Source organism: Notolabrus celidotus, chromosome 1 (assembly GCF_009762535.1).
Source record: "Notolabrus celidotus isolate fNotCel1 chromosome 1, fNotCel1.pri, whole genome shotgun sequence".
NCBI classification, from domain to species: domain Eukaryota; kingdom Metazoa; phylum Chordata; class Actinopteri; order Labriformes; family Labridae; genus Notolabrus; species Notolabrus celidotus.
In genome coordinates this window covers 223,317-287,443 of record NC_048272.1, presented here as the reverse complement: position 1 = coordinate 287,443, position 64,127 = coordinate 223,317, and the positions used below count along the sequence as shown (strand labels likewise).

Here is a 64,127-nt window from a genome sequence, read left to right as displayed (position 1 = left end):
GAAAGCTCCTGCAGGGAGTTTTTGTCCGGTTATGAAACAGACCGAAAGAGTCGAGCTCTTCTGCCTGCAGCCTGATCCACAAACCAGCTCTCTGATGTACGTGTCACTCATATATTATCAGTTTTGCATCCCAGTTTTGCGTCATGTGAAGCACCAAATGCCTACGATTACCCGGTGGACACAGTAACGTGTGTAGAGTTTGTTATATCAGCTCAGTCTTCCCCTCCTGCAGCTCACACCGTGTGTTGTGATGAAGTAAACATGTTGTGAAGATCATAGGTTGTCATTGTGCAATAAGAAGTGAGAGCTAAAACAGAGAGCTTTTCTGGTTTTCTGATTTAAAGGTGACATATCATGCAAAATGGACTTTTTAATGGTTCTCTCCCTGAAATATGTGTCCCTGTCTACAAACCCCCTGAGAATGAAAAGAATCCATTCTGCCCCTGTTCTGATTTCTCCACCTTTCTGTAAATGTGTGTGAAACGAGCCGTTTCAGTTTTCAGTGTTTTTGTTACGTCACAACAATATTTTTTTAAATATATTTTTGGCCTTTTTGCCTTTATTTGACAGGACAGCTGAAGAGAGACAGGAAATGTGGGGAGTAGTGAGCGGGGGAGGACATGCAGAAAAGGGTCGACCAGGCAGGAATCGAACCGGCAAGCCCTACAACAAGGACTGTAGCCTATGTATGTGAGCCGCTTAGACCGCTAGGCCACCAGTGCTTCTGCCCATCAATCTCTTGAATTGTAATAATCTGGATAAATCTGGTCGGCCCTTTTGCGGCCCATATTTTAAATAAATGGTCGGTCATACCTGTTGTATGAAATCTCTATCTTTTGTAATTTCTCTCAAATCCACTAAATCTTTGTGAAGTTGTTTTGTTCCAAACAGACTTGTAAAGGAAGGACCATATAAGGAAGTCAAAGAAGAGATCATTTCACATCTAAATATCTGATCTTGAAGTGGTTCAAATGTTTTAATGAGAATTGTAACTTTGTGGACAATTACATTGAAATGTTAATTTTGCAGGGCACTATAAATGTTGATGAAAAGATGAGCTCAGGCTCTTTCTTTGCTCCATCTGAGCTCAACTTGAGACCCAAAAACTGAGTCTGACAAAAACAAATGGATGAGGTTAGATTGAGACAATTGAGAGAGCTCCCTGATTTCTCCACCTGAGCTCAAAAGGAGTCACAACACTTGAGAAATACCTGAGAATCATTTCAGATTCTGACCAGATCTCCTTTTGAACTGAAAGGGAGACTAAGCTGAGACTTTTTACAACTTTTTTTTTTCTGGAGGCAAGAATGAGAAACAGGAGACATAAGCTATAGTCTCATTTAGCTTTCAAACAGATCTCATTGTTGTCTAGGAGACAGAAATGAAACACTTTTGAGATCTCTTCTCTAAATGTGTTTTCCTATGGGAGGTCTAGACCACTCTATGTCAAATTATGACCCAACACCAAGACAGGGTAAGACCCAGTCTGACCCCACCTTAATCCATCACGAGCATTACACCTCACAGTATTTAGCAAGTTACAGTGGTGATGACAAACTTCCTTTAACAGGCAGAAACCTCCAGCAGGACCAGACTCATGTTAGACACACATCTGCTGAGACCGTGTTGGAGAGAGGGATAGAGGGAGATGAAGAGAGAGAGGGAGCGGTGATAGTGATCTGTAGGTGGGAGAGCATGTGTATTGCGTCTGCAAATAGAGCAAAAACAAATGAGCTTTGACAGCAAAGTGAAGTGCTGATAATATTCTCAGTAGACGTACATCTAAACTGAGATGAGAGCTCGGGTTGTAGTCTCTCAAAATGAGCTAAATGATGAGACAGATTTGGTTTCTCCGGGTAGTTTCTCTTTAAAGGGGCCGAGCTGAGCGGCATCCATTGTTGCTAATACAAAAACAAGTGACATGCAACTCATACAACCCCACTTCAAAAAACTGATGCATCCCTTTAAATTTCAGTAACTACATTTAATATCCATCAGTAGCAATAAAACGTGTGACATACACTCTGCTGTGTGTTCACTGGGAGCAGTGTCCCCTTTCACTGCACTCTGTCACCAGCAGGGGGCGGTGCAGGCTCTCCTCTCTCTGCTCACGCTGAGACCGTGTGCTCCTCATGACGCCTGAAAATCCTCCATGAAGATGTAGATTGTCAAGTCAGATCACCGCTCCCTGTGCCTCAGTCTACCACACTCACTCCACAACCATTTAAGGATGTTCTTCCTTTTTTTATTTCAACAACCTTAATGAAGAGCAGACTTCTCGTGAGTGTCTGGGTGAAGGAAACGCAGTAGCACAAATACACAGCTTTCTGAAATTACACACTGAGTAACACAATTAAAACCAACAACGAGCAACAAATGAGGCTGGATGAAAACATGCAGCGAGTCTGTGAACATCTCCAGGCTGATTCAACATGTTACAGAGCGCCCTGAACCCTCACAGACAACAATGGAGGACACGTGTGACATGATGGAGGAAGAACTTCTAAAGTACATTATGGAGGTTTACTGTGAATGAAACCACAGACACAGTGTCAGGTTCACAACATCAGCAGCAGACTGTTATTGACTTCATTCAGGGTTCGTACGGGGGCTTCAAATCCTTGAAGATGTGCACATTTTAAAGGTGACATATCATGCAGAATGGACTTTTTAATGGTTCTCTCCCTGACATGTGTGTCCCTGTCTACAAACCCCCTGAGAATGACAAGAATCCATTCTGCCCCTGTTCTGATTTCTCCACCTTTCTGTAAATGTGTGCTGAAACCAGCCGTTTCAGACTTCAGTGTTTTTCATACGTCACAACACCATCCGGTCTGTAACAGGAAGTCAGAGCTCGGAGCTTGTTCAGCCCATAGACTGTATAAAATACAACTCAACCCCTCCTCCGTTTTTCATTCCCTGCACACATGTGTGCTAACAAGGAGCTTAGGAGGGAGGCATGCTAGTTGTAGGCTGTCTTTATAAACACAAAGGTCGCTTTGACTCCCCACGTCTGCAGATTTGAAGATCTAGTGGATGATTTTTATTTATCATGGATAAGTGCTAGCGCTAATAAGCATAGCCACATAGCTACATGTCGTAGCTGTAGCTGCGTACCAAGACACACGTCGACATGCTGACAAATAAAACAACAAGAAACACTAAATCTGTGACCAATGGTTCAGAAAGGTCCTGCTGCAGGCGCCTCTCCATCAGGATCAGATTCTGGATCAGATTCAGAGGGTTGAAGTAACGCGGGTCTGTGAGCAGCCGTGTATATTCAGCCAACATGTAAACATTAGATCAACGTGCTGGACAGCCGAGGCCACACCCACTTCCCGAGGGGGCGTGGTCAGAGAGAAAACAGAGTGTTCTGAGGAGGACTGAAGAAGAGGGTTTTTCAGGCAGACCAAAATCTGATTTCAAAGTGTTTTTTTGAGCATAAACTTTAAAGACATGTTTTGGGGACCTCTTAGACCAATATATGTTGATGAAAAAAGCGTGATATGTCACCTTTAACTCTTCCTGTCCCATTAAAGTTACTAACCATAGACCTTTCTGGAGTCCCTGAGCTCCCTTGTCTCGTAGATTCCTCTGAGCTGTTGTAGACGTCCTCCTGCTGTGGACGATCTGGACTCCAGCTGATACGGACGATCTGGACTCCAGCTGCAACAGCTTCTACGACTCGTCTCATCACTATCACCTCTCTCTCTTACTCCCCTCTATCTGTCTTTCCAGACCCAACTCAGTCGAGGCATGATGGCTGTCTAACATGAGTCTGGTCCTGCTGGAGGTTTCTGCCTGTTAAAAGGAAGTTTGTCCTCTCCACTGTAACTAGCTAAATACTGTGAGGTGTAATGCTCATGATGGATTAAGGTGGGGTCAGACTGAGTCTTACCCTGTCTTGGTGTTGGGTCTCTGTTCATAATTTGACATAGAGTGGTCTAGACCTGCTCTGTTTGTAAAAGAGTCTTGAGATAACGTTTGTTGTGATTTGGCGCTATACAAATACAGATTGATTGATTGATTGATTGATTGATTGAGAGCATGCATTTGACCTGCTAAAGAGGAGACTGAAGGGAGTAACCCCCCAAAACAAACATCTGATACAGGCTGCAGTGAAAGCCTGGAAAAGCATCAGAAAAGAAGAATGCAAAAGTTTGGTGATGTCAATGGATCACAGGCTTGATGCAGTTATTGCAAGCAAAGGATTTGCAACAAAATATTAAGTCTTATTCACTTGAATGTATTTTGAGTGTATCTGTTCCAATAGTTTTGCTCACCTAAAAATAAAAGTGTTCCTTTACAAATAATGCTATCTTCTAAGTTGTGTATCAGATCCAGATGGAAATACCTGGAAATAAAAGCTGAAATGTTGAACTCTTGTCTCATGTTCATCTTTTGGAGTCAAACCCAAATGTTTCCAGTCTACAGCTAAAATAAGGGAGTTGGCCTCACTGTTCCAAGACTTTTGGAGGGGACTGTATGTCAGTTTAACCAGACGCAGCCCACATACAACTTTATCTCCATTTACAAGATCAACATACTGACAAACCACGCCGCGCCGAGCTACAAGACGACATCTGTTTTGTTTGGGGTGCATTTTTCCTGTTCCCCTAGAAGCTCCCTATTGTTTTCAACACATGCACAAGACCCCTAAAATCTTGCCTCAGGGCGGGGGATGATGAAGAGGGACATCTGTCACCTGTGCTTGTTTACATCCAGGTTGTAGAGCTTTAGAGCTGCAGCCCTAGCTAGTGGACGGAGGCTGAACTGCAGCCCAGACGCAAGTTTTGTCAGGCCTATGTTAAAGAAAACATGAGCAATTTGTGACAGATGAGTTATTCTGACGCTGACCTGTAAGGGAGATGAGATTGAATTATTCAGTTGACCTCCTGACTTCCTGCAGACACTTTACCAGAGGGTAAATAAATCACATTTATCCATTTCTGCCCTCGGGTTTGTTTCTTCTCGCCCTCCGCGGCGTTACTGCCGCCGCCATGTTTCCTGATTTCCCAAAGTACGGCGAAGGCTCCAGGTTAACTTTAGTGACACGTCAGCTTGGACAGCCCTCAAAGTAAGCTTCACATGTTTAGTGTAAAATGCTTGTGATGAGCTCTACATGTGCCTTTGCTTCTCTTGAACACAAGAGATAAAAGCATCAAGGGTTGCTGGAGAAATGCACCGCGGTTCTACCCGGCTGAACTTTCCTTTTTGATAAAGCTTATAGTTAGAGCTGGATCAGGCTTGGACCAGCTTTTGTCATGCTGCTATAGGCCTAGACTGCCGGGGGAACTGGCACACTGACACTGGGATCCTAGCTCACCTTCTTCCCCCCAACCCCTTCATCACTTACTTTAACTCTGCCTGTCCCATTAAAGTTACTAACCATAGACCTTTCTGGAGTCCCTGAGCTCCCTTGTCTCGTAGATTCCTCTGAGCTGCCGTAGACGTCCTCCTGCTGTGGACGATCTGGACTCCAGCTGATACGGACGTGCTGGACTCCAGCGGCAACAGCTTCTACGACTCGTCTCATCACTATCACCTCTCTCTCTTACTCCCCTCTATCTGTCTTTCCAGACCCAACTCAGTCTCAGCAGATGTGTGTCTAACATGAGTCTGGTCCTGCTGGAGGTTTCTGCCTGTTAAAGGAAGTTTGTCCTCTCCACTGTAACTAGCTAAATACTGCGATGTGCAATGCTCATGATGGATTAAGGTGGGGTCAGACTGAGTCTTACCCTGTCTTGGTGTTGGGTCTCTGTTCATAATTTGACATAGAGTGGTCTAGACCTCCTATGTTTGTAAAAGCGTCTTGAGATAACGTTTGTTGTGATTTGGCGCTATACAAATAAAGATTGATTGATTGATTGATTGATTGAACGTGTGCCCTTGATTTCCACAAACTGGATGTTTTATCAAAACAGGACCAGAGAAGGAACTTTGTCTCAAGCTCTGTTCTTCTTTTATTAACTTTAGAGATTACAAACATTCAAACCCCACCTCAAAACTCACCTCTTCAGAACTGCTTTAACTGTTAATGTTTTTATCTCCACTGTGTTTCTTTTATTGTGTCTTTTATTGTGTGCTGTTTGTGAAGTGTCTTTGAGTTTTCTGAAAAACGCTATATAAATCAAATGTATTATTATTATTATTATTATTATTATTTGGAAGAAACCAACTGCTCTGTCACATCCATGGAGATGTTATTGTTCATGTCAGAGGAGAAAGATCAAAACTATAAACCTGCAGAAATCACAATGCAGGGTGTGGAGAATAAGAAGCTTGTTCTGGAGCGTCTTTATCCTCTGAGCGTGAAGTTTCCTGCAAACAAGATCTTATAAACCTGAGGCTTCCAACAGCACACTCATAAACCCAGCCACACACACACACACACACACACACACAAAGTTCAGGGTTCAGTGTCTGGCCTGAGGGAGCTCTGACATGTAAACAGGAAGGACTAAAGATCAAGCTGCAGGTCGTCCAGTTGATGCGAACACACTCCTCTTCAGTCAGCGTTCAGCTCCCTCTTTGACACGACAGAAAACCTGATTACTGCTGACGCTTCACATTACTGTCCGTCATTTCCACTACACTGCACCTCGCTTCAAGACTGACCGAATACACCGAGAGCCTGGGGGTGAAACATACACCCTGCGCCCTGCCAGAGGAGCTTTCTGATTACTGTAACCACAAACCAGTTAGGGCTTCCTCTTAATCTTCAGACCCGACTCAAGGTGGTCCTCAAAGTGTTCACAGAGATTACAACACACATAAAGCCGTGTTGAAACGTCTTTGCTACTCGCGCTTATCTCCTCTCACGTGTTGATTCATTCATTGCTTTTTCCATGTTTTTAACCGCAGGAGCAAAATTTTTACTTTTTTTCGTGTCTTTCTGCTTTTGGAACAAAATTTCAAATATGAGGAAAATGTATTATTCCGAGCGGCTCCGGGTCAACTTTTTTGTCAATTTTTGTGTCAATTTTTTTTTCCAATTTTTTTTTTTCAATTTTTTTTTCCCCAAATTTTTTTTCAAATTTCTTTTTTTCAATTTTTTTTGTCAAAATTTTTTTTTTCAAATTTTTTTTGTCAAAATTTTTTTTTTCAAATTTTTTTTTGTCAATTTTTTTTTTTTTCAAATTTTTTTTTTTCAATTTTTTCCAAAGAACATTCACAGTCATTGTTTTTTCCATCTATGATTGACTTGATTTCTCTTTCTTTCATTAGTTTTTATTTGTTCTATCTTTTTTGTATGTGTGTGTACTTTTCAAAAGAAGAAGCTGTGATTCTCTTGATTTAGCAGCTTGTAACAGTAGTCTTCTCTCAGCCCACCGTGAATGCGTCTCTCCTCCCGGTGTCCCGGTTTTAAAAGTGACCCTGTAAACTGGAGACCTTCAGTTGAACGTGTCAGTGTTTGTGGAGTTTACACAGCTGTTGAAACACAGAGGGAGTTCCTGGGAATGCAAACTAGTTTAGTTTTTATTAAGATTTCAAAATATCCTCATCAGATATTTAATGATGGTCTAAAGACGTTTATGAGGGATGCATCCGGCTGAGAGTCTCCAGTTAACAGGGTCGCCGTTTAAACCAAAACACCGGGCGATCTCTGCCACGGCTTTTTGAGTTCAAAAGGATTTTAAAGCCGTGTTGAAACGTCTTTGCTACTCGCGCTTATCTCCTCTCACGTGTTGATTCATTCATTGCTCTTTCCATGTTTTTAACCGCAGGAGCAAAATTTTTACTTTTTTTCGTGTTTTTCTGCTTTTGGAGCACAATTTCAAATATGAGGAAAATGTATTATTCCGAGCGGCTCCGGGTCAACTTTTTTGTCAATTTTTGTCATTTTTTTTTCCAATTTTTTTTTTGTCAATTTTTTTTTTCAAATTTCTTTTTTTCAAATTTTTTTTTCTCAATTTTTCTTTTCAATTTTTTTTTTTGTCAATTTTTTTTTTTTTTTCAAATTTTTCCAAAAACCTTTCACAGTCATTTATTTTTTCATCTGTGATTCTCTTGATTTCTCTTTCTTTCATTAGTTTTTATTTGTTCTATCTTTTTTGTATGTGTGTGTACTTTTCAAAAGAAGAAGCTGTGATTCTCTTGATTTAGCAGCTTGTAACAGTAGTCTTCTCTCAGCCCACCGTGAATGCTGCGTCTCTCCTCCCGGTGTTCCGCTTTTAAAAGTGACCCTGTAAACTGGAGACCTTCAGCTGAACGTGTCAGTGTTTGTAGAGTTTACACAGCTGTTGAAACACAGAGGGAGTTCCTGGTAATGCAAACTAGTTTAGTTTTTATTAAGATTTCAAAATATCCTCATCAGATATTTAATGATGGTCTAAAGACGTTTATGAGGGATGCATCCGGCTGAGAGTCTCCAGTTAACAGGGTCGCCGTTTAAACCAAAACACCGGCCGATCTCTGCGATCACGGCTTTTTGAGTTCAAAAGGATTTTAAAGCCGTGTTGAAACGTCTTTGCTACTCGCGCTTATCTCCTCTCACGTGTTGATTCAGTGAATCCATCTGTGATGAAATATAGCACCATCTAAAACAGACCAGCTGAGTCTCTTCATGCTAACAGGCTAACTGTTGTGTTGCTCAGAATGATACCTGCCTGTCCGTCTGCTTCTATGGTGTCATCTGTTATGAATGGCATTCCTCTTTGTGTTACTGCCCTCTACTGGTCTGGTGGTGTAGTGCATTTACTTTATTTTCTCCATACGTCACTGGCCTGATTTACACAATCTACCCGGGACTTCAGCGTTTGTCTCCAGTCAAACGCAGACAACAATGGGGGACCAGGAACCTTTTAGTTCAGGGGGAAGTAGTTCTGGGGGCTAAAAGACCCTGGAACTCTTGGTCCAAATGCACCTATAGTGTGAATGTGTCTCTGTCAGCCCCCGGTGTAATGGTCTGAAGAGTGACCCTGTAAACTGGAGACCTTCAGCTGAATGTGTCAGCTGTTGAAACACAGAGGGAGTTCCTGGGAATGCAAACTAGTTTAGTTTTTATTCAAATGTCCAAATATCCAGTTCTGAGGGATGCATCCGGCTGAGAGTCTCCAGTTAACAGGGTCGCTCATTACCTTCCAGTCACAACCTTCCAAATATGTCCCTAATATCTGTGACATGTACCGTGAAGGATCTAATTCTATCACAACACACAGAGAGACCTCAGTTCTCAAGGCTCAGAGTCCAGATAAACTTTGAAGACATCAGATGATCCAGAGACACGCTGGACCCGCAGACGCTTCTTGACCTGCACCCTTTGTCCTGATTCATCTCTCCTCGCTGAGTCTCCTCTTCCTTCCTTCCTTTAATATATTCAGGGAAATGAAGGCAGAACTTGGGTTGGGGTTCAACTTTCCTCTGCCAGGAACAACAACTTGGGATCTGTTTGGCTTTTCACCGGCTTTAATAAATTCAGCAGCTTCCCTTCACCCCGAGGACGACGACAGAACACAACAGAACACAACAAGGGAGGGAAAACCGATAGCTCAACAGCATCCATTGAGATGTCAGAGTCCATGTGTCAGGAAAAGATCAATAAGGCTGTTTTTTCTTTAAAGTGTAGACATGAGAGTCGCTCACAGTGTTTCATTAGAGGGAGTATTTACTCTCTGTGCAGCCCAGCAGCGCTCTAAGCCTGTTTCAGCTCACACAGAGCTCGGCTCTGTGGGTCGGTCTCGTTCTCAGCGTCTTCAGCAGCAGGACGGTTCTCTGCAAGCGAGCTCGGATAAACCGGCTCCACTCTACCTGCAAGACACAGAGAGACCAAGTGAGACAAATTCACTTCAAAGTGGAAGGAACACGTAGAGTTTGAAGGTTTTCTCTTTTGTAGGATGCTGGACCAAAGTAAGAGTTCACTTTGAGACAGTGGCCACGGTTACATGATGTTTTTTAATCCTGAATTAAATGATTCTGAGTTAAAGTATTCTCCTTTGTGTTTACATGGAAATGTGAAGCTCGTCCCTCAGATTTATACCCAGAACCAAAACAACAGCATCCACAACCTCACTTTGTACAGCTTCAGATCCCTTTGCCGATGAGAGGACACTCCTGATGCTGGATCTTTGTGATTACAAGACCAACATGCTGTCTGCAGGCTGCAGGGGAACTCAGTGCAAAGCTGAAAATGTTGAACTTTCACTCCTTCTGTAACCTTCTGTTTACTACAGAGAACCTGCGTTGACTCTGTGACTGTTCCACTGGCCTTGACATGACGCTCGTTTCCAAGAATCAAAGAGAAATACAATCCTTCATTAAATCATGTAACATACTCAAAACTAAACTTTTGGATTTCCAAAATATCCCACTGCTACCCTCAAACCAGGTGGCTCGCCTGCAGTCTGATACCCGTGTCTAATTTAGTCATTTTCTTTAAATCCAGTAAAAACATGAACGCACCAGCTGATGTCCCACTGCTTAATTCAACATGAGCATACATCCTGGGGCGCCTGAGCTGCTGCTTTGGAAGCCATTTGTCTCATTGAATTAGAAATTTCCAACCTAATCTCTGAGAAAAACTGTAAATGACCACAACCTCTGAACGCAGCGTGAAGGGGGCATGATTGCATTAAGACGACCAGCCAGTGGCGCCGGTTTGGCTCAGCTTTAGGAGCGGGCGCTTCATGAACATAGGATACAGTCCTCGTTGTTCTGGCCTTAGGATTTAGTCCTGGAGCATGTCACCCCCCGCCCCCCCCCCCCTAGCTGTCCTGTTTCATTAAAGCAAAAAGCTCCAGAAGGGATCTTTAAAGAGGCAGCACCTCAAAGAAACCCGGCAGAGCAGAGTCCAGTGGGAGGAAGAAAGTCTGTGTGATCCAGTTTAGACAGGTTCATTGAGGTTCAAGGTTTTCACTGTCACATGGATTCACAGCAAGAGCAATCAGTGAAGACAGTGTCACTAGAATAAGTAGGACACAAAAAACTGTTAAATGAGTCATTTACAATATTTGAGCTTCATCTGGAATATAAAAACAATGTCATAAAACTAACTAATTGTGAGTTTGATAAGCAGCCAAATGTCAAACACAATCTGTACAACTTGAGACAAAAAGCTCCCTCTCATCCTCTCAGTCCTCGTCCTGAGGGAGCGTAACCCAGGACTTCCACCAGATCCATGTCCGGTCTGTCTCCAATCCACTGCGGTCCGGCTCCGTGATCTCTCGTCCGTCAACATCCACTGATACGGAGCAGGAACCGCCGGACACCTGGAGTCATGTGACCGAGGTTTCCTTGCTGTAATCACTGAATCAAGGATTCTCCTCCTCCTCTCCTCATCCATGTTGTCTTTCTGGTCCTCTGAAAACCTCTGACCTGTCAATGCTAAACGATGCTAGGCCTGATGTTTCCCTGTGAGCTGAGGAGAAGGAGGCGAGGACGACGTGCTGGTACTGAGGTGCAAGCTAAGAAAAGACCACATGGACCTGTCCTTCCACCCACCGTTATGGGGACTGTAAGATCTATCTACGATAAGGTGGACGAGCTAACCCAGCACCAGAGGGAATACTGGCAGAGTAGCATCATGCTAACAGAGCTAACACCGGACACAAACGCCACATTGGAAGGATTTCACCTGCTGTGGGCGGACAGGATACAGGAGAGCAAGACTGAACACACAGGTGAAGAAGGCCAGCTCAGTCCTGGACCCTGTGGAGGTGGTGGCTGACAGGAGGATTATGGCCAAGCTGTCGTCTCTGATGGACATTTCTTTATTTTTTTTAGATGTACAGTACAGGCCAAAAGTTTGGACACAACTTCTCATTCAACGCGTTTTCTTTATTTTCATGACTATTTACATTGTAGATTCTCACTGAAGGCATCAAAACTATGAATGAACACATGTGGAGTTATGTACTTAACAAAAAAAGGTGAAATAACTGAAAACATGTTTTATATTCTAGTTTCTTCAAAATAGCCACCCTTTGCTCTGATGACTGCTTTGCATACTCTTGGCATTCTCTCGATGAGCTTCAAGAGGTAGTCACCTGAAATGGTTTCCACTTCACAGGTGTGCCTTATCAGGGTTAATTAGTGGAATTTCTTGCTTTATCAATGGGGTTGGGACCATCAGTTGTGTTGTGTAGATGTCAGGTTAATACACAGCCGACAGCCCTATTGGACAACTGTTCAATCAATCAATCAATCTTTATTTGTATAGCGTCAAATCACAACAAACGTTATCTCAAGATGCTTTTACAAACATAGGAGGTCTAGACCACACTATGTCAAATTATGAACAGAGACCCAACACCAAGACACGGTAAGACTCAGTCTGACCCCACCTTAATCCATCATGAGCATTGCACATCGCAGTATTTAGCTAGTTACAGTGGAGAGGACAAACTTCCTTTAACAGGCAGAAACCTCCAGCAGGACCAGACTCATGTTAGACAGCCATCATGCCTCGACTGAGTTGGGTCTGGAAAGACAGATAGAGGGGAGTAAGAGAGAGAGGTGATAGTGATGAGACGAGTCGTAGAAGCTGTTGCCGCTGGAGTCCAGATCGTCCGCAGCAGGAGGACGTCTACGGCAGCTCAGAGGAATCTACGAGACAAGGGAGCTCAGGGACTCCAGAAAGGTCTATGGTTAGTAACTTTAATGGGACAGGCAGAGTTAAAGTAAGTGATGAAGGGGTTGGGGGGAAGAAGGTGAGCTAGGATCCCAGTGTGTCAGTGTGCCAGTTCCCCCGGCAGTCTAGGCCTATAGCAGCATGACAAAAGCTGGTCCAAGCCTGATCCAGCTCTAACTATAAGCTTTATCAAAAAGGAAAGTTTGAAGCCTACTCTTAAAAGTGGAGAGGGTGTCTGCCTCCCGGACCCTGACTGGTAGATGATTCCAAAGGAGAGGGGCCTGATAACTGAAGGTTCTACCTCCCATACTACTTTTAGAGATTTTAGGTACAACTAGCAAGCCTGCATGTTGGGAGCGTAGAGTTCTAGAGGGGTAATAGGGCACTATGAGGTCTTTAAGATACGAGGGTGTCTGATTTTTAAGGGCTTTGTAGGTTAAAAGAAGGATTTTAAATTCTATTCTACATTTTATTGGGAGTCAGTGTAGAGAAGCTAACACTGGAGAAATGTGCTCCCTCTTCATAGTTCTAGTCAATACTCGAGCTGCAGCGTTTTGAACTAGCTGAAGAATCTTTAGAGACTTATTGGGGCAGCCTGATAAGAGGGAGTTACAGTAATCTAACCTGGAGGGAACAAATGCATGGACTAGTTTTTCTGTGTCGCTCTGAGACAGGAAGTGTCTAATTTTAGAAATATTGCTCAAGTGAAAATAGGCTGACCTTGAGATTTGCTGAATTTGGGACTTGAAGGATAAATCTTGATCAAATAGGACTCCTAGATTCCTAGCAGAGGTGCTGGATGCCAGACTAATGCCGTCTAAGGTACTTATATTAAGTACCTAAGGCACCTCTCTGAGGTGTTTGGGGCCGATAAAATTCATATTATGGTAAGAACCAATCAGCTAACTAAAGAAAAACGAGTGGCTATCATTACTTTAAGAAATGAAGGTCAGTCAGTCCGGAAAATTGCAAAAACTTTAAATGTGTCCCCAAGTGGAGTCGCAAAAACCATCAAGCGCTACAACGAAACTGGCACACATGAGGACCGACCCAGGAAAGGAAGACCAAGAGTCACCTCTGCTTCTGAGGATAAGTTCATCCGAGTCACCAGCCTCAGAAATCTCAAGTTAACAGCAGCTCAGATCAGAGACCAGATGAATGCCACACAGAGTTCTAGCAGCAGACCCATCTCTAGAACAACTGTTAAGAGGAGGCTGCATGAATCAGGCCTTCATGGTCAAATAGCTGCTAGGAAACCACTGCTAAGGAGAGGCAACAAGCAGAAGAGATTTGTTTGGGCCAAGAAACACAAGGAATGGACATTAGACCAGTGGAAATCTGTGCTTTGGTCTGATGAGTCCAAATTTGAGATCTTTGGTTCCAACCGCCGTGTCTTTGTGAGACGCAGAAAAGGTGAACGGATGGATTCCACATGCCTGGTTCCCGCTGTGAAACATGGAGGAGGAGGTGTGATGGTGTGGGGGTGTTTTGCTGGTGACACTGTTGGGGATTTATTCAAAATTGAAGGCACACTGAACCAGCATGGCTACCACAGCATCCTGCAGCGACATGCCATCCCATCCGGTTTGCGTTTAGTTGGACGATCATTTATTTTTCAACAGGACAATGACCCCAAACACACCTCCAGGCTGTGTAAGGGCTATTTGACCAAGAAGGAGAGTGATGGAATGCTGCGTCAGATGACCTGGCCTCCACAGTCACCGGACCTGAACCCAATCGAGATGGTTTGGGGTGAGCTGGACCGCAGAGTGAAGGCAAAGGGGCCAACAAGTGCTAAACACCTCTGGGAACTCCTTCAAGACTGTTGGAAAACCATTTCAGGTGACTACCTCTTGAAGCTCATCGAGAGAATGCCAAGAGTGTGCAAAGCAGTCATCAGAGCAAAGGGCGGCTATTTTGAAGAAACTAGAATATAAAACATGTTTTCAGTTATTTCACCTTTCTTTGTTAAGTACATAACTCCACATGTGTTCATTCATAGTTTTGATGCCTTCAGTGAGAATCTACAATGGAAATAGTCATGAAAATAAAGAAAACGCATTGAATGAGAAGGTGTGTCCAAACTTTTGGCCTGTACTGTACATTCTGATAGATCAGATATATATTGACATAGAGTGGTCTCCTATGTTTGTAAAAGCGTCTTGAGGTAACGTTTGTTGTGATTTGGCGCTATACAAATAAAGATTGATTGATTGATTGACTCCAGGCCTGGCTCCGCTCATCATGACTTTGGTTTGTTGTTGTAGTTAAGTGAAATACGATCTGGTGATAACACAGAGTCTTTTATTCTGAAAATTAACCGGATGTTTTCATTTTGTTTTGGTGAAACCTGACTTCCTGTCCCGCTCCATCTGCTCTGTTGAGATTGATGCGTCGTGCTCCGGCATCCTGTGAACATAGAAGTCTTGTGTCTCTGATCCGGAGGACTCAGACCTGCCGGATCAGAGAGGCAGCCGGAACGCAACGGAGCGGATCCAGTGGAAGTTAACACATTGACTAGAATAGAAACCGATCAGATCCGGTGCTGTGACGGATCGGACACAGATCTAGTAGAATCATCATAGCTTACCTGCAGCCAACTTCATTCATGACCAACTTTTGTTTCCAACAAGAGCTCACCTCAGGTTGTGCAAGTTACTTCTATTACTCGTCACCCCTTCAAAATAAAAGCTTCTATTTGAACACAAAGAAAAGTAAAATTCACTTCCAAAAATGTCTGTCAAATACAGGCAGCTAGCTCTAAAACATGCCTAGCTTCATGGTCTATTCGACCTCTAGTGGGACCACAGTTTACAAACTGACTCTTTCAAACCATTGGAGTGTTTTATTCTGAAAATTAACCGGATGTTTTCATTTTGATTTGGTGAAACCTGACTTCCTGTCCCGCTCCGTCTGCTCTGTTGAGATTGATGCGTCGTGCTCCGGCATCCGGCACAAATAGAAGTCTTGTGTATCTGATCCATGGAGGACTCAGACCTGCCGGATCAGAGAGGCAGCCGGAACGCAACGGAGCGGATCCAGTGGAAGTTAACACATTGACTAGAATAGAAACCGATCAGATCTGGTGCTGTGACGGATCGGACACAGATCAGGTGGAATTTGGCTGAAAGGAAAGGAAAGATGAGCGAAGGAAATAAGCACTAAGGGAAGGAAAGGAAAGGAAAGGATCGCTAAGGGAAGGAAAGGAGAGGAAATGAGCACTAAGGAAAGGAAAGCCAAGGATAGGAAAAGAACTCCAAGGGACGGAGAGGAAAAAGAAGCTAAGGAATTGAAAGCTGAGGAAAGGACATGAGTGATAAGGAAAGGAAAGGAAAGGAGAGGAAATGAGTACTAAGGAAAGGAAAGCCAAGGAAAAGAAAGCTGAGGAAAGGAAATGAGCTCTAAGGAAAGGAAAGGAACGGAAAGGATCGCTAAGGGAAGGAAAGGAGAGGAAATGAGCACTAAGGAAAGGAAAGCCAAGGATAGGAAAAGAACTCCAAGGGAAGGAGAGGAAAAAGAAGCTAAGGAATTGAAAGCTGAGGAAAGGACATGAGTGATAAGGAAAGGAAAGGAAAGGAGAGGAAATGAGTACTGAGGGAAGGAAAGCCAAGGAAAAGAATGTGAGGAAAGGAAAGGAAGGTCTTTCTGGTCCTCTGAAAACCTCTGACCTGTTGACTCCAGGCCTGGCTCCGCTCATCATGACTTTGGTTTGTTGTTGTAGTTAAGTGAAATACGATCTGGTGATAACACAGAGTCTTTTATTCTGAAAATTAACCGGATGTTTTCATTTTGTTTTGGTGAAACCTGACTTCCTGTCCCGCTCCAGCTGCTCTGTTGAGATTGATGCGTCGTGCTCCGGCATCCTGTGAACATAGAAGTCTTGTGTATCTGATCCGTCACGTTCCGGATCAGAGACGCAGCTGGAACGCAACAGAGCGGATCCAGTGGAAGCTAACACATTGACTAGAATAGAAACCAATCAGATCTGGTGCTGTGACAGATCGGAGACGGACCGGACAGGGATCAGGTGTAATTTGGAGATCTTAAATTTCCTTAGCTGTCTAAAGCGGGGTACAGGGTACTAGATCAGCGTACAGAGCTTGGGCTTGATTCCCATCTTCTGATAAAAGTTAACAAAAGCATGATTGTTGTATGATCCTGAAGATTATCTTTCTTGATTCCTCTGTAGTGTGAGGCGTGTTAAGAGTAATGTTCATGGGGCGCTGGTGGCCTAGCGGTCTAAGCGCCCCACGTACAGAGGCTACAGTCCTCGTCGCAGGGGTCATGGGTTCGATTCCCGGCCGGTTGACCATTTCCTGCATGTCTTCCCCCGCTCACTACTCCCCACATGTCCTGTCTCTCTTCAGCTGTCCTGTCAAATAAAGGCCAAAAATAAAAACTAAATACAGAGTGATTTTCTGTCCCCTGATCTACTCAGAAGACGACCAAGGTCACCCGACTTCAAATCTTTAATATTAAACATACATTATAGAGACCCTGTCGTGTGGGGAACCCGAGGACGGCCAAGCCCAGAGGAAAATGTTCCTGCTCAAGACTTTCTCTTCTAAGTCTCTGGAGACAAAACTGAGATTCTCACTTCAGCCTCATTCAAGTTTCAAATTGTTCTCATTAGTTTCTCCTAAAATTCACTAGGAGAAATAGTTGAGACCATGACATGAGTCTTAAATGAGAGATCTCATTAATGGCTCATTTTCTTCTCTTTTTTAAAATATATTTTTGGCCTTTTTGCCTTTATTTGACAGGACAGCTGAAGAGAGACAGGAAATGTGGGGAGTAGTGAGTGGGGGAAGACATGCAGGAAATGGTCAACTGGCTGGGAATCGAACCGGCAACCCCTACAACGAGGACTGTAGCCTCTGTATGTGAGCCGCTTAGACCACTAGGCCACCAGCACTTCTGCCAATCAATCTCTTGAATTGTAATAATCTGGATAAATCTGGTCAGCCCTTTTGCGGCCCATATTTTAAATAAATGGTCGGTCATACCTGTTGTATGAAATCTCTATCTTTTGTAATTTCTCTCAAATCCACTAAATCTTTGTGAAGTGGTTTTGTTCCAAACAGACTTGTAAAGGAAGGACCAGACTGTGAAGTCAAAGAAGAGATCATTTCACATCTAAATATCTGATCTTGAAGTGGTTCAAATGTTTTAATGAGAATTGTAACTTTGTGGACAATTACATTGAAATGTTAATTTTGCAGGGCACTATAAATGTTGATGAAAAGATGAGCTCAGGCTGTTTCTTTGCTCCATCTGAGCTCAACTTGAGACCCAAAAACTGAGTCTGACAAAAACAAATGGATGAGGTTAGATTGAGACAATTGAGAGAGCTCCCTGATTTCTCCACCTGAGCTCAAAAGGAGTCACAACACTTGAGAAATACCTGAGAATCATTTCAGATTCTGACCAGATCTCCTTTTGAACTGAAAGGGAGACTAAGCTGAGACTTTTTACAACTTTTTTTTTTCTGGAGGCAAGAATGAGAAACAGGAGACATAAGCTATAGTCTCATTTAGCTTTCAAACAGATCTCATTGTTGTCTAGGAGACAGAGATGAAACACTTTTGAGATCTCCTCTCTAAGTGTGTTTTCCTGTGGGAGCACACACTCTGAGGAATGTCACGTGTGCATAGATTGTGTTGAGGAGACGCTCAGAGTCTCTGTTATTAGAATTCATCACCTTTGACCCTCAGGTATCACGGCAACAGTGACCTCCTTATTAAATGGAAAATGCTGAGTCCACGTACAAAAACGCTATCGATGCATTTTTCAGGCTTCCATAAACCTCAGAGTTCAAAGAGAGAGGACTTAAAGTGTCACAGCACAGCAATAGGCAATGCAGATTCTGATTGATGACTTAAAATGATTGATGCACTTATGAGATATGTTTCTGATTATTGCTGTAAAAAACAAAATCACATTTATTATCAAGTCAATAAAACATCTTGAAACATCAACAACATATTTTCCCAAGTTTACAGCTTTGAATAACTGGTTGTATTTGGCTTACGGTCTGAAACTCCAAAGACAATAAAATGGATATTAATATGAGTTAAAGACACAGGATCATAACATTTAAGAGCCCAGAAATCAAACTTCAGATGATTTCAAACACAAACAAAGCACGGAGCTCCAATAACTTTGTCATAAATAATAAGAACAAAAGAATCAAAGCAGACAACTGTTTAATTTGAATCAGATTCATGTGAGGCGAGGTTGAAGTTACGACACATTTCAGGGTAAAGAAGAAACAAGCTGCAAAACATCCACAACTGCTGGTCCCATCCCTCTTCATGTGATCTCTGTTAACAGATATGTGAATAAACGCAGCACTGATATAAGAGTCAGAGCATCCTGGTGTCAGTGTGCAGGCGGAGCACCATCAAATTGAGTGCAGTGTTAGTTCAGGCTGGCTATCTAAACCACTTCACCCATAGGAAAACACACTTAGAGAGGAGATCTCAAAAGTGTTTCATTTCTGTCTCCTAGACAACAATGAGATCTGTTTGAAAGCAAAATGAGACTATAGCTTATGTCTCCTGTTTCTCATTCTTGCCTTCATGAAAAAAGTTGTAAAAAGTCTCAGCTTAGTCTCCCTTTCAGTTCAAAAGGAGATCTGGTCAGAATCTGAAATGATTCTCAGGTATTTCTCAAGTGTTGTGACTCCTTTTGAGCTCAGGTGGAGAAATCAGGGAGCTCTCTCAATTGTCTCAATCTAACCTCATCCATTTGTTTTGTCAGACTCAGTTTTTGGGTCTCAAGTTGAGCTCAGATGGAGCAAAGAAAGAGCCTGAGCTCATCTTTTCATCAACATTTATAGTGCCCTGCAAAATTAACATTTCAATGTAATTGTCCACAAAGTTACAATTCTCATTAAAACATTTGAACCACTTCAAGATCAGATATTTAGATGTGAAATGATCTCTTCTTTGACTTGACAGTCTGGTCCTTCCTTTACAAGTCTGTTTGGAACAAAACAACTTCACAAAGATTTAGTGGATTTGAGAGAAATTACAAAAGATAGAGATTTCATACAACAGGTATGACCGACCATTTATTTAAAATATGGGCTGCAAAAGGGCTGACCAGATTTATCCAGATTATTACAATTAAAGAGATTGATTGGCAGAAGCGCTGGTGGCCTAGTGGTCTAAGCGGCTCACATACGGAGGCTACAGTCCTTGTTGTAGGGGTTGCCGGTTCGATTCCTGCCTGGTTGACCCTTTTCTGCATGTCCTCCCCCGCTCACTACTCCCCACATTTCCTGTCTCTCTTCAGCTGTCCTGTCATAAAAGGCAAAAAATATGTTTAAAAAAAAAGAAGAAAATGAGCCATTAATGAGATCTCTCATTTAAGTCTCAAATAAGACTCATGTCATGGTCTCAACTATTTCTCCTAGTGAATTTTAGGAGAAACTAATGAGAACAATTTGAAACTTGAATGAAGCTGAAGTGAGAATCTCAGTTTTGTCTCCAGAGACTTAGAAGAGAAAGCCTTGAGCAGTAAAAGTTTCCTCTGGGCAGCTCCTTCTTCCTGCTGTGTCTGATTTTACTCGTGTCATATGTGTCGTCACCGATGCTCGCTCTGCTCTGTACCCCGGGAGTCTTTGCTGATGCTCTCCCTGCCTTGGCTTTTCATGTAGAAAGAGAGGAAGTGTGCTCTCCCCGCCCCAGACTCTTCCCATCCCACATAAGGACTTTTTCCATGCAGATTATTCATCCTTTTTGAGGAGAGTGGTCCTGATTGAACTAATGGCTTTGGTTGTTCAGGAGCCAGACCACGTGATCAAGTCTCTCCTTTCCGAATCTGGTCTTGTCGTCAGTCGGTAGTCGGTCTGATCACTTTGCAGTAAAGGAAGTCTTGGCCTGTAAATCTGTAAATCCATAACAGCTGGATATTTTAGAAACCATTAAAATCCAGCATCGGTCTCAGAGGTAAAAACTGCAAGACGATCCACGCTTGGCTCAGAGATCTCTCTTTATGCCACTCAGTTTCCTCTCCACCTCTCCACCTCTCCACCTCTCCACCTCTCCACCTTTAACGCTTAAAGGTGACATATCATCCTAAGTGGACTTTTTAATGGTTCTCTCCCTGAAATCTGTGTCCCTGTCTACAAACCCCCTGAAAGGAAAAGAATCCATTCTGCCCCTGTTCTGATTTCTCCACCTTTCTGTAAATGTGTGCTGAAACCAGCCGTTTCAGTTTTCAGTGTTCTTCATACGTCACAACGCCATCCGGTCTGTAACAGGAAGTCAGAGCTCGGAGCTTGTTCAGCCCATAGACTGTATAAAATACAACTCAACCCCTCCTCCGTTTTTCATTCCCTGCACACACGTGTGCTAACAAGGAGCTTAGGAGGGAGGCATGCTAGTTGTAGGCTGTCTTAATAAACACAAAGGGCGCTTTGACTCCCCACGTCTGCAGATTTGAAGATCTAGTGGATGATTTTTATTTATCATGGATAAGTGCTAGCACTAGTTAGCATAGCCACATAGCTACATGTTCATAGCTGTAGCTGTAGCTGTGTACCAAAACACACGTCGACATACTGACAAATAAAACGACAAGAAACACTAAATCTGTGACCAATCCTTCAGAAAGGTCCTGCTGCAGGCGCCTCTCCATCAGGATCAGATTCTGGATCAGATTCAGAGGGTTGAAGTAACGCGGGTCTGTGAGCAGCCGTGTATATTCAGCCAACATGTAAACATTAGATCAACGTGCTGGACAGCCGAGGCACATCCACTTCCTGAGGGGGCGTGGTCAGAGAGAAAACAGAGTGTTCTGAGGAGGACTGAAGAAGAGGGTTTTTCAGGCAGACCAAAATCTGATTTCAAAGTGTTTTTTTGAGCATAAACTTTAAAGACATGTTTTGGGGACCTCTTAGACCAATATATGTTGATGAAAAAAGCGTGATATGTCACCTTTAATGATGACCTATCGAGGGGGAAAGCTGGTGAATATGGCGTCACTTGGTCGGGCATGTTTCTTTGAGCGCCATATTTCAGACGCCGCCCTGCTTGCATCCTGCTCTCCACTCGATTACAGAGTACTTAATCTGGATTTGCACCTTCGTCTCTGTTTTGAACTTCAATGTGAGTCCACATCAACCTCCAGATCACCCCAATGACCCTTCCAGCTCTCAGCGCTGGTCCCTGAGTTCTTACCTGTGTTGCTCTGCTCCTGCTGAAGTCAGGGTTAACAGTTATTACCATTGACCTTGCTCTCTCGGGTGCTGCACTCTGGTCCAAACCCAAATAACCTTGAATACAGGATCCTTCGACTTTCTACTGGAATTGTTCCCTTGGCGGGGCCGGTGCCTTCACCACATAATGCTGGATGTGCAGTATTTAGCATGTCGTCTTTTTCTTGTCTCATAACGTAGATTCATGGCCAGGTCACATGAGCGTGTCTCACAGCACAGCTCAGTTTATTTCAACACATTTGCAGCTGTTATAAGACGCTGCTGCAGAGACGCTCCTGCAGAGACGCTGCTGTAATAAGGACGGGTTGAACTCTGGGGGGTTTTATATGTCGTGCAAGTTGTTAAGGATCTGCCCCTCCTGACGGACCTCTGAGGGAACAGAGTCTGCAACAATAGAAGCCATCACATCGCCCACTGAGTTCCCCTCCTAAGCTGTTTTGACTTCACTTCAAGGTTAGACGAAGACCAAACGTGAAGGTTTATTTAATGTGCTGAGGTCCAGATTGACTCAAACCATCCAGGAACAACACTTGGTCCGCCCACAGCGAGGAATCTCTAACAAAGCAGCAGCTCAAGTATGGCGTGTTGGGCAGCTTGGAGCAGCTTGGAGCGGCTCCGGCAGCACTCTTGAGTGTGTGCTGGAGGAGTCAAAGTATCACATCAACACTCCTAATGGGCATGAATCTCTCCAGAGACCCATCTTCAGTTCAGGCCCTTTGTTACCTCCCAGATTTCTGCTTCAACAACCAGCAGGCGTCTTGAACTCAGGCCAAGTCCAACAGAGACGTTTTCCAGCCGCCGTGCGATCGCCCTGGTGGGGAATCTTCCTCTTTCAGGAAGTGGGGAGTCAAAATATTGAAGCACAGACAGCCAGAGAGCGAGCCGTCCAGCAGGGACAAATCTCACTGCCAGATTAACGGCGAACGCACGGTCACAAGAATACAGAGAGGACTGATTTCAGAGGAAGGATTAGAAAAGGAAGCAGGTTGATTTAGGGGTGAAGGGGAGAAGACATTAAGCACACTTTCACATTTTTCTGCACATGAACCTTATTAACTGCCCACTCCACTTAACACTCAAACTATTTATACATTTTTCACACATTTAATTGAATGTTAACTTTCTTATTTATCATTGCTGTTACGTTTGCAGCTCGTGTCTTATCACCTTGTTTCTTTTCTTTATCTTTAACCCAGTTCCAGTCACGTTCCACCTCGTGACAGCATGACAATAAACAATCCCGTGGGGGTGTTGTCCACACACATTCTTCACTCTCACCACTATCATCTCTCTCTCTCTCTTCGTCTCCCTCTATCCCTCTCTCCAACACGGTCTCAGCAGGGGGAAGGTGGACATTTTAATGTTTGAAAGATATTTCTTAGAACCTCTGATCCCCTGCTTGAAACAAGGACAACTCTGGACCAACTAAGATGTCTGGTCTTGACCCTGCTAGGTGTCTCATCAGGTCAGGACCAGCCCTTAGTTATGCTGCTATAGGCTTAGACTTTAATGGGACAGGAAGAGTTAAAGTGAGAGACAGGCAGAGAGAGGAGAGAGAGGGAAAGACAGGATCCCAGTGTGTCAGTCTAAGCCTATAGCAAAAAGGAAAGTTTGAAGCCTACTCTTAAAAGTAGAGAGGGTGTCTGCCTCCCGGACCCTGACTGGTAGATGATTCCAAAGGAGAGGGGCCTGATAACTGAAGGCTCTACCTCCCATACTACTTTTACAGACTTTAGGTACGATGAGCAGGCCTGCATGTTGGGAACGTGCATATACACATGTACTATAAACATGCTTGATTTGTGAACTTGTCAACCCTGCTTGAAACAGGGACAACTCTAGATCAACTAAGACATCTGGTCTTGGCCCTGCGAGGTACACATCGGCACAATGGACAGAAAACCAGCGGTGTCTCATCAGGCTTGGACCAGGTCTTAGTTATGCTGCTATAGGCTTAGACTGACACACTGGGATCCTGTCTTTCCCTATCTCTCCTCTCTCTGCCTGTCTCTCACTTTAACTCTTCCTGTCCTATTAAAGTTACTAACCATAGACCTTTCTGGAGTCCCTGAGCTCCCTTGTCTCGTAGGCTCCTCTGGATCTCTGCTGTAGATTCCTTTTTTGGGGTCTGTTATTCATCCTTTCTTTCCTTTCTGTCTTTCCTTTCTTTCTTTCTTTCTTTCTTTCTTTCTTTCTTTCATTCTTTCTTTCTTTCTTTCTTTCTTTCTTTCTTTCTTTCTTTCTTTCTTTCTTGCTTTCTTTCTTTCCATTTTTCTTCATCCTTTATGTCTCCATTTCTCACCCCATCCTTTCCTTCTGTCATTCCTTCACCCTTTATTCTCCTCTTTTTCTTTCTTCTGGTCTCCCTCTCTTCTCTCTTTTCTTAGACCTTTCTGGAGTCCCTGAGCTCCCTTGTCTCGTAGGTTCCTCTGGATCTCTGCTGCTGTGGACGTGGTCCAGACTCCAGCTGCTACAACTACTACTATCCGTCTCCCCACTATCATCTCTCTCTCTCTCTTCATCTCCCTCTATCCCTCTCTCCAACACGGTCTCAGCAGATGTGTGTCTAACATGAGTCTGGTCCTGCTGGAGGTTTCTGCCTGTTAAAGGAAGTTTGTCCTTGCCACTGTAACTTGCTAAATGCTGCAAAGTGCTCTGCTCATGGTGGATTAAGATGAGCTCAGACTGACACACTGGGATCCTGTCTTTCCCTCTCTCTCCTCTCTCTGCCTGTCTCTCACTTTAACTCTTCCTGTCCCATTAAAGTTACTAACCATAGACCTTTCTGGAGTCATGGTGATGGATTCTTCTCTGCCTGTTGTTACAATGTTACAATGTCATTTAGCAGACGCTTTTATCCAAAGCGACGTACATGTGAGATGCCTTGGATGCGTTGGATTGAACATGAACCTGTCCTCATTCAGCTCTCCTTCTTCTCTGAGCTCTGCGGTTCACACACCTTTAAAAATAAACTAATGGCACAACTTTGAACCCTGCTGCTATCATCACCACCGCTCAGGGTTTAAAGCTAGAAAAACAGCAAATGCTAAAATGTCAAAAAATCCTCAATGAAGATGAGGAAGATGAGGATGATGAGGAAGATGCTCAGAGGCAGTGAGGATCTGAAGTACACCTGTTGCAGATAAGAGACAGAACTCACACTGTGGCCTTGGAGCCGAGTCGATCGGGTAACCAATAGGAAAATAAATTTAGAGAGGAGATCTCAAAAGTGTTTCATTTCTGTCTCCTAGACAACAATGAGATCTGTTTGAAAGCTAAATGAGACTATAGCTTATGTCTCCTGTTTCTCATTCTTGCCTCCAGAAAAAAAAAGGTGGAAAAAGTCTCAGCTTAGTCTCCCTTTCAGTTCAAAAGGAGATCTGGTCAGAATCTGAAATGATTCTCAGGTATTTCTCAAGTGTTGTGACTCCTTTTGAGCTCAGGTGGAGAAATCAGGGAGCTCTCTCAATTGTCTCAATCTAACCTCATCCATTTGTTTTTGTCAGACTCAGTTTTTGGGTCTCAAGTTGAGCTCAGATGGAGCAAAGAAAGAGCCTGAGCTCATCTTTTCATCAACATTTATAGTGCCCTGCAAAATTAACATTTCAATGTAATTGTCCACAAAGTTACAATTCTCATTCAAACATTTGAACCACTTCAAGATCAGATATTTAGATGTGAAATGATCTCTTCTTTGACTTCACAGTCTGGTCCTTCCTTTACAAGTCTGTTTGGAACAAAACCACTTCACAAAGATTTAGTGGATTTGAGAGAAATTACAAAAGATAGAGATTTCATACAACAGGTATGACCGACCATTTATTTAAAATATGGGCCGCAAAAGGGCCGACCAGATTTATCCAGATTATTACAATTAAAGAGATTGATTGGCAGAAGTCCTGGTGGCCTAGCGGTCCAAGCGCCCCACATACAGAGGGTACTGTCTCTCTTCAGCTGTCCTGTCAAATAAAGGCAAAAAGGCCATATTTAAAAAAAGAGAAGAAAATGATCCATTAATGAGATCTCTCATTTAAGTCTCAAATAAGACTCATGTCATGGTCTCAACTATTTCTCCTAGTGAATTTTAGGAGAAACTAATGAGAACAATTTGAAACTTGAATGAGGCTGAAGTGAGAATCTCAGTTTTGTCTCCAGAGACTTAGAAGAGAAAGTCTTGAGCAGTAAAAGTTTCCTCTGGTAACCTGTGTCCTCTTCACCTCTGTTATGTTCCCCCAGATATCTTAAAGTGATTCAGCTTCTCAGTCCGGTCTGGTGGGCTCTGCTGGAAGTCCTGAAACCGTGTTGGTATGATGAAGCTGCAGGTAAACAAACCCTCATATTAACACATAAACCAGGCTGGAGGTGGATATCAAACAGGCACTTTATCACCACACCTCTCTTTAAAGAACCAAACACAGACCCTCATAAAATAAACAGACCTGCTCTATTAAAAACCAGGAGTGACTGAACATGTCCTGAGACGCTTTTATTAGATCTAAACCTCCAGCATGAAGGATTAAAGGACATATACGTATAAAAGAGAGGGGCTCTGTTTCTGTGCAAACCATAAAATGTAAGAAAAATAACCCGAGGCCTGCAGAGGGGATTGTTTAGCTGTGATATAAGATATCAACGGCTTAAAAACATGTGTATGGAAATGAGTGCAAAAGGCCTTTTTCTATTTAGTAAAGCAATCAGAGCGGAGGCGATGGTTTCACTTAGACCTCGGATGTGTCTGAGGGGTAGAGTTCTGTGTTTGGGTCTGAAGCTCAGTCCGGGGTTTCAGACGTGTGCAGAGAAACCGTCCTGAAAGAGGATCTGAGACGATGTTCGTACGATTCAGGAACACAGAACTCGTCCGGTCATGTTTTTCAACCTCATCATCATCGTCTGAAGTTTTTCTCTTTACTGACGACTCCTCGCCGAACTGCAGCCGGCTTCTTCTTCCATCGTTCAAAGAAACACGGCGACCTCCTGTCCTGTGCGGTTTAGAATCCCTCCTTCCCTGCACAATGGTTCACGGTTACATGAGACTTTTAATTCCTCTTTAATCACTTGACCAGATTACAAGAAGACACATGTTTACTACAAGAAACACATCTCTCTGACTCACTTCATAAATCACAGTCATCACATTTCAATCACACTCAATAGAAAACAAAGAGAGGTATCTGTTCTTAGGAACAATAAAGTGTCCTGTGTACTCCACCAGTACAGACCCTTCAATCAATCAATCAATCTTTATTTGTGTAGCGCCAAATCACAACAAACGTTATCTCAAGACTCTTTTACAAACAGAGCAGGTCTAGACCACTCTATGTCAAATTATGAACAGAGACCCAACACCAAGACAGGGTAAGACTCAGTCTGACCCCACCTTAATCCATCATGAGCATTACACATCGCAGTATTTAGCTAGTTACAGTGGAGAGGACAAACTTCCTTTGACAGGCAGAAACCTCCAGCAGGACCAGACTCATGTTAGACACACATCTGCTGAGAGAGCTGGAGAGAGGGATAGAGGGAGATGAAGAGAGAGAGGTGATAGTGATGAGACGAGTAGTAGAAGCTGTTGCCGCTTGAGTCCAGAACGTCTGCAGCAGGACAACGTCTACGGCAGCTCAGAGGAACCTACGAGACAACCCAGAGGAAAATGTTCCTGCTCAAGGCTTTCTCTTCTAAGTCTCAGGAGACCAGGAGATTCTCACTTCAGCCTCATTTAAGTTTCAAATTGTTCTCATTAGTTTCTCCTAAAATTCACTGGGAGAAATAATTGAGACCATGACATGAGTCTTATTTGAGACTTAAATGAGAGATCTCATTAATGGCTCATTTTCTTAAATATTTTTTTGAGCGTTTTGCCTTTATTTGACAGGACAGCTGAAGAGAGACAGGAAATGTGGGGAGTAGTGAGCGGGGGAAGACATGCAGGAAATGGTCAACCGGCCGGGAATCGAACCGGCGACCCCTGTGATGAGGACTGTAGCCTCTGTATGTGGGACGCTTAGACTGCTAGGCCACCGACGCCCAAAAGAGTCCACCCCTTTAATTGTAATAATCTGGATAAACCTGGTCAGCCCTTTTGCGGCCCACCTTAATCCACCATGAACCCTTCATCTTCATTAACATCAACAATAGATTAGTCACTATTGGTAATGTTGACGGCCCAACCTCTGACTCTTTCACAACCCTTTCTCCTCCATCTCCATCATTTCTTCTTGATAGGAGACGATTTCACAGTTTTACAGTCATCAATCCCCAGAAGCAAGAATTCAAACATTGCAATCTACTGAGACAATTAAAGGGTCAATAAGGGATTTTGGTCTGCAGTTGGCGGCTACAACATCCTCCTTCAAGACAACACTCATCCTTCCATCACCAGTCATTGGCTACGTTTACATGAGACTTTTAATTCCTCTTTAATTCAGAATAAATATTAAATCCTATACACTATGGGCCCGATCTACTAAAGGTTTGCGTGTATAAAAACACGTGCAAACTTGATAGCGTGCGCAAAGCTGACGTACTAACCGGGAGCACCGAGGATTGCGTCTTTCAAATGAGCAAAATAGCACTCGCAAATCATTTAGCGTGTTTGCCTTCATGAATATGCAGAACACATGTAGATCATCAGGACGCGCAAAATACTGGGAGGAGGAGATGCAAATGTAATCATTTAGCACACGCAATGTGATCTATCAAACCTGAAGCAGATAGCGGGCGGTGTTTCTGCGTCTATATTTAGCACGTTTGAAAGGCAGGTGCAAACTGGCACAGCGTTACGCACACATGGCTGCGGTCACTGTAAAGCTCATCATAACATCGCTTTACAACATGCCCACAAAAGCTGGGCTTACAAGCATTACTACATGTTTTAGTCAATCAAACCAAGAGAACAAAATAATAATAATAAAACACAAATTCAAAGCAGTTCAGCACCACGGATAGCGACCGCATCATTCTGACACCCACTTTAACTTTTTTATATAATGAGAGCACAGTAGGTCACTGTATCAACAGATATAAAGGTTAGTCAAATTGTCACAGCGGCCCACATCTTCACATACAAACACAAAATCAATATGAAGTACTCGGCCTACTCACCACTGTCTGGACGAGCCTTAAGCTCCACGGACTTGTCCACGATGCACTGTATGTCCATTTTCTTTGATCTGTCATTCTCAATAGATAACATGACATGTCCACTCAGTCTCTCCTGTCCCATCGTGCTCATCAAGGGGTTCTTAGTTAGTTTGAACTTGGAGAATGAGCGCTCACTGAGCTGCGCCAGGCAGCTCTGTGTAACTCCTCATCTCGTGCTTGCAGCAGTGTGTTGGGGTGAATTGACTCAAACATGTTCCCAGTTCCATTTAAGCTGGTGAATCTTTGGGACAGTTGCTGGATGATGATATCAGGCAATGAAAACGTTCACCTGAAAGTTGCTCCCTGGGACAGTGAGGCGACTGTCTTCATCCAAGTGACGCCTAACTTTTCTAGAGCAAGAGTGTCAGACTAAGCCTCATCAAATCACTCTCTGAACTCCATCAAAACACTGATTGAGTTTTGCAGTAGAGTAGATGTGTTTATTTCATCGGCAGATCTTCTGTTTTTTCTCACATCATTCACCTTTTCACAGATGGCCTCCCAAATCGTGTTTGTAACGCTGAGATCTCTCTGCTCCACAAAGACCTCCAACTCCAAGTCTTCAAACTTCATTTATCCCTTAAGGCCACTCTGCTCTCTCAAACTCTCCATGGTGACAGCCGATAGCACACGCAAAATCCTCCTAAAATAGGGCGGTCCACACCACTTTTGCACTCGTTATCATTTGCGCACGCAGTCTTAGTAGATCACCCGCAACACGCCCAGAAATAACACCTGCAAAATTATTATTTGCACACGCAAATTAGCGCTCGTTATTTGGGATCTTAGTAGATCAGGCCCTATATGTAAAACAGCTGGAGTTGACCAAAGTGCTGTACAGATCAAAAGCAGCACAAGTGACAAAAATAACCCAAACAATGTCAAAGATACAATTCTAAGATACATAAACACAGTGCAAATATATAATAAAATAAGACAGAATAAAGTAAATTAAAAGGTAATGAAGATTTTGGAAGATGTCCACTCAACCTTGACCTCTGGTTTTACGCCTGGTTTTGGGGGTGACCAATAACAACTGACCGGATGATCTCAGTGTTCTGGAAGGGACGTGGTAATGAAGAAGCTCAGTTAGGTACTGGGGGGCTCGGCCATTAAGAGCTTTAAAGACAATAACATTTTAAAATCTACTCTAAAAGCATCCAGGAGCCAGTGCACCGAAGCCAGGACAGGGGATATGTGGTCACGCTTACGTTTGCCTGTGAGGAGACGGGCGGCTGCGCTTTGTACCTGCTGCAGGCGGTGCAGGAGTGAGTGGTTCAGGCCAAAATACAGTGAGTTGCAGTAATCCAGTCGTGTGTTAAAGGTGACATATCATGCAAAATGGACTTTTTAATGGTTCTCTCCCTGAAATCTGTGTCCCTGTCTACAAACCCCCTGAACAGTCAAAGACTCCATTCTGCCCCTGTTCTGATTTCTCCACCTTTCTGTAAATGTGTGCTGAAACCAGCCGTTTCAGTTTGCAGTGTTTTTCATACGTCACAACGCCATCCGGTCTGTAACAGGAAGTCAGAGCTCGGAGCTTGTTCAGCCCATAGACTGTATAAAATACAACTCAACCCCTCCTCCGTTTTTCATTCCCTGCACACATGTGTGCTAACAAGGAGCTTAGGAGGGAGGCATGCTAGTTGTAGGCTGTCTTAATAAACACAAAGGTCGCTTTGACTCCCCACGTCTGCAGATTTGAAGATCTAGTGGATGATTTTTATTTGTCATGGATAAGTGCTAGCGCTAGTTAGCATAGCTACATAGCTACATGTTCATAGCTGTAGCTGTGTACCAAGACACACGTCGACATACTGACAAATAAAACAACAAGAAACACTAAATCTGTGACCAATCCTTCAGAAAGGTCCTGCTGCCTTTCTGGCAGAGGTCGGTTTTACTCCCCACGTCTGCAGATTTGAAGATCTAGTGGATGATTTTTATTTGTCATGGATAAGTGCTAGCGCTAATTAGCATAGCCACATAGCTACATGTTATTGTAGCTGTGTACCAAGACACACGTCGACATGCTGACAAATCAAACAACAAGAAACACTAAATCTGTGACCAATGGTTCAGAAAGGTCCTGCTGCAGGTGCCTCTCCGTCAGGATCAGATTCTGGATCAGATTCAGAGGGTTGAAGTAACGCGGGTCTGTGAGCAGCCGTGTATATTCAGCCAACATGTAAACATTAGATCAACGTGCTGGACAGCCGAGGCACATCCACTTCTTGAGGGGGCGTGGTCAGAGGGAAAACAGAGTGTTCTGAGGAGGACTGAAGAAGAGGGTTTTTCAGGCAGACCAAAATCTCACACCTGCCTGCTGCCATTTCGAGCAAGCTCTGCACTGGTGGTGGCCCGATCCCGCAGCTGTAACACCTTCAGGAGACGGTCCTGGCGCTTGCTGGACTTTCTTGGGCGCCCTGGAGCCTGTTTGGCAACAATTGAACCTCTCTCCTTGAAGTTCTTGATAATTGGATAGACGGTTGACTGAGGTGCAATCTTACTCGCTGCTATATACTTCCCTGTTAGGCCCTTTTTGTGCAATGCAATGATGGCTGCACGTGTTTCCTTGCAGGTAACCATGGCTAACAGATGAGGAACAATGGTGTCATGCACCATCTTCCTTTTAAAGTGTCCAGTCACCCAATCATGACAGATTGATCGCCAGCCTTGTCCTCATCAACACCCACACCTGTGTTAATGTGTGTGACACCTGTGTGTCATTGAAATGATGTTAGCTGGTCCTTTTGTGGCAGGGCTGAAATGCAGTGGAAATGTGTTTTTGGTGATAAAGTTCATTTTCAAGGCAAAGAGGGACTTTGTAATTAATTGCAGTTGAGCTGATCACTCCTCATAACATTCTGGACTATATGCAAATTACCATTATAAAAACTGAAACAGCAGACTTTGTGAAAATTAATAGTTGTGTCATTCTTAAACTTTTGCCCATGACTGTACATCACCGTTTACATTGCCTATAATCCTCTACTAATCACGCGCCAGATGTGGAGAGAAGCATGCGCCCTGTAATGACACATGGCAGCTCCAGTGGAGAACAAACCCAAGATGTGATTGTTTTGTTATATTTAATGCTGTCACTTCAGTTTAAAGTATTCTGCATGTCAGCACTGAATGAAGCAAACTGAGACAGTAAATCCTCCTTTCAGCTCAAATTAACTTTGCAGGGTTTCCATAGAAGTGAAGCATTATATCATCGTTAAAGTCGTTTGGCGTGCTCGCTCAAAGGCTTAATAACGGCGTACATGTTACTGCAGTGCTAATGTTGTTTTATGAGACTGTAGCTGCGTTAAATCAAGCGCTGAGTGGGAGAGTTTTGTGCTGTGCAGCAATATAAGGTAAACAAACCTACCCAACCGGCCAATCAGAGCAGAGCAGGGCGGAGGTAACAACATCCAGAGTCCGAACCCACCTTGACCTCTTAGGACACAATCCCTCTTCCTAAATTTGAAGTTGTAGGAATCAAAAGGATGTTGACCACTTACAGCACATCGATGTTGACACTTGGATGCTCGCCTCCTTTCATCACCAGGAAGGAGAACTAAAGGAGGCCCTGAGTCATCAGGCGCCTGGTCCAACAGCTGGAACGGGAAAAGACTTGAGTCAGGGCTGCAGCTGGTGTGACTGGAATGATGGATTAGTCCAATTATTTCACTTTTGGAGTTTCCCAGAAGACCTCCAGTGAGGTCCCAAGTGGAGTCTCAGTCCAGGAGCTCGATCGTGAACAGAAGTCCAGATTGAGAGAGTGAATTAATGGACTGGAGAAGTACTTCTAACTGTAGAGGGGGGTTTCTAAAAGAGGCCAAGAAACAGATGAGTAATTGGTTAGCAGCCTTCATCTGTTAGAGTTGATGTCAGCACGTTCCACACAGAAAGGTTAAAGGTTACTGCTCAGCTCCAATCTGCACAGATGAAATGTTCAAACCAAGCCAGAAACCTTGGTGTAGTCTTAGACTCAGACCTTAATTTCAGCAACCACATTAAGACAATTACAAAGTCCGCCTACTATCACCTTCAGAATATATCAAGGATTAAAGGACTCATGTCTCAGCAGGATGCAGAAAAACTCCTCCATGCATTTATCTTTAGCAGACTAGACTACTGTAACGGGGTCTTTACAGGACTCCCTAAAAAGTCCATCAGACGGCTGCAGCTCATACAGAATGCTGCTGCTCGAGTCCTAACAAGGACCAAGAACGTAGACCACATCACTCCAGTTCTTAAGGCTGATTTATACTTCTGCGTTGAATCAACGGCGTACCCTACGCCGGGGGTCTACGTAGCTCCTGTACCTACGCCGAGGCCTACGCACGTAGCTGACGTGCACCTCAGCTCTGTGATTGGTCCGCTCAGCAGCTTTGTCTTTCCCGCATTTACAACACTTCCGGGATCCCGGACATCGGCCGCACATCGGCCGTGTATTTCATCTCCTCCTCTCTATTCTTCATGTAATCATGTCTGTATGATAAACAGCAACATGTATCAGCTGTAGATTAACAGAACACGCTCTGAATCTCTGTGGAAAAGTAAACAGAGATCGTGGCGGGACCGGAAGCAGGCGGCCGGCTATCAGAGAGACCGCACTGCCCTCTAGTGTTTCGGGGGAGAATTGCTGCGCGACACGGACACACCGACGCACAAGTATGTGGGGCTCAAGTCCGCGTCAGCCCCTGCTGCGTAGGGGAGACGCAGAAGTATAAATCAGCCTTTAGATCTCTACACTGGCTTCCTGTCTGTCAGAGAATAGACTTTAAAATCCTGCTGATGGTTTATAAAGACCTGAACGGTTTAGGCTGATCTGCTGCTACTTTATGAACCACCTCGACCTCTGAGGTCATCAGGTCCTGGTCTGCTTTCAGTCCCTAGAGTCAGAAGGAAACATGGTGAAGCAGAGTTTAGTCATTATGCTCCACATATCTGGAACACACTCCCTGAAAGCTGCAGGTCTGCTCCAACTCTCACCTCTTTAAAATCAAAGACTAAGACTTTTTTATTTACCTCTGCCTTCCTATCTTAGATTATTTTAACTCACTTTAAATTAATATATTTCTAATTTTCCTTTTCTTTTCTGTTTTATTATATTTGTCATTTTAATTATGTTCTTTTATGCCTGTCTGAATGTCTCCAATGCTTTTAATGTTTAATGTAAAGCACATTGAGTTGCCCTCATGTATGAAATGCTCTATACAAATAAAGCTGCCTTGCCTTGCCTTGCCTTTCACGTTCATTAGCTGTGAACCCAGGAGACCAGGTTCTGGACTTTGCAGTGACATTGTTCCAGAGTATTCCTGTGTTTTTGTCCAAATCTTTTTTTAAGCCAATACACAAACTAATATCAGAGTTTATTTGGAATAATAAAACGCCTAGAATATGTAAAAAATAGGGCTGTCAATCGATTCAAATATTTAATCTCACTTAATCGTATGATTGTAGTCATAGTTAACTGGCAATTAATCTCAAATTGATTGCACATTTTTGTATCTGTTCTAAATGTACCTTAAAGGGAAAATGTTCAAGTTTTTAATACTCTTAACAACATGGGAGTGGACAAATATGCTTGCTTTATGCAAATGAATGTTTATTATTATTGCAGCAATCCAAAACAATGTTAAATACTGTCCAGAACAATCGCCACACAAGGATGCCACACAATATGCTAAAAGGGCATTTTGACCTGAATGTAACATTACTTAGTAACACTACTGTTAGATGAGATTTATTTTGGTTGAAGTATTTGTATCATTGAGTTCTTTCATGAAGTTCCAAATACTTCTATTTCATATATTGCACTGCCTCTTTAAGGTTGCTCAGGGTGATATGGTTTTGAGTTGAAGCGAAGGTGTCACATGAGTTCGATGTGCTGTTTTCCTACGTTGAGGAAGAGTCATTAAAGGCATCGCGACCGCACAGCAGAAGTTGTCTCGTGCTCTTTCTTCCCGACAGCCCTTCAGTTTGACTAATTCAGAATCAAATTAACATTGTTGAAGTTTAACAGCTCCAAAGAGATTAAACAAGTTACAGCGTTACACTACCACCATGTAAGATCCAACTAACTAAACATCCTGTTCTTTTAAGCAGCTCAGTGAAGAGGAAGAAATGTATCTAAAATATTATTTAAAGACATTATTATTATTATTATTTTTATTATTTTTATTATTATTATTATTTTTATTATTATTATTATTTTTATTATTATTTTATTTTTATTAATATTATTATTTTTATTATTATTATTATTTTTATTATTATTATTATTATTATTATTTTATTATTTTTATTATTATTATTATTTTTATTATTATTATTATTATTATTATATTTTTTTATTATTATTTTTATTATTATTAGTATTATTATTATTAAGAAACTGTGGGAGGAAAACCAAAAACTCAGAGATTCATTTAGAAGAAGTGACACACACATATATATATATTGAAACACATTTTGTTTTCACTCTGAAAAATTCAAGTTAAGAAATTTAATTTTTTTGTTTTTTTGTTTTTATTTTTTGAAACATTTGATGTTACTGTGGGAGGAAACCGAAGTTCTCGGAGTAAACCCATATCGATGGTTCTTTAGTTACGTTTGAAGAGGGAAGTGATGGGCTTGAATATACGTGTGAAGAACCTTTTGATGCCGCTGGTCTTCTTTGGGAAAAGCTGTTTAGTCAGAGTTTCCACCACTACCTCGTTCAATGACTGAGTCTGTGACAGCAGGCTCCTCCAGAGCAACGCATCACCTACCTTCTTAGACAGCTCCTTGGCAACCTTCTTGCAGATCTTCTTCAAGTTCACTGAACTTAAATCCACTCCAACTTCTGAGCCTCTTACCTCTGTCCAGAGCATGTTGGTCAACTTGGCTACGGTGGCTTTGTAGGCGCTGTGGGTCTGATCGATGGGGAGATCTTTCAGGATTGTGCGTGACAGCTCCAACACAATGATTTCACATGTCAGTTGGTCCCAGTTTTGGAGTTTGGGGGTGTGAGGTGTGGATCGTTGGGGTCCTGTAAGGTCAAGTATGGATGGTTGGGGTACTACACGCTCAGGTGTGGATTGTTGGGGTACTGCACACTGAGATGTGGATGGTTGGGGTACTACACGCTCAGGTGTGGATTTTTGGGGCACTGTAAGGTCAAGTATAGATGGTTGGGGTACTACACGCCCAGGTGTGGATCTTTGGGGTACTGCACACTGAGATGTGGATGGTTGGGGTACTACACGCTCAGGTGTGGATCTTTGGGGTACTGCACACTGAGATGTGGATGGTTGGGGTACTGCATGGTCAGGTGTGGATCGTTGGGGTACTGCCCACTCAGGGGCGAATGTCACCCTCTTCACTCTTTTGTCACTCTTAGGTTTGATGTAGGTCAAAGTCTCTGTCTCTTCTTCCAGAGCACTCGTTTCTTCTGGCTGAATGCTCACAACCTTTGAGATCTCTTGAACAGCCATACTGATGTTTCCCTTCTTTCCTTTGCACTTTTGTACCTGCTGAATGAGCCAGTCCCTCATCCTCTTCATGAAACCCTCTACTTCTGTCCGGATCTCCACCTGAGACATTTCTTCATTGTCTTCTTCAGGCATCAGATGATCAGCCAGGGCTTCCCTCAGCAACTCAGCATCACTGTCATGCTTTCCACTGGAAATGTAGCTGACAAATTTCTCAAACAGGCAATCCTCTTTTGTACTGCTTCTGGTTTCCAGAACTACCTTTGACATCATGTCGTTCATGAGTTCATCAACACTGTCAAGCAGAGTCTCTGAATATGATCCCTCTTCTGTCTCTCTTTCACTTGAGGTTTCCTTGTCACTCAGTTTGGTCGTCACGCTCAGGATTGACTCTCTGGCGTATTTTCTGATTAAGAGAGCCTTGATTTTGCTGGCGATCCTCTTCTTGAGTGTTTTTCTGGTTGGTGTCACTGTCTTTGATTTGTCCTGTTCATTCTGTGTGCTAACCACATCCTGTTGAGAGCTATATGTCAGGATCTCAACAATCTCTATTGCTAGTTCCTCTAAATCCTGGTCGGATCTTGAATGAAGCTGCTCCATGTCTTCCTCTGTAATCAGACTGTCTCCATCAGCAGCACCATCTATCTGTCTCAAGTGTTCCTCCAAGATGGTCTTCACAGATATTACTGATTTAATAAATGCATTGGCTTTAGACTCAACACTGCTTGGTTTGTCTTCTTGAAGAGAAGTTACGGGGGTCTGTGTGACTGCCGGGACCTCCTCCTCCTTACACTGAGATGTGGAACTTTTGCTTGACTTATTCTTAGGTTTGATGTAGGTCAAAGTCTCTGTCTCTTCTTCCAGAGCACTCCTTTCTTCTGGCTGAATGCTCACAACCTTTGAGATCTGTTTCACAGCCATACTGATGTTTCCCTTCTTTCCTTTGCACTTGTGTACCTGCTGAATGAGCCAGTTCTTCATCCTCTTCATGAAACCCTTTACTTCTGTCCGGATCTCCACCTGAGACTTTACTTCAATGTCTTCTTCAGGCATCAGATGATCAGCCAGGGCTTCACTCAGCACCTCAGCATCACTGCCATGCTTTCCACTGGAAATGTAGCTGGCAAGTTTCTCAAACAGGCAATCCTCTTCTGAACTACTTCCGGTTTCCAGAACTACCTTTGAGATCATGTCGTCCACGAGTTCATGAACACTGTTAAGAAGAATCTCCACTGATAGTTCCTCTTCTATCTCTCTTTGACTTGAGGTTTCCTTGTCACTCAGTTTGGTCGTCACGCTCAGGATTGACTCTCTGGCGTATTTTCTGATAAAGAGAGCCTTGATTTTGCTGGCGATCCTCTTCCTGAGTGATTTTCTGGTTGGTGTCACTGTCTTTGATTTGTCCTGTTTATTCAGTGTGCTAACCACATCCTGTTGAGAGCTATTTGTCAGGATATCAACAATCTGTATTGCTACTACCTTTGAATCCTGGGAGGATTTTAAGTTAAGCTGCTCCATGTCTTCCTCTGTAATCAGACCGTCTCCATCAGCAGCACCATCTATCTGTCTCAAGTGTTCCTCCAAGATGGTCTTCACAGATATTACTGATTTAATAAATGCATTGGCTTTAGACTCATCACTGCTTGGTTTGTCTTCTTGAAGAGAAGTTACGGGGGTCTGTGTGACTGCCGGGACCTCCTCCTCCTTACACTGAGATGTGGAACTTTGGCTTGACTTATTCTTAGGTTTGATGTAGGTCAAAGTCTCTGTCTCTTCTTCCAGAGCACTCGTTTCTTCTGGCTGAATGCTCACAACCTTTGAGATCTGTTTCACAGCCATACTGATGTTTCCCTTCTTTCCTTTGCACTTTTGTACCTGCCGAATGAGCCAGTTCTTCATCCTCTTCATGAAACCCTCTACTTCTGTCCGGATCTCCACCTGAGACTTTACTTCAATGTCTTCTTCAGGCATCAGATGATCAGCCAGGGCTTCTCTCAGCACCTCAGCATCACTGCCATGCTTTCCACTGGAAATGTAGCTGGCAAGTTTCTCAAACAGGCAATCCTCTTCTGAACTGCTTCCGGTTTCCAGAACTACGTTTGAGATCATGTCGTCCACGAGTTCATGAACACTGTTAAGAAGAATCTCCACTGATAGTTCCTCTTCTATCTCTCTTTGACTTGAGGTTTCCTTGTCACTCAGTTTGGTCATCACGCTCAGGATTGACTCTCTGGCGTATTTTCTGATAAAGAGAGCCTTGATTTTGCTGGTGATCCTCTTCTTGAGTGATTTTCTGGTTGGTGTCACTGTCTTTGATTTGTCCTGTTCATTCAGTGTGCTAACCACATCCTGTTGAGAGCTATTTGTCAGGATATCAACAATCTGTATTGCTACTACCTTTGAATCCTGGGAGGATTTTAAGTTAAGCTGCTCCATGTCTTCCTCTGTAATCAGACCGTCTCCATCAGCAGCACCATCTATCTGTCTCAAGTGTTCCTCCAAGATGGTCTTCACAGATATTACTGATTTAGTAAATGCATTGGCTTTAGACTCAACACTGCTTGGTTTGTCTTGTTGCAGAGATGTTCCAGGGGTCTGTGTGACTGACATGACCTCCTCCTCCTCCTCTCTTTGAACAGATCTAACCTCTCCTTCATGCTCCTCCTCCTCCTCCTCCTCCTCCTCCTGCTCTTGCTCAGCCTTCTTTCTTGAAAGCATCTTTGACATTTTCGTAGCACATTTCCTCAAGATCTTCTTGAAATGTAAAGCCATCTTCTTTGCCATCCCCGGAGAAGTCTTGTGCTCCTCGACGTCTTCTCCGTTGCAGCTTTGCGAGAGTTTGGAGTTGACTCTCTCTGTGACTCCTGCGACTAGAAGCTCCGTCATCTCCTGTGTGCGCGAGTAACGGATGTTACCTACACCTTGCACCTCCGCCACAGTCTGTGTGACAATCTCACCCAGGTTACCCAGACGCTTGTACACTTCCTCCTCTGATACTTCAGGGCTCTTCTGGGCTCCTGTCTCCTCCTCTGTAAGCCTGTTCCTCAATAACTCCAGGAGAGATTTAGCAACAATCTCCAGGATATCCACAAACATATCTGTGAGGATAGTCTTTGTCTCCTCGTCTAAACGCCCCGTCTGCACTGTTTCCCATGTTCCTGACGTGATGCGGTCCAGGAACATGCAGACAACTGGGCGAAGTGTATTAATAGTGACCAGATTTGACTGTTGGTCCATCCTTTCTTGTTCTCTTGGTGTGTTCATTTCTATCTTTCTTTGTTGGCGATTAATTTCAACTTGAAAAACGCTGGTGACGTAAATACGGTCAGCTCTAAGTCCTGCTGGGTGAACTCTTGCAGTTTCTGAACCTGGTTTAAGTAGCTGGCTCAGGGTGCTGTCCTTTGATCTTCATGTGACTATGATGTCATATGTTGTTTATGACATCATAGTCACAGCGAGTTCCCCACCCCCAAAGTTCCCCGTTACCGTGCCAACCAATCAAAACAACTCTATTACAGGTAAATATCTTCATGCAATTCAACAAAATGTCACAAAATGTTCCTCAGTTATGGAGATTTGCTGCTTTTCCTCCACACAGGTTCACATTTTCATATCTTGCATGCTTTTAAGTGATATATTTATCAAATAAATAACCCAAGTTCCTAAAAAAAAAAACTTCATGCTGTTTAAAATGTGTAAAGGTGACATATCATGCAAAATGGACTTTTTAATGGTTCTCTCCCTGAAATCTGTGTCCCTGTCTACAAACCCCCTGAGAATGGAAAGAATCCATTCTGCCCCTGTTCTGATTTCTCCACCTTTCTGTAAATGTGTGCTGAAACCAGCCGTTTCAGTTTTCAGTGTTTTTCATACGTCACAACGCCATCCGGTCTGTAACAGGAAGTCAGAGCTCGGAGCTTGTTCAGCCCATTGACTGTATAAAATACAACTCAACCCCTCCTCCGTTTTTCATTCCCTGCACACATGTGTGCTAACAAGGAGCTTAGGAGGGAGGCATGCTAGTTGTAGGCTGTCTTAATAAACACAAAGGTCGCTTTGACTCCCCACGTCTGCAGATTTGAAGATCTAGTGGATGATTTTTATTTATCATGGAAAAGTGCTAGCACTAGTTAGCATAGCTACATGTCGTAGCTGTAGCTGTAGCTGTAGCTGTAGCTGTAGCTGTAGCTGTAGCTGTAGCTGTAGCTGTAGCTGTAGCTGTAGCTGTGTACCAAGACACACGTCAACATACTGACAAATAAAACAACATGAAACACTAAATCTGTGACCAATGGTTCAGAAAGGTCCCGCTGCCTTTCTGGCAGAGGTTGGTTTTACTCCCCACGTCTGCAGATTTGAAGATCTAGTGGATGATTTTTATTTATCATGGATAAGTGCTCGCGCTAGTTAGCATAGCCACATAGCTACATGTTATTGTAGCTGTGTACCAAGACACACGTCGACATGCTGACAAATAAAACAACAAGAAACACTAAATCTGTGACCAATGGTTCAGAAAGGTCCTGCTGCAGGCGCCTCTCCGTCAGGATCAGATTCTGGATCAGATTCAGAGGGTTGAAGTAACGCGGGTCTGTGAGCAGCCGTGTATATTCAGCCAACATGTAAACATTAGATCAACGTGCTGGAGAGCCGCGGCCACACCCACTTCCTGAGGGGGTGTGGTCAGAGAGAAAACAGACTGTTCTGAGGAGGACTGAAGAAGAGGGTTTTTCAGGCAGACCAAAATCTGATTTCAAAGTGTTTTTTCGAGCACAAACTTTAAAGACATGTTTTGGGGACCTCTTAGACCAATATATGTTGATGAAAAAAGCGTGATATGTCACCTTTAATGATAAAGAAACAGAGTTTGATGTTTTGCAAATCATTTAATGCCTTTATTTATTTGAGAACAGTTCAAAGACAACATAGCATCAACGCAGGAAAGACCAAAGAGCTGGTGGTGGATTTCAGAAGACACAAGCTCCCTCAACTCAACTTTATTCATAAAGCCCTTTAAAACGACCACAGCTGGAGATTTAAGATTTAAGAACAAATAACAGAATCTTAAAATGGACTCTAAAGTGCACAGGGAGCCAGTGGAGGGAGAAAAGGCTTCACCCTTGCCAGCTGCCTAAGCTGAAAAAAGTTGGACTTCACCACAGAGCTAATTTGCCGATCCAATTTAAAATCACTGTCCATCTTAAAACCCAAGTTTGAGACTGTTGGCTTCAAATAATCTGCCAAAGGGCCCAAGTCAACAGGAGGGGGTTCACATGGGCCACTGGGACCAAACACCATCACTTCTGTTTTCTTTTCATTGACATTTAAAAAGTTTAAAGCCATCCAGGCTTTGATGTCCTCCTCCCACACCAGTGAACATCCAGGGAATTAGGACATTGAGATTGTGAAATCTCACAAGTACCTGGGTGTTCACCTGAACAATAAAGAAGGGACAAAGCAGACTCTTTCTGCTCAGGAGACTCAGGTCTTCTGGTGTGGAGGGGGCTCTTCTGAAGTCCCTCTTTGACTCTGTGGTGGCATCAGCCATCTTCTTTGGAGTGGTCTGCTGGGGAAGCAGCATCTCTGCTGCTGACAGGAAGAAGCTGAACAGACTGGTGAAGAAGGCCAGCTCTGTCCTGGGCTGCCCACTGGACCATGGTGTAGTCTTAGACTCAGACCTTAATTTCAGCAGCCACATTAAGACCATTACAAAGTCCGCCTACTATCACCTTCAGAATATATCAAGGATTAAAGGACTCATGTCTCAGCAGGAGGTCCCAAGTGGAGTCTCAGTCCAGGAGCTCGATCGTGAACAGAAGTCCAGCTTGTGAGAGTGAATTAATGGACTGGAGAAGTACTTCTAACTGTAGAGGGGGGTATCTAAAAGAGGCCCCGAAACAGATGAGTAACTGGTTAGCAGCCTTCATCTGTTAGAGTTGATGTCAGCACGTTCCACACAGAAAGGTTAAAGGTTACTGCTCAGCTCCAATCTGCACAGATGAAATGTTCAAACCAAGCCAGAAACCTTGGTGTAGTCATAGACTCAGACCTTAATTTCAGCAGCCACATTAAGACAATTACAAAGTCCGCCTACTATCACCTTCAGAATATATCAAGGATTAAAGGACTCATGTCTCAGCAGGATGCAGAAAAACTCCTCCATGCATTTATCTTTAGCAGACTAGACTACTGTAACGGGGTCTTTACAGGACTTCCTAAAAAGTCCATCAGACGACTGCAGCTCATACAGAATGCTGCTGCTCGAGTCCTAACAAGGACCAACAAAGTAGACCACATCACTCCAGTTCTTCAGGCTGATTTATACTTCTGCGTTGAATCAACGGCGTACCCTACGCCGGGGGTCTGCGTAGCTCCTGTACCTACGCCGAGGCCTACGCACGTAGCTGACGTGCACCTCCTCCAAAATGTAACTCCCTGTAGAGCCGACGCGGACCGCAAGCTCTGTGATTGGTCCGCTCAGCAGCTTTGTCTTTCCCGCATTTACAACACTTCCGGGATCCCGGACATATGCTGCACATCGGCCGTGTATTTCATCTCCTCCTCTCTATTCTTCATGTAATCATGTCTGTATGATAAACAGCAACATGTATCAGCTGTAGATTAACAGAACACGCTCTGAATCTCTGTGGAAAAGTAAACAGAGATCGTGGCGGGACCGGAAGCAGGCGGCCGGCTATCAGAGAGACCGCACTGCCCTCAGGCGTTTCGGCGGAGAATTGCTGCGCGACACGGACACACCGACGCACAAGTATGTGGGGCTCATGTCCGCGTCAGCCCCTGCTGCGTAGGGGAGACGCAGAAGTATAAATCAGCCTTTAGATCTCTACACTGGCTTCCTGTCTGTCAGAGAATAGACTTTAAAATCCTGCTGATGGTTTATAAAGACCTGAACGGTTTAGGCTGATCTGCTGCTACTTTATGAACCACCTGGACCTCTGAGGTCATCAGGTCCTGGTCTGCTTTCAGTCCCTAGAGTCAGAAGGAAACATGGTGAAGCAGCGTTTAGTCATTATGCTCCACATATCTGGAACACACTCCCTGAAAGCTGCAGGTCTGCTCCAACTCTCACCTCTTTAAAATCAAAGACTAAGACTTTTTTATTTGCCACTGCCTTCCTATCTTAGATTATTTTAACTCACTTTAGATTAAAATTTTAATGTAATTTTTAATATATTTCTAATTTTCCTTTTCTTTTCTGTTTTATTATATTTGTCATTTTAATGATGTTCTTTTATGCCTGTCTGAATGTCTCCAATGCTTTTAATGTTTTAATGTAAAGCACATGGAGTTGCCCTCATGTATGAAATGCTCTATACAAATAAAGCTGCCTTGCCTTGCCTTGCCTTTCACGTTCATCAGCTGTGAACCCAGGAGACCAGGTTCTGGACTTTGCAGTGACATTGTTCCAGAGTATTCCTGTGTTTTTGTCCAAATCTTTTTTTAAGTCAATACACAAACTAATATCAGAGTTTATTTGGAATAATAAAACGCCTAGAATATGTAAAAAATAGGGCTGTCAATCGATTCAAATATTTAATCTCAATTAATCGTATGATTGTAGTCATAGTTTACTGGCAATTAATCTCAAATTGATTGCACATTTTTTTATCTGTTCTAAATGTACCTTAAAGGGAAAATGTTCAAGTTTTTAATACTCTTAACAACATGGGAGTGGACAAATATACTTGCTTTATGCAAATGAATGTTTATTATTATTGCAGCAATCCAAAACAATGTTAAATACTGTCCAGAACAATCGGCACACAAGGATGCCACACAATATGCTAAAAGGGCATTTTGACCTGAATGTAACATTACTTAGTAACACTACTGTTAGATGAGATTTATTTTGGTTGAAGTATTTGTATCATTGAGTTCTTTAATGAAGTTCCAAATACTTCTATTTCATATATTGCACTGCGTCTTTAAGGTTGCTCAGGGTGATCTGGTTTTGAGTTGAAGCGAAGGTGTCACATGAGTTCGATGTGCTGTTTTCCTACGTTGAGGAAGAGTCATTAAAGGCATCGCGACCGCACAGCAGAAGTTGTCTCGTGCTCTTTCTTCCCGACAGCCCTTCAGTTTGATTAATTCAGAATCAAATTAACATTGTTGAAGTTTAACAGCTCCAAAGAGATTAAACAAGTTACAGCGTTACACTACCACCATGTAAGATCCAACTAACTAAACATCCTGTTCTTTTAAGCAGCTCAGTGAAGAGGAAGAAATGTATCTAAAATATTATTTAAAGACATTATTATTATTATTATTATTATTTTTATTATTATTATTATTATTATTATTATTATTATTATTATTATTTTTTATTATTATTATTATTATATTTTTTTTATTATTATTTTTATTATTATTAGTATTTTTATTATTATTATTATTATTATTATTTTTTTATTATTATTATTATTATTATTATTATTATTATTTTTTTTTTTTTTAGAACCTTTTATACTTTATTTTTTAATTTGAAGAAACTGTGGGAGGAAAACCAAAAACTCAGAGATTCATTTAGAAGAAGTGACACACACATATATATATATTGAAACACATTTTGTTTTCACTCTGAAAAAATCAAGTTAAGAAATTTAATTTTTTTGTTTTTTTGTTTTTATTTTTTGAAACATTTGATGTTACTGTGGGAGGAAACCGAAGTTCTCGGAGTAAACCCATATCGATGGTTCTTTAGTTACGTTTGAAGAGGGAAGTGATGGGCTTGAATATACGTGTGAAGAACCTTTTGATGCCGCTGGTCTTCTTTGGGAAAAGCTGTTTAGTCAGAGTTTCCACCACTACCTCGTTCAATGACTGAGTCTGTGACAGCAGGCTCCTCCAGAGCAACGCATCACCTACCTTCTTAGACAGCTCCTTGGCAACCTTCTTGCAGATCTTCTTCAAGTTCACTGAACTTAAATCCACTCCAACTTCTGAGCCTCTTACCTCTGTCCAGAGCATGTTGGTCAACTTGGCTACGGTGGCTTTGTAGGCGCTGTGGGTCTGATCGATGGGGAGATCTTTCAGGATTGTGCGTGACAGCTCCAACACGATGATTTCACATGTCAGTTGGTCCCAGTTTTGGAGTTTGGGGGTGTGAGGTGTGGATCGTTGGGGTCCTGTAAGGTCAAGTATGGATGGTTGGGGTACTACACGCTCAGGTGTGGATTGTTGGGGTACTGCACACTGAGATGTGGATGGTTGGGGTACTACACGCTCAGGTGTGGATCTTTGGGGCACTGTAAGGTCAAGTATAGATGGTTGGGGTACTACACGCCCAGGTGTGGGTCGTTGGGGTACTGCACACTGAGATGTGGATGGTTGGGGTACTACACGCTCAGGTGTGGATCTTTGGGGTACTGCACACTGAGATGTGGATGGTTGGGGTACTGCATGGTCAGGTGTGGATCGTTGGGGTACTGCCCACTCAGGGGCGAATGTCACCCTCTTCACTCTTTTGTCACTCTTAGGTTTGATGTAGGTCAAAGTCTCTGTCTCTTCTTCCAGAGCACTCGTTTCTTCTGGCTGAATGCTCACAACCTTTGAGATCTCTTGAACAGCCATACTGATGTTTCCCTTCTTTCCTTTGCACTTTTGTACCTGCTGAATGAGCCAGTCCCTCATCCTCTTCATGAAACCCTCTACTTCTGTCCGGATCTCCACCTGAGACATTTCTTCATTGTCTTCTTCAGGCATCAGATGATCAGCCAGGGCTTCACTCAGCAACTCAGCATCACTATCATGCTTTCCACTGGAAATGTAGCTGACAAATTTCTCAAACAGGCAATCCTCTTTTGTACTGCTTCTGGTTTCCAGAACTACCTTTGACATCATGTCGTTCATGAGTTCATCAACACTGTCAAGCAGAGTCTCTGAATATGATCCCTCTTCTGTCTCTCTTTCACTTGAGTTTTCCTTGTCACTCAGTTTGGTCGTCACGCTCAGGATTGACTCTCTGGCGTATTTTCTGATTAAGAGAGCCTTGATTTTGCTGGTGATCCTCTTCTTGAGTGTTTTTCTGGTTGGTGTCTCTGTCTTTGATTTGTCCTGTTCATTCTGTGTGCTAACCACATCCTGTTGAGAGCTATTTGTCAGGATCTCAACAATCTCTATAGCTAGTTCCTCTGAATCCTGGTCGGATCTTGAATGAAGCTGCTCCATGTCTTCCTCTGTAATCAGGCCGTCTCCATCAGCAGCACCATCTATCTGTCTCAAGTGTTCCTCCAAGATGGTCTTCACAGATATTACTGATTTAATAAATGCATTGGCTTCAGACTCATCACTGCTTGGTTTGTCTTCTTGAAGAGAAGTTACGGGGGTCTGTGTGACTGCCGGGACCTCCTCCTCCTTACACTGAGATGTGGAACTTTGGCTTGACTTATTCTTAGGTTTGATGTTGGTCAAAGTCTCTGTCTCTTCTTCCAGAGCACTCGTTTCTTCTGGCCGAATGCTCACAACCTTTGAGATCTGTTTCACAGCCATATTGATGTTTCCCTTCTTTCCTTTGCACTTGTGTACCTGCCGAATGAGCCAGTTCTTCATCCTCTTCATGAAACCCTCTACTTCTGTCCGGATCTCTACCTGAGACTTTACTTCATTGTCTTCTTCAGGTATCAGATGATCAGCCAGGGCTTCACTCAGCACCTCAGCATCACTGCCATGCTTTCCACTGGAAATGTAGCTGGCAAGTTTCTCAAACAGGCAATCCTCTTCTGAACTGCTTCCGGTTTCCAGAACTACCTTTGACATCATGTCGTCCACGAGTTCATGAACACTGTTAAGAAGAATCTCCACTGATAGTTCCTCTTCTATCTCTCTTTGACTTGAGGTTTCCTTGTCACTCAGTTTGGTCGTCACGCTCAGGATTGACTCTCTGGCGTATTTTCTGATAAAGAGAGCCTTGATTTTGCTGGCGATCCTCTTCCTGAGTGATTTTCTGGTTGGTGTCACTGTCTTTAAATGGTCCTGTTTATTCAGTGTGCTAACCACATCCTGTTGAGAGCTATTTGTCAGGATATCAACAATCTGTATTGCTACTACCTTTGAATCCTGGGAGGATTTTAAGTTAAGCTGCTCCATGTCTTCCTCTGTAATCAGACCGTCTCCATCAGCAGCACCATCTATCTGTCTCAAGTGTTCCTCCAAGATGGTCTTCACAGATATTACTGATTTAATAAATGCATTGGCTTTAGACTCAACACTGCTTTTATCGTCTTCTTGAAGAGAAGTTACGGGGGTCTGTGTGACTGCCGGGACCTCCTCCTCCTTACACTGAGATGTGGAACTTTGGCTTGACTTATTCTTAGGTTTGATGTAGGTCAAAGTCTCTGTCTCTTCTTCCAGAGCACTCGTTTCTTCTGGCTGAATGCTCACAACCTTTGAGATCTGTTTCACAGCCATACTGATGTTTCCCTTCTTTCCTTTGCACTTTTGTACCTGCCGAATGAGCCAGTTCTTCATCCTCTTCATGAAACCCTTTACTTCTGTCCGGATCTCCACCTGAGACTTTACTTCAATGTCTTCTTCAGGTATCAGATGATCAGCCAGGGCTTCACTCAGCACCTCAGCATCACTGCCATGCTTTCCACTGGAAATGTAGCTGACAAATTTCTCAAACAGGCAATCCTCTTCTGAACTGCTTCCGGTTTCCAGAACTACCTTTGAGATCATGTCGTCCACGAGTTCATGAACACTGTTAAGAAGAATCTCCACTGATAGTTCCTCTTCTATCTCTCTTTGACTTGAGGTTTCCTTGTCACTCAGTTTGGTCGTCACGCTCAGGATTGACTCTCTGGCGTATTTTCTGATAAAGAGAGCCTTGATTTTGCTGGCGATCCTCTTCCTGAGTGATTTTCTGGTTGGTGTCACTGTCTTTGATTTGTCCTGTTCATTCGGTGTGCTAACCACATCCTGTTGAGAGCTATTTGTCAGGATATCAACAATCTGTATTGCTACTACCTTTGAATCCTGGGAGGATTTTAAGTTAAGCTGCTCCATGTCTTCCTCTGTAATCAGACCGTCTCCATCAGCAGCACCATCTATCTGTCTCAAGTGTTCCTCCAAGATGGTCTTCACAGATATTACTGATTTAGTAAATGCATTGGCTTTAGACTCAACACTGCTTGGTTTGTCTTGTTGCAGAGATGTTCCAGGGGTCTGTGTGACTGACATGACCTCCTCCTCCTCCTCTCTTTGAACAGATCTAACCTCTCCTTCATGCTCCTCCTCCTCCTCCTCCTGCTCTTGCTCAGCCTTCTTTCTTGAAAGCATCTTTGACATTTTCGTAGCACATTTCCTCAAGATCTTCTTGAAATGTAAAGCCATCTTCTTTGCCATCCCCGGAGAAGTCTTGTGCTCCTCGACGTCTTCTCCGTAGCAGCTTTGCGAGAGTTTGGAGTTGACTCTCTCTGTGACTCCTGCGACTAGAAGCTCCGTCATCTCCTGTGTGCGCGAGTAACGGATGTTACCTACACCTTGCACCTCCGCCACAGTCTGTGTGACAATCTCACCCAGGTTACCCAGACGCTTGTACACTTCCTCCTCTGATACTTCAGGGCTCTTCTGGGCTCCTCTCTCCTCCTCTGTAAGCCTGTTCCTCAATAACTCCAGGAGAGATTTAGCAACAATCTCCAGGATATCCACAAACATATCTGTGAGGATAGTCTTTGTCTCCTCGTCTAAACGCCCCGTCTGCACTGTTTCCCATGTTCCTGACGTGATGCGGTCCAGGAACATGCAGACAACTGGGCGAAGTGTATTAATAGTGACCAGATTTGACTGTTGGTCCATCCTTTCTTGTTCTCTTGGTGTGTTCATTTCTATCTTTCTTTGTTGGCGATTAATTTCAACTTGAAAAACGCTGGTGACGTAAATACGGTCAGCTCTAAGTCCTGCTGGGTGAACTCTTGCAGTTTCTGAACCTGGTTTAAGTAGCTGGCTCAGGGTGCTGTCCTTTGATCTTCACGTGACTATGATGTCATATGTTGTTTATGACATCATAGTCACAGCGAGTTCCCCACCCCCAAAGTTCCCCGTTACCGTGCCAACCAATCAAAACAACTCTATTACAGGTAAATATCTTCATGCAATTCAACAAAATGTCACAAAATGTTCCTCAGTTATGGAGATTTGCTGCTTTTCCTCCACACAGGTTCACATTTTCATATCTTGCATGCTTTTAAGTGATATATTTATCAAATAAATAACCCAAGTTCCTAAAAAAAACTTCATGCTGTTTAAAATGTTTAAAGGTGACATATCATGCAAAATGTTCTTTTTAATGGTTCTCTACCTGAAATCTGTGTCCCTGTCTACAAACCCCCTGAAAAGTCAAAGAATCCATTCTGCCCCTGTTCTGATTTCTCCACCTTTCTGTAAATGTGTGCTGAAACCAGCCGTTTCAGTTTTCAGTGTTTTTCATACGTCACAACGCCATCCGGTCTGTAACAGGAAGTCAGAGCTCGGAGCTTGTTCAGCCCATAGACTGTATAAAATACAACTCAACCCCTCCTCCGTTTTTCATTCCCTGCACACATGTGTGCTAACAAGGAGCTTAGGAGGGAGGAATGCTAGTTGTAGGCTGTCTTAATAAACACAGAGGTCGCTTTGACTCCCCACGTCTGCAGATTTGAAGATCTAGTGGATGATTTTTATTTATCATGGAAAAGTGATAGCGCTAGTTAGCATAGCTACATGTCGTAGCTTTAGCTGTAGCTGTAGCTGTAGCTGTAGCTGTAGCTGTAGCTGTGTACCAAGACACACGTCAACATACTGAAAAAATAAAACAACATGAAACATTAAATCTGTGACCAATGGTTCAGAAAGGTCCCGCTGCCTTTCTGGCAGAGGTCGGTTTTACTCCCCACGTCTGCAGATTTGAAGATCTAGTGGATGATTTTTATTTATCATGGATAAGTGCTAGCGCTAGTTAGCATAGCCACATAGCTACATGTTATTGTAGCTGTGTACCAAGACACACGTCTACATACTGATAAATAAAACAACAAGAAACACTAAATCTGTGACCAATGGTTCAGAAAGGTCCTGCTGCAGGCGCCTCTCCGTCAGGATCAGATTCTGGATCAGATTCAGAGGGTTGAAGTAACGCGGGTCTGTGAGCAGCCGTGTATATTCAGCCAGCATGTAAACATTAGATCAACGTGCTGGAGAGTCGAGGCCACACCCACTTCCTGAGGGGCGTGGTCAGAAAGAAAACAGACCGTTCTGAGGAGGACTGAAGAAGAGGGTTTTTCAGGCAGACCAGAATCTGATTTCAAAGTGTTTTTTCGAGCACAAACTTTAAAGACATGTTTTGGGGACCTCTTAGACCAATATATGTTGATGAAAAAAGCGTGATATGTCACCTTTAATGATAAAGAAACAGAGTTTGATGTTTTGCAAATCATTTAATGCCTTTATTTATTTGAGAACAGTTCAAAGACAACATAGCATCAACGCAGGAAAGACCAAAGAGCTGGTGGTGGATTTCAGAAGACACAAGCTCCCTCAACTCAACTTTATTTATAAAGCCCTTTAAAACGACCACAGCTGGAGATTTAAGATTTAAGAACAAATAACAGAATCTTAAAATGGACTCTAAAGTGCACAGGGAGCCAGTGGAGGGAGAAAAGGCTTCACCCTTGCCAGCTGCCTAAGCTGAAAAAAGTTGGACTTCACCACAGAGCTAATTTGCCGATCCAATTTAAAATCACTGTCCATCTTAAAACCCAAGTTTGAGACTGTTGGCTTCAAATAATCTGCCAAAGGGCCCAAGTCAACAGTAGGGGGTTCACATGGGCCACTGGGACCAAACACCATCACTTCTGTTTTCTTTTCATTGAAATTTAAAAAGTTTAAAGCCATCCAGGCTTTGATGTCCTCCTCCCACACCAGTGAACATCCAGGGAATTAGGACATTGAGATTGTGAAATCTCACAAGTACCTGGGTGTTCACCTGAACAATAAAGAAGGGACAAAGCAGACTCTTTCTGCTCAGGAGACTCAGGTCTTCTGGTGTGGAGGGGGCTCTTCTGAAGTCCCTCTTTGACTCTGTGGTGGCATCAGCCATCTTCTTTGGAGTGGTCTGCTGGGGAAGCAGCATCTCTGCTGCTGACAGGAAGAAGCTGAACAGACTGGTGAAGAAGGCCAGCTCTGTCCTGGGCTGCCCACTGGACCCTGTGGAGGTGGTGGCTGACAGGAGGATGATAGCAAAGCTATCTTCTCTGATGGTCAACACGTTACACCTCCTCCAGGAGACCATAACAACACTGGGTAGCTGGTTCAGTGACAGACTTCTTCACCCGCGGTGTCTCACAGAGAGATACCACAGGTCTTTTCTTCCTGCAGTGGTCACACTGCAAAAACTTAAAATCTTACCAAGTGAAATTGTCTCATTTTAGTCTAAATGTCTTCTCCCTCTTGATTTAAGATAAATTTACTTAACAAGGAACATTTGAGTGAGATAGAGGGACTTGTGTTAAGACATCTTAAATATCTTGTTCAGTCAAACAATCTTGAAATGATCTTGTTTTGAGTTTTAATTTAGAAGAAACAAGGTTTATTTAACATTTCAGACATTTTTCAAGCTGAGATCTTATTTGTGGAAGACGGATAATCATGATTTAAGTAAATGCATTTTATTGGAGAATCTATCAGAAAACAGCTCCATTGATAAAAGAAAGAAAGAAAGAAAAAAAGAAAGAAAGAAAGAAAGAAAAAAAGAAAGAAAGAAAGAAAGAAAAAAAGAAAGAAAGAAAGAAAGAAAAAAAGAAAGAAAGAAAGAAACAAAGAAAGAAAGAAAGACAGAAAGACAGAAAGAAAGAAAGAAAGAAAGAAAGAAAGAAAGAAAGAAAGAGAAGTTGTTTTTAAGGGTGGGTTTCAGTTTTCAGACACTGTTTCTTTAAATCAGATATAAATCTTCGTCCTCAAACTCCATGCACACAATGAAACAGCTCCTTTAGAGCAGAGCTGTCTTCTCCTAAAGAACAACATGACTGAATATTAGTATATCCAGCTCACTATGAGAAGACATTAGATCTCAACATGAGACAATTCAACTTTGTCATCTTATTTCAAGAACAAGATGGTCTTAAACCTAGAGAAGTGCTGCTATAATACAACTCACATTAAGGAGAATATATCTCTAATGAAGAACATGAAATGTATTAGTGCAGAAATATTATTTTGAGTGAAAAAATACTAATTGTTATCTTTCCTGTTTTATTCTGAGACACTTTAAAATACTGGGACAATATTACTTAAAAATAAGTTTTCCCTGCTAATTTTAAGATCACAGTTTTCTAAATATTACGTCTTATTTTAAGAAATCTTACCAAGAATATTTTCACTTCTTCTATTGGCAGATTTTTGTGCTTATTTCAAGGTAAAAGTAACTTAAATTATGTTTTTTTTCCTTGTTTTTGGAGGGGCATTTTTTCCAGTGCAGACTCTATAACCAATAATATATATATATATATATATATATGTGTGTGTTTGTGTGTGTGTGTGTGTGTGTGTGTGTGTGTGAGATATGCTTATCTTTACCTCTTTGATTTTTAATTGCTAATAACTTTTTAATAATTTATATTTTATAGGCTCTTGTTTGCTTTATACTCTTTTGCACTGTGTACTTTGCTGCTGTGACACTTAAATTTCCCTGTATGTTGGACGATTATGGGATATCTTATCTTATCTTATCTTTTTTGTGAGCACAGAATTTTGGGGGCGGGGCAAATCGCCCACCAGATCTGTGATGTTACGCAAGACCTGGAACACACTCCCTGAAAGATGCAGGTCTGCTCCAACTCTCACCTCTTTAAAATCAAAGATTAAGACTTTTTTATTTACCTCTGCCTTCCTATCTTAGATTATTTTAACTCACTTTAAATTAACATTTTAATGTAATTTTTAATATATTTCTAATTTTCCTTTTCTTTTCTGTTTTATTATATTTGTCATTTTAATGATGTTCTTTTATGCCTGTCTGAATGTCTCCAATGCTTTTAATGTTTAATGTAAAGCACATTGAGTTGCCCTCATGTATGAAATGCACTATACAAATAAAGCTGCCTTGCCTTGCCTTTCACGTTCATCAGCTGTGAACCCAGGAGACCAGGTTCTGGACTTTGAAGTGACATTGTTCCAGAGTATTCCTGTGTTTTTGTCCAAATCTTTTTTTCAATACACAAACTAATATCAGAGTTTATTTGGAATAATAAAACGCCTAGAATATGTAAAAAATAGGGCTGTCAATCGATTCAAATATTTAATCTCACTTAATCGTATGATTGTAGTCATAGTGAACTGGCAATTAATCTCAAATCGATTTCACATTTTTTTATCTGTTCTAAATGTACCTTAAAGGGAAAATGTTCAAGTTTTTAATACTCTTAACAACATGGGAGTGGACAAATATACTTGCTTTATGCAAATGAATGTTTATTATTATTGCAGCAATCCAAAACAATGTTAAATACTGTCCAGAACAATCGCCACACAATGATGCCACACAATATGCTAAAAGGGCATTTTGACCTGAATGTAACATTACTTAGTAACACTACTGTTAGATGAGATTTATTTTGGTTGAAGTATTTGTATCATTGAGTTCTTTAATGAAGTTCCAAATACTTCTATTTCATATATTGCACTGCCTCTTTAAGGTTGCTCAGGGTGATATGGTTTTGAGTTGAAGCGAAGGTGTCACATGAGTTCAATGTGCTGTTTTCCTACGTTGAGGAAGAGTCATTAAAGGCATCGCGACCGCACAGCAGAAGTTGTCTCGTGCTCTTTCTTCCCGACAGCCCTTCAGTTTGATTAATTCAGAATCAAATTAACATTGTTGAAGTTTAACAGCTCCAAAGAGATTAAACAAGTTACAGCGTTACACTACCACCATGTAAGATCCAACTAACTAAACATCCTGTTCTTTTAAGCAGCTCAGTGAAGAGGAAGAAATGTATCTAAAATATTATTTAAAGACATTATTATTATTATTATTATTTTTATTATTATTATTATTATTATTATTATTATTATTATTATTATTATTATTATTATTTTTATTATTTTTTTTATTATTATTATTATTATTTTTTATTATTATTATTATTATTTTTTTTTTATTATTATTATTATTATTATTTTTTTTTTTGTTTTTATTATTATTATTTTTTTTATTATTATTATTATTATTATTTTTTATTATTATTATTTTTTTTATTATTATTATTATTATTATTATTATTATTATTGTTATTTTTTTTTTAATTATTATTATTTTTATTATTATTATTTTTATTATTATTATTATTATTTTATTATTATTATTATTGTAATTGTTATTTTTATTATTATTAATATTGTTATTATTATTATTATTTTTATTAATATTATTATTATTATTATTATTATTATTATTATTATTATTATTATTATTATTATTATTATTATTATATTTTTTTATTATTATTTTTATTATTATTAGTATTATTATTATTAAGAAACTGTGGGAGGAAAACCAAAAACTCAGAGATTCATTTAGAAGAAGTGACACACACATATATATATATTGAAACACATTTTGTTTTCACTCTGAAAAAATCAAGTTAAGAAATTTAATTTTTTGTTTTTTTGTTTTTATTTTTTGAAACATTTGATGTTACTGTGGGAGGAAACCGAAGTTCTCGGAGTAAACCCATATCGATGGTTCTTTAGTTACGTTTGAAGAGGGAAGTGATGGGCTTGAATATACGTGTGAAGAACCTTTTGATGCCGCTGGTCTTCTTTGGGAAAAGCTGTTTAGTCAGAGTTTCCACCACTACCTCGTTCAATGACTGAGTCTGTGACAGCAGGCTCCTCCAGAGCAACGCATCACCTACCGTCTTAGACAGCTCCTTGGCAACCTTCTTGCAGATCTTCTTCAAGTTCACTGAACTTAAATCCACTCCAACTTCTGAGCCTCTTACCTCTGTCCAGAGCATGTTGGTCAACTTGGCTACGGTGGCTTTGTAGGCGCTGTGGGTCTGATCGATGGGGAGATCTTTCAGGATTGTGCGTGACAGCTCCAACACGATGATTTCACATGTCAGTTGGTCCCAGTTTTGGAGTTTGGGGGTGTGAGGTGTGGATCGTTGAAGTCCTGTAAGGTCAAGTATGGATGGTTGGGGTACTACACGCTCAGGTTTGGATCTTTGGGGCACTGTAAGGTCAAGTATGGATGGTTGGGGTACTACACGCTCAGGTGTGGGTCGTTGGGGTACTGCACACTGAGATGTGGATGGTTGGGGTACTACACGCTCAGGTGTGGATCTTTGGGGCACTGTAAGGTCAAGTATGGATGGTTGGGGTACTACACGCTCAGGTGTGGGTCGTTGGGGTACTGCACACTGAGATGTGGATTGTTGGGGTACTGCACACTGAGATGTGGATGGTTGGGGTACTACACGCTCAGGTGTGGATCTTTGGGGTACTGCACACTGAGATGTGGATGGTTGGGGTACTACACGCTCAGGTGTGGATCTTTGGGGTACTGCACACTGAGATGTGGATGGTTGGGGTACTGCATGGTCAGGTGTGGATCTTTGGGGTACTGCACACTGAGATGTGGATGGTTGGGGTACTGCATGGTCAGGTGTGGATCGTTGGGGTACTGCCCACTCAGGGGCGAATGCCACCCTCTTCACTCTTTTGTCACTCTTAGGTTTGATGTAGGTCAAAGTCTCTGTCTCTTCTTCCAGAGCACTCGTTTCTTCTGGCTGAATGCTCACAACCTTTGAGATCTCTTGAACAGCCATACTGATGTTTCCCTTCTTTCCTTTGCACTTTTGTACCTGCTGAATGAGCCAGTTCTTCATCCTCTTCATGAAACCCTCTACTTCTGTCCGGATCTCCACCTGAGACATTTCTTCATTGTCTTCTTCAGGCATCAGATGATCAGCCAGGGCTTCACTCAGCACCTCAGCATCACTGTCATGCTTTCCACTGGAAATGTAGCTGGCAAGTTTCTCAAACAGGCAATGCTCTTCTGAACTGCTTCCGGTTTCCAGAACTACGTTTGAGATCATGTCGTCCACGAGTTCATGAACACTGTTAAGAAGAATCTCCACTGATAGTTCCTCTTCTATCTCTCTTTGACTTGAGGTTTCCTTGTCACTCAGTTTGGTCATCACGCTCAGGATTGACTCTCTGGCGTATTTTCTGATAAAGAGAGCCTTGATTTTGCTGGCGATCCTCTTCCTGAGTGATTTTCTGGTTGGTGTCACTGTCTTTGATTTGTCCTGTTCATTCAGTGTGCTAACCACATCCTGTTGAGAGCTATTTGTCAGGATATCAACAATCTGTATTGCTACTACCTTTGAATCCTGGGAGGATTTTAAGTTAAGCTGCTCCATGTCTTCCTCTGTAATCAGACCGTCTCCATCAGCAGCACCATCTATCTGTCTCAAGTGTTCCTCCAAGATGGTCTTCACAGATATTACTGATTTAATAAATGCATTGGCTTTAGACTCAACACTGCTTTTATCGTCTTCTTGAAGAGAAGTTACAGGGGTCTGTGTGACTGCCGGGACCTCCTCCTCCTTACACTGAGATGTGGAACTTTGGCTTGACTTATTCTTAGGTTTGATGTAGGTCAAAGTCTCTGTCTCTTCTTCCAGAGCACTCGTTTCTTCTGGCTGAATGCTCACAACCTTTGAGATCTGTTTCACAGCAATACTGATGTTTCCCTTCTTTCCTTTGCACTTTTGTACCTGCTGAATGAGCCAGTTCTTCATCCTCTTCATGAAACCCTTTACTTCTGTCCGGATCTCCACCTGAGACTGTACTTCAATGTCTTCTTCAGGTATCAGATGATCAGCCAGGGCTTCACTCAGCACCTCAGCATCACTGCCATGCTTTCCACTGGAAATGTAGCTGGCAAGTTTCTCAAACAGGCAATCCTCTTCTGAACTGCTTCCGGTTTCCAGAACTACCTTTGACATCATGTCGTCCACGAGTTCATGAACACTGTTAAGAAGAATCTCCACTGATAGTTCCTCTTCTATCTCTCTTTGACTTGAGGTTTCCTTGTCACTCAGTTTGGTCATCACGCTCAGGATTGACTCTCTGGCGTATTTTCTGATAAAGAGAGCCTTGATTTTGCTGGCGATCCTCTTCCTGAGTGATTTTCTGGTTGGTGTCACTGTCTTTGATTTGTCCTGTTCATTCGGTGTGCTAACCACATCCTGTTGAGAGCTATTTGTCAGGATATCAACAATCTGTATTGCTACTACCTTTGAATCCTGGGAGGATTTTAAGTTAAGCTGCTCCATGTCTTCCTCTGTAATCAGACCGTCTCCATCAGCAGCACCATCTATCTGTCTCAAGTGTTCCTCCAAGATGGTCTTCACAGATATTACTGATTTAGTAAATGCATTGGCTTTAGACTCAACACAGCTTGGTTTGTCTTGTTGCAGAGATGTTCCAGGGGTCTGTGTGACTGACATGACCTCCTCCTCCTCCTCTCTTTGAACAGATCTAACCTCTCCTTCATGCTCCTCCTCCTCCTCCTCCTGCTCTTGCTCAGCCTTCTTTCTTGAAAGCATCTTTGACATTTTCGTAGCACATTTCCTCAAGATCTTCTTGAAATGTAAAGCCATCTTCTTTGCCATCCCCGGAGAAGTCTTGTGCTCCTCGACGTCTTCTCCGTAGCAGCTTTGCGAGAGTTTGGAGTTGACTCTCTCTGTGACTCCTGCGACTAGAAGCTCCGTCATCTCCTGTGTGCGCGAGTAACGGATGTTACCTACACCTTGCACCTCCGCCACAGTCTGTGTGACAATCTCACCCAGGTTACCCAGACGCTTGTACACTTCCTCCTCTGATACTTCAGGGCTCTTCTGGGCTCCTCTCTCCTCCTCTGTTAGCCTGTTCCTCAATAACTCCAGGAGAGATTTAGCAACAATCTCCAGGATATCCACAAACATATCTGTGAGGATAGTCTTTGTCTCCTCGTCTAAACGCCCCGTCTGCACTGTTTCCCATGTTCCTGACGTGATGCGGTCCAGGAACATGCAGACAACTGGGCGAAGTGTATTAATAGTGACCAGATTTGACTGTTGGTCCATCCTTTCTTGTTCTCTTGGTGTGTTCATTTCTATCTTTCTTTGTTGGCGATTAATTTCAACTTGAAAAACGCTGGTGACGTAAATACGGTCAGCTCTAAGTCCTGCTGGGTGAACTCTTGCAGTTTCTGAACCTGGTTTAAGTAGCTGGCTCAGAGTGCTGTCCTTTGATCTTCATGTGACTATGATGTCATATGTTGTTTATGACATCATAGTCACAGCGAGTTCCCCACCCCCAAAGTTCCCCGTTACCGTGCCAACCAATCAAAACAACTCTATTACAGGTAAATATCTTCATGCAATTCAACAAAATGTCACAAAATGTTCCTCAGTTATGGAGATTTGCTGCTTTTCCTCCACACAGGTTCACATTTTCATATCTTGCATGCTTTTAAGTGATATATTTATCAAATAAATAACCCAAGCTCCTAAAAAAAACTTCATGCTGTTTAAAATGTTTAAAGGTGACATATCATGCAAAATGGACTTTTTAATGGTTCTCTCCCTGAAATCTGTGTCCCTGTCTACAAACCCCCTGAACAGTCAAAGACTCCATTCTGCCCCTGTTCTGATTTCTCCACCTTTCTGTAAATGTGTGCTGAAACCAGCCGTTTCAGTTTTCAGTGTTTTTCATACGTCACAACGCCATCCGGTCTGTAACAGGAAGTCAGAGCTCTGAGCTTGTTCAGCCCATAGACTGTATAAAATACAACTCAACCCCTCCTCCGTTTTTCATTCCCTGCACACATGTGTGCTAACAAGGAGCTTAGGAGGGAGGCATGCTAGTTGTAGGCTGTCTTAATAAACACAAAGGTCGGTTTGACTCCCCACGTCTGCAGATATGAAGATCTAGTGGATGATTTTTAGTTTGCTTGGAAAAGTGCTAGCGCTAGTTAGCATAGCTACATGTCGTAGCTGTAGCTGTAGCTGTAGCTGTAGCTGTAGCTGTAGCTGTAGCTGTAGCTGTAGCTGTAGCTGTAGCTGTAGCTGTAGCTGTAGCTGTGTACCAAGACACACGTCAACATACTGACAAATAAAACAACATGAAACACTAAATCTGTGACCAATGGTTCAGAAAGGTCCCGCTGCCTTTCTGGCAGAGGTCGGTTTTACTCCCCACGTCTGCAGATTTGAAGATCAAGTGGATGATTTTTATTTATCATGGAAAAGTGCTCGCGCTAGTTAGCATAGCCACATAGCTACATGTTATTGTAGCTGTGTACCAAGACACACGTCGACATACTGATAAATAAAACAACAAGAAACACTAAATCTGTGACCAATGGTTCAGAAAGGTCCTGCTGCAGGCGCCTCTCCGTCAGGATCAGATTCTGGATCAGATTCAGAGGGTTGAAGTAACGCGGGTCTGTGAGCAGCCGTGTATATTCAGCCAGCATGTAAACATTAGATCAACGTGCTGGAGAGCCGAGGCCACACCCACTTCCTGAGGGGGCGTGGTCAGAGGGAAAACAGACTGTTCTGAGGAGGACTGAAGAAGAGGGTTTTTCAGGCAGACCAGAATCTGATTTCAAAGTGTTTTTTTGAGCATAAACTTTAAAGACATGTTTTGGGGACCTCTTAGACCAATATATGTTGATGAAAAAAGCGTGATATGTCACCTTTAAAGCTGGGGTTGGTGTTCAGATTTAGATCCACTGTTTGTTCTCCTGGTTAAAATGATCTTTATGTCCTGATGGTAATCAATACATAATGTGTCCTTAAAAAAGAGGTAAAAAAAGCTGCTATCTACAGCCGGAGTAAACCTGGGAAAACACCAACCAATCACCGTTTTTTGGTGATTGGTTTTACAATAAGTAAAACTAAAAATAGACAAAGCTAGAATACAATTTAGATATATAGAATTTTACAATGGAATTTAGATGAAATAGCAGTAATTACAGGCAGTGTTAAAATTGTTTCAGTAGTGACAGGTTGACATGGTGTGATTATGGTTGGTAATGACAGATTAAGCAATAAATGAAAATAAATATGGGTATGTAATATGACCGTGAGTTGTAGTTACAATAATAATGTAATATAACATAATTTAATATAGCAAGATAATTATAATACAGTTTATTATGCATTATAAGAGTCCTGCCAAAATCTGAATACACATCTGGAAAACTTGTAGAAAAAAATATCAAATATCTGAAGAATAAAGTTGGAAATTAATGAGAAACAAAACTTAGAAAGTAGTATTTGTAGAAACCATGTTGCTTAACTTTGAATCATCTTGGTTTTGCCACAGACATAGCCAGGAAACAGGGGACGCCACACGCTACAATCAAGGAGGTGTAAGAGGAAACATGACTGCATCAGGCAGAAGTTAGTTGATGATTCATTTAGACAACGGATCGTAATGAAATGCTAAATCGAATTAACAAAGCAGAGTTTCATGGGGGGAGGATGCACGGCAGCTGCGTTTGATGTTCTCTGTTTTTCCCAGCAAATTTATGACTTCATAATTAATCTCAGAGTATCACTCTTCTCCTCCGGCTCTGAGTGTTTTTCCACAATGGCCCTAATACACCGTCATAGACATCAGGAGACTTAAACCAGAGAGAGGCAGACACCCTCTCCACTTTTAAGAGTAGACTTAAAACTTTCCTTTTTGATAAAGCTTATAGTTAGAGCTGGATCAGGCTTGGACCAGCTTTTGTCATGCTGCTATAGGCCCAGACTGCCGGGGGAACTGGCACACTGACACACTGGGATCCTAGCTCACCCCCTTCCCCCCAACCCCCTCATCACTTACTTTAACTCTGCCTGTCCCATTAAAGTTACTAACCATAGACCTTTCTGGAGTCCCTGAGCTCCCTTGTCTCGTAGATTCCTCTGAGCTGCCGTAGACGTCCTCCTGATACGGACGTGCTGGACTCCAGCGGCAACAGCTTCTACGACTCGTCTCATCACTATCACTTCTCTCTCTTACTCCCCTCTATCTGTCTTTCCAGACCCAACTCGGTCGAGGCATGATGTCTGTCTAACATGAGTCTGGTCCTGCTGGAGGTTTCTGCCTGTTAAAAGGAAGTTTGTCCTCTCCACTGTAACTAGCTAAATACTGTGAGGTGCAATGCTCATGATGGATTAAGGTGGGGTCAGACTGAGTCTTACCCTGTCTTGAAGTTGGGTCTCTGTTCATAATTTGACATAGAGTGGTCTAGACCTGCTCTGTTTGTAAAAGCATCTTGAGATAACGTTTGTTGTGATTTGGCGCTATACAAATAAAGATTGATTGATGATTGATTGATTGATTGATTGATTGATTGATTGAAACCTCCTCACAGGGTCTTAAAGGACAGAGCTAAAGAGCATAAGAGGAGTACACTCACACCGAAAACCTCTGAAGGTGCACGACTACTCAAGAACTACAGCAGTGGTGAAGAAGTCGGCACTCTGAACATCCTTTAGGAGCGACTTTGTCCAGATTAAGAAGTTTAGTGAGCTGACTTCTTCATTAGTCCTTTAAGCACAGATACCTGAAACAAAGTGAGTTCAGTACCCCAGAGGAAACTTTTACTGCTCAAGGCTTTCTCTTCTAAGTCTCTGGAGACAAAACTGAGATTCTCACTTCAGCCTCATTCAAGTTTCAAATTGTTCTCATTAGTTTCTCCTAAAATTCACTAGGAGAAATAGTTGAGACCATGACATGAGTCTTATTTGAGACTTAAATGAGAGATCTCATTAATGGCTCATTTTCTTCTCCTTTTTTAAAATATATTTTTGGCCTTTTTGCCTTTATTTGACAGGACAGCTGAAGAGAGACAGGAAATGTGGGGAGTAGTGAGCGGGGGAAGACATGCAGGAAATGGTCGACCAGCCAGGAATCAAACCGGCGACCCCTGGTTCTGTATGTGGGGCGCTTAGACCGCTAGGCCACCAGCGCCCAAAATAATCCACCCCTTTAATTGTAATAATCTGGATAAATCTGGTCGGCCCTTTTGCGGCCCATATTTTAAATAAATGGTCGGTCATACCTGTTGTATGAAATCTCTATCTTTTGTAATTTCTCTCAAATCCACTAAATCTTTGTGAAGTGGTTTTGTTCCAAACAGACTTGTAAAGAAAGGACCAGACTGTGAAGTCAAAGAAGAGATCATTTCACATCTAAATATCTGATCTTGAAGTGGTTCAAATGTTTGAATGAGAATTGTAACTTTGTGGACAAGTGCATTGAAATGTTAATTTTGCAGGGCACTATAAATGTTGATGAAAAGATGAGCTCAGGCTCTTTCTTTGCTCCATCTGAGCTCAACTTGAGACCCAAAAACTGAGTCTGACAAAAACAAATGGATGAGGTTAGATTGAGACAATTGAGAGAGCTCCCTGATTTCTCCACCTGAGCTCAAAAGGAGTCACAACACTTGAGAAATACCTGAGAATCATTTCAGATTCTGACCAGATCTCCTTTTGAACTGAAAGGGAGACTAAGCTGAGACTTTTTACAACTTTTTCTTTCTGGAGGCAAGAATGAGAAACAGGAGACATAAGCTATAGTCTCATTTAGCTTTCAAACAGATCTCATTGTTGTCTAGGAGACAGAAATGAAACACTTTTGAGATCTCCTCTCTAAGTGTGTTTTCCTGGGAGAGTATTTCAGGTGAAGTCTCTCCTCACAGGAAGTATAACTCCAGGTTAATAAGCAGATGTTTTTTCAGGAGGCCGAGGAAGTAATGTAGAAACCAACGCATGCCGTGAGTCTGTTGAGTCTGTTTCTCATAAACCACAAGGTGATTAAGATGTATTAGACCTGAAGAGGATTCTGTCTTTAAGCCACAACAGGTTCTGTAAGACGCCCATCCTGTGCTGTGGTGAAATAAAAACAGCCTGCCAGTAATCCTTGGAAAATGGTGCTATATGGTCCGACAAAAACCCAACAGTCCCATTAGTGCGAGTCTCTGGAGCTTCACTGTTCCCTCCTGAGGGGACGAGCAACGTGTCACACCATGTGAGCTCGCCTTTAAGTCTAATGAGCCACCGGGGTCTGGCAGTGTCCTCAGACAGCTCATTATCCCCCCCCCTCTGTGGCTGGCGTCCAACCGGAGCTACATCTGCTGCTTAACTGGCATACATCTTCACGTCTTGGCTGTCCTTTTGACCCGCTTTGCCCAAGAACAACTGGCAGCAAGCAGAGCCCGGGTCTTATATGTGGTAACAGAAGAAACAGTATTTCTGAGGAGAAATTGAAGGCAGACCTTGGAACAGGTTCCTGGCTCATGGACGTAATTACGATAAGGGCGGAAATCCAATGAGCTGTGCTGGAGAAGTGAGAGACTGAACATCTCTTCTTCTTCTGCAGTTTTCTCTGTTGAGCTGATTGGTGGGCTTGACATGAGGTGACCCCCGTTCCTTTTATGAGGACATTTATACCGCTTGTAAAGTTCTCAGATTGAAACCCTAAACCCAGGTCAGGGATCTGCAGCGGGGCACGTCCTGTTGGAGCCGCCTGAGGCCTGCCCCCCCTGTGGCCGACTTCTACCAGTCAGGGTCCAGGAGGCAGACACCCAGTCTACTTTTAAAGTTACTAACCATAGACCTTCCTGGAGTCCCTGAGCTCCCTTGTCTCATAGGTTGCTCTGAGCTACAAGAGATTC

General features: G+C 42.6%; 1 protein-coding gene across 3 annotated transcripts; it reads right to left on the bottom strand.

Moving 5' to 3' along the window:
- Positions 1-35,424: 35,424 nt before the first annotated feature.
- Positions 35,425-58,672, bottom strand: LOC117813751. 3 transcript variants are annotated; one of them, XM_034684780.1, is made up of 4 exons: positions 56,140-58,672; positions 47,257-47,746; positions 45,911-46,338; positions 35,425-37,240 (listed from the first exon to the last, which is right to left on the bottom strand). In XM_034684780.1, the coding sequence occupies exons 1-4, from the start codon at positions 58,558-58,560 to the stop codon at positions 35,537-35,539; spliced, it is 5,043 nt and encodes a 1,680-aa protein (XP_034540671.1). In that variant the 5' UTR covers positions 58,561-58,672; the 3' UTR covers positions 35,425-35,536. The 3 variants fall into 3 exon arrangements, with proteins under 3 accessions (XP_034540671.1, XP_034540662.1, XP_034540680.1); XM_034684771.1 differs by having other exon boundaries at positions 45,911-47,746; XM_034684789.1 differs by lacking the exon at positions 35,425-37,240 and adding an exon at positions 45,014-45,662 and having other exon boundaries at positions 45,783-47,746.
- Positions 58,673-64,127: the final 5,455 nt, after the last annotated feature.

Coding starts and splice junctions, on each gene's coding strand:
- LOC117813751 (XM_034684771.1), bottom strand. CDS start 58,560: ATGAACACACCAAGAGAACAAGAAAGGATGGACCAACAGTCAAATCTG. Junction 47,747..56,139: donor AGACAGAGACTTTGACCTAC/ATCAAACCTAAG, acceptor ACTTTGACCTAC/ATCAAACCTAAGAATAAGTC. Junction 37,241..45,910: donor AGACAGAGACTTTGACCTAC/ATCAAACCTAAG, acceptor ACTTTGACCTAC/ATCAAACCTAAGAATAAGTC.